Below are 60,948 nucleotides of genomic sequence, written 5' to 3' on the forward strand. Positions count from 1 at the left end.
TATCCACCTTTCCTTCTTCTCCAAATCACACGCACACACTCAGACACACAAAGCGGCGCAGCAGCATTCTCTTTCTCTCACGACAGCACACACACTCACGCTTCAGTCACTCATCCCCCCTCACTGCTCATCTCCCTCTCCCGGACGCTCCGCCACCGTGAAACCATCGTTTCCGGCGAGGAGCTTCGCTTCCGGCCTCCCTCTCTGATCGGATCTGTGACTGCAGCGGTGAAGGCTGCCGCGGCCACCTCCGGTCGTCCTCGCCTCTCCCGTTCACGTCTCCCTCTCTCTCACACCCCGGCACGCACAGGCGACGCGCACCCAACTGACAGGCGGCGAAGCAGCGGCAATAAATCATCGCCTCATCTCTCCCTTTCTCTCTTCGGTTCAGGCAGTCCACCCCCTTCTCCCTCCGAATCTGCCGCCGAGCAGATCGCCGGAGGAGCAGCAGCGACGAGCTACCGCCACCAGCTCTCTCTCTGACCTCTCTCTCTTCGGCTGGTAACAGCCGCCATACGCTGCCACCATCGCCGATTCCCAGCCCTCAAGCTTTCTCTCTCTCTCACTTACTCGGCCAGACTGACAGCAGCAGCTTCACGCCACTACAGCCGTCTGCCGGCTCACAGCCAAACGCCCCTTCCCTGACTTGACTCGGCAGCCGACGGCAGTAGCTTCGCCCCGCCGTCGCCGCTCACCCTCTGAAACTCCCTCTCTGCCCGTCCTTGGCTGGGCAGCAGCGGCACCACCGCCGCCAAACCCAGCCTCCCTCATCTCCCTCCGACGAACAGCGGCTGCCAGACCGCCGCCGACAAGTTCTGACCCAGCCAACAGAAGACATGCACCCTCGGCTTCACTCTTCTCTCGGCTGAAACAGGCCCGACATCCCACCGCGAAGAGCGGCGCCCGAGCCCTAGCTCCCTCTCTCTCACCGTGGCCGGGCGACAGCAGCGCCGCTGCCGTGCCGTGCCTCCGTCCACCTCCCGACTCAACACAACAAGTTCGAACAGAGAAAGTTAAAGCTTCAAGACTTTTTTTTTCTACTCTTCTTTTCATTTTTAAAACAAATCATGCTTTCATTGATGTATATGCACAGATTATGTATACATATCTATTTTCATAGTAAAGTATGTTTATGATCGAAAAGATGCACTAAATATATGTATATGTATGCATTTCTATCTGATGCTCGGTGAAGTTGAAATTTTGGGGAAAGGCCTTGAGTTCTAAAACAATTGTTGCGAAAATAAATTTAAGGCAAGGTCGGAGAAAACCTTGTGATACTGATTTGTTGATCTGTTGAGGGAGAGTCCTTTAAAACCAAGCTTCTTGTGGTGTGAAAGCATGCAGCAACAAAAACTTTGTAAGTTCAAGTTCTGTTCTTGAAAGAGGGAATTTGGTGAATAAGGCCCTCCATCTGCGTTTTTCTTGTGAGAATAAATTGTGGTGATTTGTTTGAAACAGAGTTAAAGCTTCCCTTAGCTGATATAAAATGTTTTAGTTGGTATAGTGGTGTAAAGGGAAGCATAACTAGGTGATATAAAATTGTGAGGGAGTCGGTGGTTGATGGAATAAGTGGAAGGAAAGGTGCAGTGGAAGTTGGTGGTGGGAGTAGTGGAAGGGAAAGTGGGAGGAAAGGTGGAGAGTAGGTGGGAGTAGTGGAATAAAATAAAATAAAATAAAAAAAATCTTCCGGGTTGTACTATAAAAACTGTAATAATTCTTCAGGGTTTGCTGACTAAAAGCTCGTGAAAATGCTTTAAATAAATATGCGACGCACATAAATTCAATAACTAAATTTACAAATGTTTTTGTAAATCATTTTTGTTGGAATTAAAAATAAATTCATTTTCTTTATATCCGGCGTGAATCCTCCCGACTTCTAAGTTCAAAATTACTCTAAATTTAGCTAGGAAAAAGCGGGGTGTTACAGTATAAAAGCTCTCAGTTTGTAACTACCAAACCAAATGTTGTTCAGCTCTTCTAGAATCCTTGCCTTTTCAAATCGAACAAATCCAAACGGTTTTCCTTTGATGCCTCTCTTCCTAGGGCAAAAAATATCGATAATTTTTCCAACCTTGTTAAATCTACTTTCCAGAGTCACCAACCAAGTTCCTTCCGGAAAATTTTTGAAGAAGAAGGTGTCACCTTGATCGAGGTTCCTGGTTTCCAAGCCATTCCCAACTGTCTGAGGTTTGGGGTTAAACCTAGGTGCGGGGATATTCGGGTGCCTCGCCGGAGTACGCTCGGGATGGGAAAAACCTACCCCTCTCCTCCTCACCACCCTCTACTCGCCTTCACCCTCTCTCTCACTCTTTTTTTTTTAATATGGTAAGTAGAAAAATTGATAAAAGGTGTTGAACGTACTCTATCTAGTTCTGACATGTAAGTGTCTAAACTCCAAGTTAATATGAATTTCGAGGTGCAGTTTCATCCTAAATTAGACATTCCACGACAAACTCATCATTTTCCGAATTCAAATGCACAACTGCCGATGAAAGAAAACCCATTTTTCGTGATCACTGCAACCCAACAAACAAATTAAATGCTTCTTTTTTTGCCAAAAATGGACTTTTGTTTCCTTGCAAACAACAAACAAAATCCTTCTTTTCTTACTTCTGAAAGATTGGTATTACCAATGAGTCCATGCAGAGAACATACATAAATTTTATAATTATTTAGACTTCATGATTCCTGACGTGCATTCCATATGGCTCACCCACGACTCACCAACATAAAAAGCCTTGGGCTGGAATTTATTCACCCACTTATATATATATATATATATATGGATGTACATAAATGATTCAATTCAAACTTCAAACTGTTGTATAAGCTTACCTTACAAAGCAATAATAGTAAACTACACGAGTCATGCTATATATTGCTTTATGTATCTGCACGACTGCACCTATTCTCTATAATTATGCATAATTGTAGAGAATAGGTGGAGAGACGTGGAGGCTTAATGACCAGATAAGGTTCCATTTTGGATGGATTACTTTCACAAGATTAGGACCAAAGGTGTTATTACATTAAGTTGCGATAACTTATGATTTTGAATTTAAGGGCGGATGTAGATTTAGAAGAGCTAATTAAATCGAATTTTTTTCGATAGTGATTGGTGTTAAAATATTTTTTTAGAAAAAACATACGAAATATAAAGGTGAAAATTATTGGTGGGGATGCTTTAGTGAACCTAGCACACCCTGTGTCCACGAACTACCAAGCATATCATAAAATTTAGTGATATTTGAGGATGTATTAATTTTTATATGTAACAAAAGTTACTTATTAATTTATATTTATATATGTAACAAAAAGTAAATAAATATATATGTGAATGTAATTAAATTTTATTATAACGAAAGATATAAATTTTAATTACGACCTATTTCTTGACGTTAATTGAGAATTTATTTGTAGAGTTTCGACGACGAACACGAAGTATAACTAATAATTGAATTAGAATACTATTACATAATGATGAGCTTATTTTATTAGCTCGTCAACTAGTCGAGTCCCATAAGTAGGTTGATAATTGAATATTTTATGCTTGATTTCGTTTTTGCAATTTGTAATAAAAGGATGATATCATTAGAGAAACATATATGTTTCGTCAAACTCAAGATTGTGGAATGTTTTTACCCTTACATAAAAATTTAGAGTAGTTTAGGAACTATTTTCTCAAAGTTACTTTTCTTGATTTTTTTTTTTTTTTCATTAATTTGCGATATATGAATGAGTCAATCACGTGCATGGTTGTAAGCCCTCGTTTTGAGGAGACTATTTATGTGGTCAATTTTATGTTTGGACCTCCCATTTTGAGCTCTAACTTTTGAGATTAAAAGTAGTTACTAGTCTCATTTTCACCTCAACGGAAAATTTTCTTTGAAAGAAAAAGAAAAAGAAAAAACGTGAATGGGTTGGTAAATAACAAATGGGCCTAAACATTGGTATGCTTGCATTGCATGTGATATTTTGATCGATTTGAGATATTTGTTGTGTGTGTTTTGTGATATTTTGATCGATTTAAGGTGTTTTTTTGTGTGTGTAAATTCAGTTAAACTTTCAATTGGGCCCTAACTCGCTAGCTCTCTTTGGCACAATGTACAGTTTTGGTCTTTTTTCTTTTTTTTATCTCCAATTACCATCTAAATCCCAAATTTTAGAAAGAATTCGGAAGGTTTTTTTTTTTTGAAAAAGAATTTGCAAGTCTTATTTACTCTTTAGTTTTCCTAATCTTGGTCCGTTTTCTTTTTGAATTGTCCCAATAATATTAAAATATTTTTATTTAAAAACATAATTAATTTTTAATTAAAATTCACTATACATGTCGACCATCACATTTACTAAAAAGTCAAACAATTTTAATAAGTTAAATAACTTTAATAAATGATCATTAACTTACAATTATTTTTTTTAATACGTGGGTCACCACCTTTACTCCATTAATTTAACGCTACTTAATATATGTGCCCAAAAGAAATAGGTCAAGATTAATGGAACGGATGGAGTATATTTTTATACTAACTTGAAACAACATTTTTTTTTATTGTAGGTACGGAACTAGTACAATAGGTATGTTAATGTTCTCGCTATCGACGTGAGTTTTCCTTCAACTCTACTTGTGAAATACTCCGTCCATCTTATTAGTAATGTCCCATTATTTTTTAGCACGAAGATTAAAAAAAAGTATAATTAATATATAAAGTGTGTTGGCAGAAAATATTTAAAGATTATTTTAAATGAGTTGGTATATAAAATGAGTTGGACCAACCATTAATAATATGAAGTAGTTAATTTTTTACTAAAAAAGTTATGAAATACTATTAATGGGACATCTCGATATAATAATTAGGACATTACTAATTTTAGCTGCTTTACTACCTAAATTAGGTTGTGGTATGCTTTGTCATTCATTTAGAAAAAGCATATCGATGAAACGTATAATCCTTTTAACTTGTCACATCTGCCCATTTTTCATATTTGACTCTTCAGCTTGAAACACTTTGCCCCCTACATATTATTCTTTCGTTTAATCTTAAATTCTTATATATTTTTGCTGTCAACCTTTTAACATACTCCTTCCGTCCCATTGTTGAAGACATACTATCCTTATTGAGTTGTCCCAATAATAAAGATACACTTCCAAATAAATAAATAATTAGGATTTAAGATACACTAATTAAATGCACCTTAATTAAAGTATAAATAAGAAACAAAAAAAACCCTAAAGGTCTTTTCTATCGCTCGGCCTCTCCGCCTCTCTCACTCTCTCGAAAGTTCTCTCTACTCTCTCGGCCTCTTCGCCTCTCTCACTCTCTGAATCGATCGTCTCCGGAACCCTGAAAATCCGCCGCCCTCAGCCAATTCTACAGCTACACCCCTCCATCCGCGCCGCCCTTCTCTGAAACCCTAAGATTCCGCCGCCCTCAGCCTCCAACCCTAATCCCCCTTTTCCCTCTCTCTGGAACCCTAGATCTTAGCGTTTATGGCCGATAAATTGGGTTGGTCGGCGTATTTGAACTCTGAATTCGTCCCCGATTTAGAGGATGAAGAATTCTTTGATTTCTTACCTCAGTTGTCGTCGCTGCCGTCTGGTTATTTCTATGAGGGGGGCGACAGATTCCAAGGTTCCGAGGAGTCCGTCGGTGGTGCTTTCATAGAGGATTCGAGGGTTCCGAGGAGTCCGATCCGTCGGACCATCTATCGCCGCCCCTCTACCGCGATGAAGGCGGAAGAGTCAGAGCTAGACTCTCTCCTATTCATCGAGAGCTGGGACGATGTTGTGCACGAGCGGGAAGAGGTTGTCGGTAGTGACTGGTGGCTCCGGTGCTCTCCTTTGTTGCGAAGGATGGTGGAGACCATGTTTTCGGCTCTAAAAGGGTGAGATTGTTCTTATTGTTGTGATATTTGTGTTCCTTTGTGTCTAGCATCAGTACAGTGTTGTAGATGGAATTTGATATGCTGAAATGATGAATAAATGCTCGTTTGTTTAATTTGTATGCCTTGGCCAAAAAATCTATGATTATTTGTGCTACTTCATGAGATTGTGGGTTGTGTCCCTTAAATTTGGCTTGATGGCTGTGAATTGGTTCTTTCTTGTGACTAATTGTTTGTGATTGAATATGGTGTGTGTCCTGTTGGTATGAGGGATGTGGCCCTCTGTGCTGTTGATACTTCCATTAAGTTGTTGTTGGTATGAGGGGTGTGTCCCTCTGTGAACTGTTTATTTTTTTAAACTTGGAAATTTCCAGGCTGTGTTCCTTTCTAAATAAGGAGCTTTCAAATCCATAAAATGAAAAAGCTTAACATTAACACTTTACAAAATGTGAGGCATTTAACAAAAACTAGCCTCTTTCAGTTGGTGTCTCCAACCAAAACAAAAAAGAATTCTAAAAACAGCCAACTAAATGGAGGCATTCGTTGATTGAAGGCAGCCTCCATTGCTGCAAATGCATTAGGCTCTAATCCCAACTGCATTTTTCAGTTGGTCTATGCCCTCCACCACTCCTTTTTCAAGCAAATATCCAATGCACTCTTCCACAAGGTCTTTTGACACTTCTAATGCCATTGGAAGTGCACCCAGTCTTGCAAGCATCTCTTCTTCATGTGTGGGAGCTTGTAACAATTCTGCCCTCTTACTTTCAAAATTTCAGATAAACGCCCATGTAGGCTCAAGAATACACAGTTTAAAGTATTAGGACTTAGCTCTTCATACGATTTCTGAACTGCCTTCACTAGCTCTCCTTCATTTGTGCAAACTGATTGTACTTGCAAGCTTTGAATAGCCCTAAACCAACCCAAGTCATTGATGTTGGTGTCTGGGCTATTTGGAGGTTGATGAACAATCTTGATATCAAAACCATTTGTTGTTGCTGCATCTCTGAAACCTGGATCACTGTTTTTTATATGTGGCATAGCATTATCTTGTTGTATGTATATAGTTTTGCTTGCAAATTGGGGCCATTTGGCCATAATTGCTGGAATTAGCTGTTTATATAGCCAAGAAATTGAAATTAAACATTCTTACATGTGAAATTAAGCTTCATATGAGCTCAACAAAATAAAACCAACTAAATTAGAAGTACAATGCATACATAGCTCGTATGTTTTCCATGCCTTGTAGATAAAGCAGTCCTTCATCACTTGTTTAGTGATGGACTGAATTGGTTTCTCTTCCATTGTTCCAGCCTCCCTGTTCTTGCTTGTTCTTTTGGCTGGTACCATCTCAGTGAAAGGGAAAATCCCTATCTTGCCATCGAATAACACACTCCCATCTTCATTGAATAAAGGCCTACACACTGCACATAGGAACATAACCTTTTTAATGAACTTCTTACTTTTGCATGTGCGATGTGGATCTATTTCTGCTGGAGTCAAGTAAAATTTGTGGTTTGATGTGATGTAGAACCACTTCTCATCAACATGCACTACATTGTGCATATTCTTGAACTTTAGGACATTGCATATCCTATCATACACAATGTGTTCGAGAGAGAACCGAAGCCTCAATAACTTGTTGGGAGCTGTCAAATCTGGTCGGATGGCACTTGAATGAGCTCTGATTAGCCCATTGAGATCCATCTACCCACTGTACTCTTTGAGCAATTTATGCCGGTTGCTAGCCTTCGAATGGTCCCCCTTGTGTAACTCCAGACTTGATATGAGTTCTAAATCAATGTGCACTCTTTTTCTTCTAACCTTGTTGATTTTTTTGCTTTGAACTGTTATTAACTGTCCTTGTGCTTGTTCCTCTTTCGCAGCCTTCCATAAACGTGCAATGGAGCTCCTACAACATCCCCATTTTGCCATGGCAGCCTTATGCGTCCCATAATGGAGCTTCCCATCAGTAGAGTTTTGAAGAAGAAACAAGGCAATAGCTTGTCTTTCTTCACTAGTTAGATCTTTCCTTCTAGTCATCTTTTTTTTTTTTGGTGGGAAGCGTTTTTTGAGCTTTGAAAATGTGTGGAATTGCTGCAGAAATTTTTGTGAAAGTAGTGTGGCAAATACCTTTTTATAAGGTTGTAAACAAAATTTCAAATGGGAAGTGAAACTGATGCAGCGCCATTTTTTGGTGGGAAATGAAATTTGTTCATTTCAATTCAGTTTTGAGTGGAATGGGAAATTTTGATGCATCGCCAATTTTTTTGAGTTTTGATGAAATTTTGATGCAACGCCAATTTTGAATAGAATGGGAATTCTAAAATTTTGAGTTTCAGTTTGCATTGATAATAGTGAGAACGAAAAAAGGATTAAATGGGAATTCTGAAGAAAAAAAATAATAATTATTAATTTAATTAAAATTCCGAAATTTAATTATTTAAAATTTTAAATTTGAAGTCAAAACTTAAAATAAAGGTCAACATATTCATTAAACTTCAACTAATCAAATACACTAAGGTTGCGTTTACTTTGATGGATAAATTTATCCATGGAAAATAATGGATAACAAAAATTTATGCCTTTAAATATCTCATTTCTTTTCCAACATTTGACATAAAAGCATTTTTCCTTCCTTATTTTCACTTCAAGGGTGGATAATATTATCCCTCCTTTTTTGGTGTGATAATATTATCCACCCTTGAAGTGAAAATAAGAAAGGAAAAATGCTCGTGTCAAATGTTGGAAAAGAAATGAGACATTTTAAGGCATAACTTCTTGTTATCCATCCTTTTTCATGGATAAATTTATCCATCAAAGTAAACGCAGCCTAATAGAGGTGGACCACAATACTTTAACACCTAAACTACATCTCCTTAATCTTCGTGTCCAAATGAAATGTGTCTTCATTATTGGGACGGAGGGAGTACTTCACAGTCGTATTATTAAAAGACCTTTAGACAATACAAAAAACATTGACAAACTAAAAAACATCAAATTTAAAAGGGCAAAACAATCGAACTTTGCAGTACAAGGGATTACAAATACATTTTTTGATCAAGTCCAATTTAAGGGAATAAAGTTATATCATAATGTGAGAAAGCCAAATAACTGAATTTAAGTAGTTCAGAGGACCTCACAAAAAATAATGATTTTCTCCAAGGCAGAGAGAGGAGCCATATTAGTCTTTTTTTTGAATAAGATAAGGCGCCTCATCTGGAGCAACACTTGAGATAGATAGGTTCACAATCATTTAATAAACTGATCTATAACATAACTATTCAATAGGAAAAGGATAACTAAGTTGTGATGAAATGAGATACCATTGAAACAGTACCAATGCAGAAAGGCAGAGAGAGAGATCTTTAAAAAGCTACCGGCAGAGCTGCTCAACGGCTGTTACAATCTGTGCAGGTTGGACAACAGTCCATTCCTCCAATGTCCCAGCATAAGGAGTGGGCACATCCTGCGACGAGAGGCAAACAATTGGTGCATCCAAATAGTCATTGAAATTCTCATTTATTGCAGCGGTAAGGCTGGCTCCGATACCACCTGTTCTCATGCACTCCTCAACAATCAATACTTTGTGGGTTTTCTTCACAGAGTTTCCAATGGTGTAGAGATCAAAGGGCTTCAAAGACCTAATATCAATCACTTCTGGGTCGTAGCCTTTATTCACCAGAGTCTTGGCAGCTTGCATGACATGGTATCTCATCCTAGAGTACGTTAAGATTGTAACATGCTCACCGGGCCTCACCATCTCTGCTTCTTCTAGTGACACTACATACTCTTCATCTGGAATTCTTTCCTTTAAGTTGTATAGGAGCACGTGCTCGAAGAGAACCACAGGATTCTCACTGCGGATGGCAGCCTTCATCAGACCCTTGGCGTTGTATGGGGTCGAACAGGCAACCATCTGTATTCCAGGAATGGACTGGAAGTAGGACTCGAGCCTCTGTGAATGCTCGGCCCCAAGTTGGCGTCCAACTCCTCCTGGTCCTCGGATGACAGTTGGAATCGTGAATTGCCCGCCTGAGGTGTAGTGCAACATGCCGCAGTTGTCAGATATTTGGTTGAAGGCCAAGAGAAGAAATCCCATGTTCATGCCCTCAACAACTGGCCTTAGACCTGTCATAGCTGCCCCAACAGCCATGCCAGTAAAAGAATTTTCAGCAATGGGTGTATCGAGCACCCTCAGATCTCCATACTTGTCAGCAAGACCCTTGCTGACCTTGTATGAACCTCCATAATGTCCCACATCTTCACCAAAGATACAAACTCTAGGATCTCTCTCCATTTCTTCCTCCAGTCCTTCTCTAAGGGCTTCAAACAGCAGCACTTCATGCCTAGAAACATCAAAATTTAATCGACATATTTCAGGTATCAACGTTGCATTATTCAAGGATTTGGGATCAAGATATGAAACACGATTGCGAGTTAGAAGAAGATAAACATGATGGCATCACGATACATAGATGTTTCCCAACATAGAATCTCACATGTGATCACACAAGCCCACCAATACTTTTAATTATAATCAGAAAATTAATGTTACATGGATTACATGGATTAGAGAGATCTTTAATCTGAAAAGTAAAACATCCACTGCAAGGGAAAAATATTGCCGCCCAAACTATGGCCATTTTTCAACTTTAAGACCTAAGCTTTTTTGTTGCAATTTGCAACCTGAACTTTGCAAAATACTACTATTATACTTTAGGAGTGAGAACCATTTACTATCTCACATGAAGTGCTCACAGTTTAATAAAATGTGCAGATAATTGAGTTAGGCTCAGGTGATGGTTACTTCTACACTTAACCATTCAAATGCACAATAAAGCACAATTTGCTAAGTTAGAATAAATAGGTACCAATTATCACTAATATACCAACAAAAATGCAAATCTTAGCTAGAAACAAAAGTTCAGTTTCAAAGCATATGCAATGGTCAGATAGCAAAGTTTAATCAAAAGAAAAAAAAATTATTAGGTTGCAAATTTCGAAAGGAGCCAAAGTTCGGTGGCAATCGGGAACAATTGTTGGATTTTAATAAAAAATATTTTTTCTCTATTTCCTAGTTCCTAGAAAAAGTCAATCCAGCAATCCTCTATGAGACGGAGGAGTGTGAAAGAGGAGTTGGGTAAAGAATGCGATTGTCAATGCTTGTTTGCAGCAAACAATACCAATGTGTATATGCATACAACCACATCCTAGTATGAACCACGAACCCCCAGTCTGTCTTTTTGTGATGATGATTGTAAAGCAGAACTCCTAGTTTATTTTTGTATTCAATCTATCAAGCTATTGATACTGTGCTTTTAAATAATTAATGAACTCTGAAAGACCATACCATAGCATAGTCTGCATGCAATCTGTAGCTAATCAATCTAGAACCTTTTCCTTCACACAGTAAGGATTATAACACAAACAAAGTCACAATAGACATTTCTTTTTCTATAACCATCACATGCATTACCATATTGTTCCAAATACATATAATATAGTAACTTAGTAAGTATGAATCCAGAGAAAGTTATCTTATACTTGGGAGATTAATTTGAAGTAAGGCCACCTCTCAATAAAAGGATGAAAGGATGTCAAAGAGGGCAAGGCCCAAAGAGAATTCAACAACACATGAATCAGGCATAACTCACATTACTGCAAATTTCCAAAAGATACATGGAATTTTTGCTGTGCAAAGAATGTAACTATTCATCACCACTTATCCTTTTCATGCTGGCTCTTGACGGAAAAACAAAAATGAAAAGGTTCCAACTTGGCCAATCCAAAAAAACATCGTATATTTAGAAACCTATCAACTGATAAACATGGGAATTTATAACTATTAACTAGCACATACCTGACATTGCAATGAAAATGCCAAAATGTTAAGAAACAGAATTCATATAGAAAGCATGGTTAACAACTAAAAATCTTACCCTGGTTTGGAAGCCGCTGAGGCAGGATTTTCAGTCTGTGCCTGAATAAGAAAAATTCAAACAAAACATAGGTCGATTGCGACGAAGTAAAACCCAAATAATTGCACTCTATCTTACAAAGAAAATGAATCAGCAAGAAGTCCAATTACACAACAGAATACTAACCGCAACTGCGTGAGTAGAGATTTTCCCAGCCTTGCGAGATCTATTAACCCGACCCGAGATCGGCCTCGCCTCAGATCTGATTACTGTGAAACCAACGAAAGTGAATAACGGAATACAATATGGAATGAATACAACAAGTATCTACGAGATTCCACGATCACAGAATGTAGTCAAGAGTAGCTTAATGATTTTAAAAAATAACTAGACGCAGTTTCCCTGGATCAAAAAAACTGATGATTCCAATTATTTACAACAAATTTTGAATTTTACATGAGCAAAACTAAGATTCAGAGCTGGAGAGAGGAAGAAGAAGGGATATACCTGTAAGAGAAGGAAGAGGGAAAGCAGAAGATTTGACGGCGTGATCCGCAAGGGCAACTGCGGCCGATGAAACTCCAAATGAAGCTGCCATTGAAGCCTCTGTCTCTCTCTACAAATGTAAATGCGTTTGAAGTTGCGAGCGTAGAGAGAAACAGAAGAGTGGGGTGGTGTGGCGGAAAAAGTGGTTATATAGTGGGAGAGAGGAGAGAGAGAGAAAGGGGAGGAGGCGGAGATACAAATGCAAAGAGGGGGGCCAGATTTGAAGCAAAGATGCAGTAGAAATAGCAATGGCGATGATACCAAAGACGATCCATCTGTATTTTCTTGCTTCCCTTTTTTTCTTTTCTACGATATGTTTGAACGAACTGCCCACAGTATTTGCCTATTAAAATTAGTACTACTATACTTAATACTTCCATATAATTAAAAGAAACACCTCCCATATTTTAATGATATTAACACTTAGGGGATGTATTGGTTTGAAATTTTCTTCGATTTTTTTGGACTTTAAAAAGTCCATGAATTTGTGTGAATGTAGGAAATCAACAATTTGATTGATTTTTTGTTTTTTTATTGATTTTTATGGATTTTCATCGACTTAATAGAAATTAGGAAGGCAGCAACTCAGCGTCGACTAGAGCCCTGCTGCCGTTAGAAATGTCAATCGGGCCAGCCCTATCGAGTTTCACGCTAATCGGGTGTGCACTAATCGAGTTGAGGATTTTATCGGGTTATAAATTTTCAATTCTAACCCTAAATTCTCGGGTTTCGGGCTAGCCCATCGGATTAATCGGGTTAAAGGCGTAAAAATAAAATAATCATTTTATTTTGTTATTCATAATGATCTAATGTATAATGTATAAAATATACATAGAAATTAAAGATATAAATTATATAGCAAGCATGAAATGCAAAAATATAAGATATTGAAGAAAAAAAATCAAGATTACATAACATATAAAATGAGTTGGTAACAATAAAATGTTCAACTTTGTTAAAGAAAAAATAATAAAATATCCAACAATAGTTTGAACTCATAGAATCAAAGCATTTAAAAAATACAGAAAGTGAAATGACGAGACTTTATAATATTTTGTCACTTTTTTAATTTTTATATCTAAATATTATATGTATTTGAGTTTCGGGTTAGTCGGGCTGACCCTATCAGGTACCGGGCTATTCAGTTACGGGCTAGTCGGGTTGTAATTTTTATCGGGTTGCAAATTTTTAACCCTAACCCTCTCGGATTGACGGGTTAATCGAGCAAGTCCATAGGTTTTGGACTGGATTGACATTCCTTGCTGCCGCTGGAAAATGCTCATAAACGTGAAAGGAGATCTAAATGTATGTTTTTTTTTCCAAACTTATGAAATTAAATATAAAAGTCAATTAGGAAGCGGATAATTAATTAGCAGAAATTAGAAATTTAATCATATGATGTTGACATGTTGCCTCTTTGTTGGGAACCTTGTGGAATATCCTAATTCTTGTTTTGATGATACCAAAATTCATAGGTCTTAATTGTAATAGACTAGAACAGTTTTTGAACTCAAGTGTTAGAGTTCGTTTCTAGTTTAGTATGCGGTTCTGAAGACTGAAGACTGAAGGACGAAAGACTGAAGACTGAAGACTGAAGATACCAACTGAAGTATCAGTTGAAGAATCAGTTTGGAACTGATTACTTAATGCGTGCCACAGACTGATACTAAAGTCAAGTATCAGTTGATCATTCTTCCTCGGACTGATCTTCCAACGTTCAAAGGAAGCCATGTACTCACAAGAGTACAGCCGCATTAAATGCAGAGATCTCAGGATCTTATCTCTGCAGAGGTCATTGCTATTTGGTGGTTACTTTTTCAGAGACGTCACATCTCTTGTTCCTCAAGAGAGTCGTTTCCACCAGACAAGGAACCTCGAAGATTGAAGCCTCAGCCCAAATTCGAATTGCTCTTCAACGGAAGAAATCTTGAGGACGTTCTACGCCAATGGATCTATTCAAGAGTTCTCCTACAAATAGCGCTCGAGAATCACTTCAACCTTCACCGATTCAACGACATAAGCTGAAGCTCTACCGAAATTGCTACTAAGCCTAAAGCTTAACCTCCCCAAAGCTTGAATCGAAGAAGAGAATTCCAAAGCCAAAATCAGTCACTGCTGATTACATACATTCTCTTAGACCTTAGGCAAACCTCTGTTTACCCAGAAGCCAAGGTCAAACTTGCTACAAAGAACTTGTTCTTTGCAGTATAGTTGGCACTCGTTCAAACCTCATTTCCAAAAGAAAGATTAGAGTGTTTTGAGTGATTCGGAGTTCAGAAGGGTTATCTGACTCTGAGAGTCTTAGTGCGGGTTGTGCTAAGCAAGAGAAATCCGACGCGAGTGAAGCGTGGGTACTGAAGAAGGGTTTTCTTCAGTGGTACAGTTGTGTGCACCCGGCAAGCACACGGTTTGGTTTGCAGTGCACCTGTTAAGCACTTGCGGAGTGGATTGTTGGTCTGATCAACCGACCGTGGATGTAGAAAGGGTTTTTCCGAACCACGTAAAAGTCTATGTGTTGTTTACTACTTTCAGTTTTTACATTCCTACTTGTGTTATTTCAATTGATAAACTGAATACTGATTAACGGCAAAGAGAAACCTAAGACCAACAACGTGCTCAACCGAGGCTATTGCGAAACTAAGTTTAATTTTCGCTGCGTATGATATCAGTCTGACTGATCTATCTTTTGATAGTCAGGAAGAGTGTTATCATCTCTGTTTTAGCAAACTCAACTGAAGCCCATAAGTGCATCAGTTAAGTTCCAGTAACTTAACTGATAACTTCTTACTGAAGAGCGTTCAGTATCAGTCGTCAACCCTGTTTGGTCAAAAATGCTTTCAGTCAACAGGTATCTTTGTTTGCGTGCAAAGTTTCGCTTAGATCTCTATCTTGAGATCCCTCTGATTGAGGTTTTTGCAAAAATAGCCCATAGGTGTATTCCCCCCCCCCCATACACCTATTCGAGACCCCCCGGGACCTAACAATTGGTATCAGAGCAGGTTGTTCGCAAGAACACTCTGTGTCTGATTAGGTTCTAATTGAACTAGATCATTTTTCTCAAGGGTCGCGAAAAAGTTTTCTCTTTCATTTTTGTGCTTGCTATTTGTTCTATCTGTTGTTATCTGTTCTCTCTTTTTTGATGGAGACTAACCACAGCAGATTATCTTCTCTACCTATGTTTAGTATTGAAAAATACGACATATGGAAGTTTCGGCTTGAAAGCTTCCTCACCGCCCAACATTGCCGAATGTGGGAAGTCATCACCAAAGGACCAATCATCATCATCGAAACCGTCAAACAGATCCCTGTTGATCCACATCAGGATCCTTACGATGAGGTCCGGCCAAAGCAAAAGGCAGACTTCACCACCGAAGAAATGAAGCAAGATGAGCTAGACAACCTCGCCAAAAGTATCATCTCCGGCACCGTTCCCGACAAGCATGTCATGAAGATCATCAAGTGCGGAACTGCAAAGGAGATATGGGACATTCTTGAAAGAATGTGCGTAGGTTCCGAGGAAATCAAGGAGAATAAGCTATCCATAGCTTGCCAGAAATTCGACTCCTTCCTCATGCTCAAGAATGAATCTGTCGAAGAAATGGAACTTAGATTCAATCAAATCTTGAATGAAGTTCAATCCATTTCTAAAGACAAATACACTCAACGAGAAATCAACCTGAAGATTCTTCGAGCACTGCCACGAGGAGAATGGCAGATCTACTCAGTCGCTCATCAACATAAGCCAGGATTCAGTCAGCTCCCGACAAACAAGCTTTTCTCTGATCTCATGGCAAATGAGTTCGACCTACAGAGAAATCTTTGAATCAAGAAGGCTGGAGGATCAGACGAAGATGGTCCATCAACCTCAAGAGGAGCAGCACTGAAAGCCTCAACAAGAGAAGGCAAGAAGCAAATCAAGGAACCAGCGGAACTCAACCCTGAGGACTTCTTCAGTCAATATGCTTTGTTGACTGAAAGGTTTAATAAAATGGAGTCCAAGTTTCGGAAGTACAGAAGGTTCCACAAGCAGCACTTCAAAGGAAAGGAAAGAGAAAGCAACTCCAGACATTCCACTAATCGAAGCAGAGAAAGAAAGTCAGCCGCTTACGACATCAAAGATATGGAATGCTTTGGATGCAGAAAGAAAGGGCACTTTCGAAATGAATGCCCTGAACTGACTCAATCTGAGCGCAAAGAGCTGAAAGCCAAGAAAGATCGCAGCTTCTCAAGGAAGAAAGCGATGGTTGCTGACGATGCTGACTTTTCCAAAGACACATCAGAATCATACGACTTCGACAGCTCCAGCTCAGATGATGAGAGTCGAGCCCTGATGGCCAATGAATCTGAAAGCGTGGCTGACAACAGCTACGACAATGGAATGAATGGCTCAGAGGTAATCTCTCATTCAAAAACTCCTTATACTGATAATTTCCTGATGCTTTCAGGAGACCTCTCAGAATCAGGAGAAAGCTCATCCGATGAAACTGACGAGTTTGATCAACTCATGACTGATCACTGTCAGTTGAGGAAAATGTTCGAAGATCTCCTCAAGCAGAATCAGAAAATGGACAAGGAGATCAATGATGAACGAGCTAGGAATCAGACAATCATCTACTTTCCGGATGAAATTTGTCTTGATCAGCTAATCATGGAGAACAGTCGACTGGAAGAAAAGCTCAGAATCTCCAACTCGAAATGTGATAGAGCATCTCATGAGATCAAGAGGCTCAATCACAAGCTGGAAGAAACAGTCAAGAACTGCATGATGCAGTCACCCATGATGAGCAACTTTCCATCAAAAGGCCTTGTTAAAAGCATTGGAGGAAAGGTTGCAGCTGACAAAGGAAAGAATATCATGATCATCTCAAAGGATGATACTTCTGAAATCACAACATCAGAAGAATCAAGAGATCATGATATGGATGAAGTTCGCAAACGCAAACTGATGGCAAGATCAAATGTTCCACCTCCACGGAGCTACAGACGAGCAAAGGAAGCCCCCAACCAGATCACCCTACTGAGAAGACTGGAAAGCAGATTTCAGTCAAAGATCGGGGAAGGAACATCAGGAATCAAGAAGAATCTTCCTCACCAGTCCAGGGGGAAGAAAGACCACATCAGTCAGAGACTGACATCAGTTCAGTTTCAGAAGGAACAACATCCATGGAAACACAGCAATGATGAGTCCAGTCGAGCCAAGCGACATCCACGATGACAAGCAACTGGACATCAAACGACTCATGTTCCACGACATCAGTCAAGTCTCCATCAGTCTGGAAAGACTCGAGTATCTCAAGGAAGATACTTCGCCGAGCAAAGAAGACCTCAACCACTCATCAGACAGAACACCTACAAGAGTGAGGCCTTCAAAAGGAATTCTCAACAGAAGAATGCTCGTGTGCCAACTGAAGCGCCAACAACGTCAGTCAGACGATCAACAAAGCGCAAGAGATCAGCCAGACCAATTCTGAATCAGATATGGGTTCCAAAGGGAACTCGAGCTAACATCGAAGGACCCAAATCTTGATTGGGTACCTGAAGTAACTCTTCCTTGCAGGTCAATGTCAGGAAACACAAAAAGAAGGAAGAAGTTAAAGCTTCAATCAGAAGATGGTATCTGGACAGCGGCTGCTCGAAGCACATGACGGGCTACAAAGAATATCTATCTCAGTATGTTGAGAAAGCAGGATCCAAAGTTGCATTCGGAGACAACTCAATCGGAGAAACAAAAGGTTACGGTGTGCTCAACATGGGTAACGCCAGTATCAGTAATGTTAGCTTTGTTTCTGGTCTTAAACATAATCTGTTGTCTGTGAGTCAATTTTGTGACAGCGGTTTCACAGTGAAGATAAAAAATGATGAATTCACTGTTAGAAACTATCAAAAGAAGGTGGTTCTAAAAGGTTTCAGACAAGGAAGTCTCTACGTTGTGTCATGGGAAGACAGCCCACCAGAAACATGCCTCATCAGCAAAAGTAGCTCGGAGCTCAACTGGCTGTGGCACAAGAGACTCAACCATCTCAACTTCAAGACGATCAACAAGCTTGCTAAACATCAACTGGTAGAAGGTCTGCCTTCTATTGTGTTCCAGAAGAAGCAAGAATGTGAAGCATGTCAAAGAGGAAAGCAGACGCGAATGTCATTCAAGTCAAAGTCAGGACACTCCTCTGGAAGAATCCTTCAACTACTTCACATGGATCTGTTTGGCCCAATCTCTCCAAGAAGCTACAACGGTAGGAAGTACACCTTAGTAGTTGTGGATGATTATTCACGATATACTTGGGTTATCTTTCTCTTCAAGAAGAAAGAGACACTGGAGGAACTGCCAAAGCTGCTGAAGAGACTGAGCGTGGAAAAGGAAGTCAACATCATCAGCATCAGATCAGATCGTGGGACTGAGTTCCTCAATACTGTCATTCGTGAGTATTGCGATGAACAAGGAATCAGTCATCAAACTTCTGCAGCAAGAACTCCTCAACAGAATGGAGTTGCAGAAAGAAGAAACCTGTCTTTAAAGGAAGCAGCAAGGACGATGCTAGCCGAATCAAAACTCCCCTTGAAGTTTTGGACCGAAGCAGTCAACAACGCATGCTACACGCAGAATCGCTCCTTCCTCACTCAAAGACATGGAAAAACTCCTTACGAGTTATGGAAGAACAGAAAGCCCTCAATTGTCTATTTTCATGCTTTCGGTTCTAAGTGTTTCATCTACAACAATGAAAAGAAGAGGTTAAACACATTTGATAGCAAGGCTGATCCAGGAGTTTTTCTTGGATACTCTGGAACAGAACGTTCGAGCAAAGCCTATCGAGTGTTTAACTCTCAAACTCTTTGTGTTGAAGAAACACCTCATGTGGTCTTTGATGAGTCTACAGATGATTTCAGGGAACAGAAAACTGAAAGACGTGATCAGAACACTGAAGGTTCCCAAGCTAAAATCCACAACACCGAGCCCTCTACTGTCTTGGTATGGGGACCAGGAAAAGATGAAGATACTGAAAGACTTCAGTATCAAAAGATCAGTCAAAGGTCTGAAGTTCAGACTGGAGCCAATACAGATGGCATCAGTCAAGGGGGAACTCCAGTTACTGAAGATCGAGTTGAACGTGCCGAAGCAGCTCCAGCTCAACTCACCCCTGCTCCAGAAGGTGCTCAACACTTCAGAACCATTCTGACAAAAGAAGCCCCACCATCTCCAGAAGAAATCAAGAAGTATCGAAGGTGGTTTGAACTCCACTCAAAGGAGAACATCATTGGAGAACTATCAGATGACGTCAAGACTCGAAGATCAATGTGCAACCTCGTCTTTGACATCAATCAGAACTGCATCAACGAAGATAAGAATTTCAGCTATTTCTTATCATCTACAGAGCCCAAGGATATTGAAGAAGCTCTGAAGTCCACTCAATGGGTCATCGCAATGCAAGAAGAACTCAATGAATTCAACCGGAATTCAGTTTGGGAGCTTGTGGATCGAGTAGACGATGCAAAAGTGATTGGTTTGAAATGGATTTTCAAAAATAAGAAAGACGAAGAAGGAAACGTTGTGAGAAACAAAGCAAGGCTTGTAGCAAAAGGATACAGTCAAGAAGAAGGAATCGACTACGATGAAACGTTCGCTCCAGTTGCCAGATTGGAAGCAGTCAGACTCTTCTTAGCCTTCGCAGCTCACAAAGGTTTCAAGGTACACCAAATGGATGTCAAGTGTGCATTTCTCAATGGAGTGCTCACCGATGAAGTCTATGTGGAACAACCTCCAGGCTTTGAGGTTGCTGGACCAGAAAAGGTGTACAAGCTGAAGAAAGCGCTCTATGGCTTGAAGTAAGCTCCAAGAGCGTGGTATGATACTCTCTCGGAGTATCTTGTTGAACAAGGTTTCAAGAAAGGATCTGTAGACAGAACTTTGTTCACTCTCAAAGAAGGAGAAGATCTCTTGCTTGTTCAGATTTATGTCGATGACATAATCTTCGGATCCAAATCCGAATGCATGTGCAAAAAGTTTGCTGACATCATCACCAATAAGTTCCAAATGTCCATGATGGGAGAAATGAATTTCTTTCTCGGATTGCAAGTCAAGCAGACCAGCGAAGGAATACTGATCAGTCAGTCCAAGTATGCCAAGGAACTGATAGCCAAGTTCGGTATTCAGCACATGAAATCAGTCAAGATCCCAATGAACACAAACTGGAAAGTTGATCCAGGCTCAGAATGAAAATTTGTCTCTTCGACGAAGTACAGAGAAATCATTGGATCATTGCTGTATTTGACTGCGAGCAGACCAGACATCGCATTTGCAGTCGGGGTATGTGCAAGATATCAGTCAGATCCAAAGAAAGCTCATTTGGATGCAGCAAAACAAATTCTACGATATCTTAAAGGCACACCCAACTTAGGATTGTGGTACCCAGCAGACGACAACTTCAAGCTCACCGGATACTCAGACTCAGATTTTGTTGGATGCAAAATTGATCGCAAATCAACCTTCGGAACATGTCAATTCCTAGGCAACAAGCTCATCTCATGGTTTTCAAAGAAGCAGACTTCAGTCGCCACCTCCACAACTGAAGTTGAATATGTTGCTGCCGGAAGCTGCTGCTCACAAATCCTGTGGTTAGTCCAACAGTTGAAGGACTATGGGATAGACGAAAAGGAAGTCCCAATCTATTGCGACAGCTCCAGTGCTATTGCAATCTCCCATAATCCAGTTCATCACACCAGAGTCAAGCATATTGCTATTCGACATCACTTCATCCGTGATCATGTCGAAAAGAAGAATATCTCTGTGGAATGGATTCCCACTACTGTTCAGAGAGCGGACCTGCTGACCAAGGCTCTTCCAGAAGAGAGGTTCAATGATCTGTGTGGAAGGATCGGCCTCATCAACCCTGAAGAGTGATGTTGTGTTTGAAGATTTTCTCAAACAGTCATGCTGACTGGTGGTCAACCAACTGCTGTTCTACGATCGCTGACGTGGAAAGCAATGAAGTCAGAACGCTCATCTGAAGAAGAAGTCATCCTGATGATTCAACCAGGATCAAGTGGTATCGACTGACTACAATGATCAGTCGATCAGTAAGTATTTTTAAAAGCTTACCTTTTAAATCAGTTATTTCAGTTAAGAGCACTGTGTTTTAAATTCAAAATCTTTCTCTAACGGATCAGTTTCTTTCAAAAACTTTAACTGATTGTTGGAAAATGGAATATCTGTGAAGGACGAGTATTTTAAAAAGGGAAAAATCTATTTTGATTGAACTTGTCCTGATCTTTTGCCAAAAATCTTTCCAACCCTTTTGCCTCTATGATAAAATTTCTTGAGAACCTCATTGACATGACAGAATACAATGATGCCTCTCACCTTTATGAAGTTTCAGTCCCCTGCAGTGACGGCGGACGTGAAAATTTCTTCAAAAACATTTTTAGGCATAGTCTTCGAAAAACCTTTCATCTTCTTACTTGGTACAAATTTTGTCTATTTAAAACCATGTTGTCTTCACTCTTTTTCTGCATCTACTAACAACTCTCCACAGCCTTCACTGTGAGAAAAATTTTCAAACCTTCAAAGTTGCAGAGAAATTTTGTTCCGACTAAAGGAGAAATCTATGATTGCAAAGTCATGGAGTGGGAGAATGACGCTCACATACTTGGTCTTCACCGGACCCTTCCACTGGATCTCAACGTCTCTCCGACGTCAAAGTTTGCTCTACCCTCACTTGTATCCAGCGAAGCGAGTGTCTTCCATCCTCATGCCCGGACCATATAGCTTGAAGTACATGTCTCAAGCAGACGGACTTCACCTGTTCTTCAGGCAAGCTTCTCACCTTTTCGTGAAGCTTCCATGTGGTGCAACAACAATGAGCAGGAGCTCGTTGTCAACCGGCGCAATATCGACAGTGTTAGTCCTCACGACTACCACTGATTCGATTTTTCATCCTCACCTTCTCTTTTCTCCATGTATGCCGATGTGCGTTTTGATCTACTTCTTTCATCAAAGCCTCGCCATGCATTTCCTTCGCTTCTCTTCCCCACTTCTCGCACTCCTCTAATTATTCTCTTCTCATCTGTCTATTCGCCCTCCGGATTGTATGCATAGCTGCATCTCATGTTTATCTCTAACATGCTATGCATACTTTCCATTCCTACACCCTGCTCTTCTCCATCTCTCCGTCTCCATCACTTCTCCATCTCCCTTCTCATCTCTCCACCTCTCCACTGGCGTCCTCTTCCTTCTGCATCTCGGGATCTCTTCTCCCTTTCAAGTTCTCCCACGAGTGCTTGAGAATCGGAGTTGAAGTCCCATCCGATCATAGCTTCCATCATCAGCTCTCTTTTTGATGTTGCCAAAAAGGGGGAAAGTCAGAAGTCAGAGAGAAACCTTTCCTAAGGTTGCTCATGTCCCTTCTTTCTTGACTAAAGATGAGACTACAAGGATCACCAGAAGTTGTAAGGATGACGTTCCAGTAAAGACCTCAACTCAACGGAAAACAAGTGAGAGTGGAACAAGCTTAGGAACATGAAGACACGAAGACAGAAGATGAAGATCAAGAAGTTCAAAGGCGCAGCCAAGCAGACTGCTGGAGTCCATGGTTTTCTCATGATGTTTTTGTTTTTATTTTGTTACTCCTATGTAAGTCTCGCTCTGTACCTCGACTGATGGCTTATCAGTCCGTTTTTAATAAAAAGAACTTCTTTTTTATCTCAACCTGAAGACAATAACTTTTTGTCCAGGCTATGATTATGTTTTTCTATTTTCTCCTGTTCTGTTTTTAGAACTGTTTCGTTCTTAACTCTAAGTACAAGTTTTTAGGTTCTATTGTTAAGGGGGAACTGTTTTCACCCCAGTTTTAGAACTTGTGCAGTGAGTTCAGTCTTTTTGTTGTCGAGAACTGCTGTATGGTTTTGGCATCATCAAAAAGGGGGAAATTGTTGGGAACTTTGTGGAATATCCTAATCCTTGTTTTGATGATACCAAAATTCATAGATCTTAATTGTAATAGACTAGAAAAGTTTTTGAACTCAAGTGTTAGAGTTTGTTTCTAGTTTAGTATGCAATTCTGAAGACTGAAGACTGAAGGACGAAAGACTGAAGACTGAAGATACCAACTGAAGTATCAGTTGAAGAATCAGTTTGGAACTGATTACTTAATGCGTGCCACAGACTGATACTAAAGTCAAGTATCAGTTGATCATTCTTCCTCGGACTGATCTTCCAACGTTCAAAGAAAGCCACGTACTCACAAGAGTACAACCGCATTAAATGCAGAGATCTCAGGATCTTATCTCTGCAGAGGTCATTCCTATTTGGTGGTTACTTTTTCAGAGACGTCACATCTCATGTCCCTCAAGAGAGCCGTTTCCACCAGACAAGGAACCTCGAAGATTGAAGCCTCAGCCCAAATTTGAATTGCTCTCCAACGGAAGAAATCTTGAGGACGTTCTACGCCAACGGATCTATTCAAGAGTTCTCCTACAAATAGCGCTCGAGGATCACTTCAACCATCACCAATTCAACGACATAAGCTGAAGCTCTGCCGAAATTGCTACTCAGCCTAAAGCTTAACCTCCCCAAAGCTTGAATCGAAGAAGAGAATTCCAAAGCCAAAATCAGTCACTGCTGATTACATACATTCTCTTAGACCTTAGACAAACCTCTGTTTACCCAGAAGCCAAGGTCAAACTTGCTACAAAGAACTTGTTCTTTGTAGTATAGTTGGCACTCGTTCAAACCTCCTTTCCAAAAGAAATATTAGAGTATTTTGAGTGATTCAGAGTTCAGAAGGGTTATCTGACTCTGAGAGTCTTAGTGCGGGTTGTGCTAAGCAAGAGAAATCCGACGCGAGTGAAGCGTGAGTACTGAAGAAGGGTTTTCTTCAGTGGTACAGTTGTGTGCACCCGGCAAGCACACGGTTTGGTTTGCAGTGCACCTGTTAAGCACTTGCGGAGTGGATTGTTGGTCTGATCAACCGACCGTGGATGTAGGAAAAGGTTTTTTCGAACCACGTAAAAGTCTATGTGTTGTTTACTGCTTTCAGTTTTTACATTCCTACTTGTGTTATTTCAATTGATAAACTGAATACTGATTAACGGCAAAGAGAAACCTAAGACCAACAACGTGCTCAACCGAGGCTATCGCGAAACTAAGTTTAATTTTCGCTGCGTATGATATCAGTCTGACTGATCTATCTTTTGATAGTCAGGAAGAGTGTTATCATCTCTGTTTTAGCAAACTCGACTGAAGCCCATAAGTGCATCAGTTAAGTTCCAGTAACTTAACTGATAACTCCTTACTGAAGAGCGTTCAGTATCAGTCGTCAACCCTGTTTGGTCAAAACTGCTTTCAGTCAACATGTATCTTTGTTTGGGTGCAAAGTTTCGCTTAGATCTCTATCTTGAGATCCCTCTGATTGAGGTTTTTGCAAAAATAGCCCATATGTGTATTTCCCCCCCCATACACCTATTCGAGACCCCCCGGGACCTAACACTCTTAATACATGAATAAAAAATGTATGTCGTGTACCTTTGTTTATATTTTAAAAGAATTCATAGAAATCTCGTGTGATAAGGTGAGATTTCTCTCTTTGTATTTTTAAAGGAGAATCCATCAAAATTCATTGAATTTTAAAATTCACAGACTTTTAGATACCTAAGGATTTTTTAAGACTTTTTAAAATCACTATTGAATACTTCTAGATTTTTAAAGACTTTTAAAAGTCTGGATTGAATACCCCCAAGACTTTCAAAGTCCAAAAAAATCCTACAAAGTGCGATGTACGAAAAAATATTTTTTATATTTTTTATATAGATAATCAATATATCAATTTAATTATTATATTTATAAATATAATATAATTTTAAGTGAATATATTTGAGCTTAATATAATAATTACAGATGCAAAAATTGGTGGTTTGTTAATTCACTTAAAATCTAAAAACATTTCAGGTTTACTAGGGAAAGAGAGATAAGCTAAATCAGTATGATGAATGAATGACAGATACATAAATAGTTAATCAAATTCAAATGTACAACACACAAAAATTTAATGAAGTTCCGAGACAACCGCTCCTACGTCCACGACCTGATTTAACAGGGGAATCCAAGTCAATTAAGATTTCTTGTTTTATGGTTGCAAGTCAACCAATCAGCTAGGTAACCTCATACTGATCCACGGGTTCAAGAGGTCGTGACCTTAAACTCTATCTCGTTTTCAGGCTACAAAAACTTCGCACTTGCTCTACCTTTTAACACTTTTCAATCTTTAGGAAGGGTGTTAAGAAAGCAATCTTTCTACTATGGTGAACAAACAGTTACAATGATAACAGTACTAAAAAATAATTTGCTCGAAGATTAAGTTGTGCTATACAAGAAACAAATGTCTGTGAGATTTCTTCGGAGAAAAGCTAAAAGCTTACAGAGATCTTTTAAGCGTTGAACTATTTCCTTATTCGAAAGCCTACTCAAATTGTGTTCTTAAACTTGTTGGCTTTATAATATTGTAGTTTTTGATCACACAAAGTTTTGGTGGTGATTGTGTATATACCAACGGGTATATACATGAGGCTGTCCAAAAATAGTAGTTGGAGAGCTTGTTTCAAAATATCCTTATCTTCGTTGAAAATCTTCATGTTGGTAGTAGGTGAGATGACACGTCAGTCTGCAACATCGTACATAATTTCTAAACCTTTGGATGGTTTGAATATTCTGTGTCAGACTTGTACGGTTCAACAAAGCACCTTCAACAATTTCGAAGATGGTTATTCTGGTGGCTTCATCAATTGTCTTGTATTTAGTTGATTTGTCTTCCTTATTGATCATTGTACACTAAGCTCAATTGAGCATATATTTTTCAATTGAGTAGATCGTTAACATCATTTCTTCTTGCTTGTCAACTGTTACTACTTCTCGAGTTCCCCCCTCCCAGACTAAGTACCTGCAAATAGAAACTCGTTTTTTTAATATGTAAAGATAAATCTAATTACACTGTTGAAAAATATCATCAGGAGATTCAAACGTATTTTTGGTAAGCATCAAAACATGGAATTTTTCACTTTTTCCCCTTTTTGATGATGCCAAAACCTATTCTATGAATATGAAGGTAAAACTAAAAAAGTTTAAGCTAATAAAAAAATATGAAAGGTTAGTGCAACAATAAGGAATAAGGTAGAAGTCAGAGCCTAGACAAAGAGTGATTGTCATCAGATTGCCTTTAGAAGATAATAAGACTTGCATAATGTTAGGGCAGAAAAGAAAATATGAGGAATAATTTGTAGATCAGCAGCCCTATTCAATCTATTATAGTATTGAAGTTTTCATTCTTTTGGCAGCTCAGACAACATGTCTCTTTGTGTTCAATTGTTCGTTTATCAGTTGACCATGCATTCTAAAGATCCTTTCAGTGAGAAAAGAAAACAAATTTTCATAAGTGATACGATCCATTTTTAGTAGTTGGGCAGCAGCAAACACTTGAGCTTTGATCTCTATTCTGTTAACATCTCCATACAATTCTTATGAAGAAGGTCTTGCAGGAGCCTTCAAGTTCACATTGTTCACAATAGCAACTTTGAGAATCTTCTGTGTGGTTACTTTTTTAGGATGTTTATTCATGAAGTGCATAAATTCTTCATCAACATCTTTTACTTGAAATGTGTGAAAAAAGTAGAAATATTCGATGAAATCCCTAACGATACAACACCATATTTTTCATGATTCATCAGAGATCCATAAGTCCTTGTTGGACTTTTCTTGCTCAATAAATTTCCTTGCTTGTTGTCATTTGAACTTCAAAAGGGCAACTCTATCGCCGTGCCTTTTGTCTTCAATTGTAGGAAGTTGAACAACAGTGGCAGCTTCGAGATTTTCAGCAGCATCGGTATCAACACTACAAGAAAAATGAGTATACATGACACTGCATACATGACGCTTTTTCATAAAAAGCGTCATGTATGAGCGCATTTTTCATATACATGACGGTTTAAAAAAAAGCGTCATATATGCGGTGTCATGTATTGAATACTTGACACTGAGCTGACACTTTTAGGAAAAGCGTCATGTATGAGCGTCGTTTATTCATAGTATACATGACATTTACTATAAAGCGTCATATATGTGCGTTAATTTAAATGTTATACATGACAGTTATGCAAACTGACATGTATGTTACTAAACAAACCGTCATTAATTGTATTATTCTTGACATTTGATATAAATCGTCAAATATATTTAAATATAAGCGTCATATATGTACATTAATTTAAATATTATACATGATATTTATGCAAATTGCCGTGTAAGTTAGTAAATAAATCGTCATTAATTATATTAATCTTGAAATTTAGTACAAAACATCAATTATATTTAAATTAAACCGTCATAATAATAATAATAAAAAAATGCAAGTGTGAAGGATCAAATACTTGGACTCTAACTTAATTTTTTTCAGGTGCACCAATAAGAATTTTACAAATAATTTCAACTTTGTTAATATTTATAATAATTGTATTGAAATCATAAAGAAAAATGATTTTAATTTAAAATATTTATAATATAATGAATTTTAGTAATCAATTAATATTAAATAAAAGTGAATATATATTTTAAATTGAAAAAAAATAATTTATTTATAGTATAAGCAATAAGTTTTATTTTAAACCATTTAAATATTAAATAAGATAATTTTGTAATTATTAAAAAATAAATATTTTAAATAAGAAAATATTGTAAATAATGATTTTTATTTAAAGTCATTTAAATATTAAACAAAAATAATAAATTTTAAATGTTAATTTTTTTAACTAAGATTGTTTTGATATCATAGTGAAAAATGATTTTAATGAAAAATATTTTATGAGAGTTATATATTTCGTTAGTTTCCTTTTAAAATTAGGTAATTGCCTTAGGGTATTGTTTAATGCCTTCACGCTATCAGGTTGTCAATGATTTGCTGAACCTGCTGGACAAAATTTGAGAATGAGAGAAGATGCACAGGTGATATTTTCATTTACTTGTTATTGGGAGATTTACTTTAGTGTATTTGAAGAACTATGATCTGTGCTTTCTTTAATCTTTTTCTGATATATTAAGCTTGTACCATATTTTACTCAAGTGATTTACTTCTTTTATAAGAACCGAATTGAATGTCTCTACTGATATTATATTTTACTAAATCATAGAAAATTTACTATATTGGTTGTAGGGAACCTTTGTTGAAGGAGTTAAGGAGGAAGTTATAGTATCCTCGATACTAATTTCAGGTTATAGCAAGAGGTGTAGAGTGTGATTTAGCTCTTATTTTTTGGTGAAAGCAAGGAGTTATGAGAAGGCACCGAGCCACTGCATTTCAGATGCTAGCTTATGTAATTTACAGGTTTGTTTTCTTTGCTTTCCAGTGAGGAAACCGGCATGTTGTCCTGTTTTCTTCTTACATATGTTTTCTTCTTACATATGCAGTGGATTGGTTCGATTGGATATTCACTTTCTCACATAATGCTATTTAGTTTTTAGATGCCACTTGTTTACTCATGAAAACTATTTAGTATTGGTGAGGTAAGACTTTGACAGGATTTTACTCTTCTCTATTCCCACGATTTTGATAGAAAATCTTATATTCTCAATTCAATATGTTAGATTTTTTTTAATTGTTCATACTAAATCTAAATTTTGTGTAGTAAACATTGGATCTTAACAATTATTGAGCCTTACAAAGATTGTGTCTATGTGATGGATCCTTTGTCTCATCGGAATCGTGATGCCACTTGGAAATCCGTAGTTGACACGTACGTTTCTCATCATCTTAATTGCTCTTTCTTCTACTCTTTTCTTTTATGTGTTTATTTCACAAGCATCTCTATCTTTATATATATTAGTTAAACTTTCCAGGTCATACTCAAGTTAGGGACAAAGAATAGGCACCATTTACCTTGCTAGGAAAAAATATTGATTTTGCGTATTAAAAACCTAACGATATACATATGTTTGTTTTCCAGCGCAATGGTAAGAAGTTATATTAATTATTAGTAATATATTAATATAGCATTTTATGTGATATAGGTTTTATGTGATGAATTTGTTTATTGTCAGTTTAAAAAACGTGAGTATTCTATGAGTGAGATAAATGAGGTTCGAGAAGATTGGGCAACTTCTGCCATTAATGAGGTTTGTAATATCTAATGATTAGAATTTTTATTAAATATATCTATGGCTTTATAGTGTTGTTAATATATATACTTGTTTTCTTTGTCTTGTAGCTTTGACATGTGACATGGAGAAGTTCTTGCGCGTTGATATGGCATTTTGAAAGCTTTTTGGAACAATTATAATTTGTGGGTGTCGTATGTAGGTGAATTTTGTTGTTGGGAGATGTGGTAGAACATTGGTTCTTATTTTGTTGTTGTTGTTGGATGAATATTGGTTATCAATGTTTAATTGGTCATTTTCAGTATGTTTTGATTTCTTTTTTTGTACAATTTAATAATATTTATAAATTTAAAACAGGAAAAAACCAATATAATATGAAATAATATTTTAAAAATCTGAATAAGCATATATGACAGTTTTAATATGACTATAGATGACGCTTATAAACCGTCAAGAAAATTAAATATAATGACATATTCTGGCTGAAATGACGGTTACAAAGTGTCAAGAATAAACATAGAAACGTCATGAAAACCTATATACATGACATTCAAAAAGTGTCAAATATAATCAATAAACCGTCATGAAAACGAACATACATGACGGTCAAAAAATGTCAAAATATAAAACAAACCGTCATGTATTATATTTTTCTTGACGGTTAGAAAGCGTCAAGAAAATATATAAATGTCATGTTTAAAATTATAGTTGACGGTTATCCACCGTCATGTATACATATATAACCGTCAAGAATAATTAGTATAGATGACGGTCATTAACCGTCATCTTTACTAGGTACTATACTTGACACCAGTATACTTGACGGTCGACGGATATCATAGATGACGGCTAAAAACCGTCAAGTATGAGCGTTTTTCTTGTAGTGCAACAATTTTTTTAGCATCAGCAGTGGGGTTAACTTCCCCCTTAAGAAGATCATCTTCCTCTTTAGAAGCAATTTTTTCTTCTGGTACTTTCTTCTTTATATTTCTCCTTATCTTCCCCCTTGATTTCAGTGTCTTCACAAACATCTTCCATTTCTTCCTGACCATCTATATCTTTCCCCTTTCTAGCATCAAAAAAATTTGGAGTGGTTAGCTCGTCTTTCTGAAAACTTGAAGGTAGAGGTGGATTTTGGGATTGTTGAACTGAAGGGGATGCCAGCGAGACTTCTAGTCGTTGAATGTGATCTTCAATTGATTGTAGCTGGTGTTGAAAAGCATTGACTGATTCACTCAGAGCTTGAACTTCAGTAATTCTGTTTTGCTGAATCAGTTAAGTGGTCTTCTCTTGAACTTGAAGGAGATTGGTCTCTTTTGCAATCTAAATTACTGATCTTTCTACCTTCTTGAGAAGTTTGTTCAGCTCTTTGCCGAGTCACTTTCTGATTGTTTGAAGCTGGTTATTGACCTTGGTCAGAACGTCTTGGCATTCAACTTTAAAACATTAAACTACTGATGCCAAATTATATTTTATTGCCAAGTGGTCGGAAATGATCACCTAATGAAAGAGTTCCAAATTCTCTTTCATTTCATGTGCCGCAATCGACAATATATATGTGACAGCTGCATTGATTGCATCAGCAAACTGAGTTTCTGAGGGAAGCAACTCAGTGGCAGGGGATGCAATAACCTAAAGCTTTTCATAGAAAGCTAATAATGCCTTAATCTCATCAATGACTTGGTGATGACTCGATTAAAAGGTGATTTCGCTATTCATCTCTTTTCAAACCCAATGAATTTCCTTTTAATTTTCATGAGTTTACTGCATTTTAATATTTTACTATTTCTATTATAATTAGCACCAACAAAAATAGCATCACATCACAATAAGTTAGATTTTAAATATTTATAAAGAATAAATAAAAATATTAATTGATTTATGCTTTTGTAACATTTTTATTAATTAATTGATTGATTGATAAATATTAATGTTAATTGTAGTATGTCATTTATAATTGTAATTTAAAATTTGAAAAAAATACAATGGAGAGTAATTACAAATTAAGGAGATTTGAGAAAAATTTAAGCAGTGAAGTTTTAAAATGTTTTGTAGGAGAGAATATATATTTTTCTATTATATATTATCTTCGTCTCAATTCAATAGGCCACAAGGTCTGGACACGAATGTTACGAGACAAATACTCCTTCTGTCTCACTATAAGTGAGACCATTTTTTTTTGCACGAGAATTAAGAAATGTATATTTTGTGTGTAAGTGAAAAGGTGTTTAAAGGGTTAAACTTTTACCCAAAAATGAAAGAGTCACACTTATGGTGGGACACCCAAAATAGAAAGAGTCTCACTTATAGTAGGACGTAGGGAGTAGTTTTTAATAAAATAAGAGTGAGAAAGTAAAATTTTAAGGTATATTTGACCAAAAAATAGGAAAGATAAATGGATATGTTATTTTTTAAATGAAATAAGAGATAATTATGTATGATATGAACCCCAATGACATTTGATGTGAATAATTAGTTATGAGAAGTTTTTGTTATGTATTAATTTTTTATTTAGAAAATGACTTATTGAAATGAGACGTTTAAATAAGGAAACGTGCATATTGAATTGGGACGATGGGAATATAAAATATATTTGATTTTGAATAAACCTACATCATATGCGAGTTTCTTTTTCACAGTAAACAAAAGTGGGGTTTTCGTATAATTTTTTTTCAATTAGTGTTTAAGAGTAGCTCTCCTGTTTAAGAGTAGCTCTCCTGTTATTTACCTAACTTTTCAGATAATTAAGTATATTTATTCATTGACTTCGTCATTGTTCTAATTTTTCATTTGTAACGTTGATTCTTAGCCCTTGCACTTTTTTTTGAAATTTCGATTCCAAGAATAATACCAAGACCAAAATTTTAGGCCAGAATTCGATTTTAACTCGCATAAAAAAAGGTAAACTAAGCATCTAAGTGATGAATTTAAGACAAATTCCAATTTCAACAAAGCCTTGTACCAAAATCAAATTTATATACATAATAGGGGACAAAGCTCAGCCAACCAAAAATACAATTACTAAGCATTCAATTTGAGCGACAGGATGGATAGATAAAAATAATTTAAACTAATTTGGCATGTATTTTATAGGTTGAATAATTTTGAACTTATTTAATCATCTTATCCTTCAAATACTCAATTTTATATTTTGTCAATCTATCAATATCACTCAAAGTTAATATTTTACAAGATTGTTACGTATGTAATTGTATATTGTACATAATTGTATATTTTTATCTTCAAGATTATAATTTTTCCAATCTCATATTTTCACTAAGGTATAAATCAAGCAAAACTAACTCAAATAGTAAAAATTACTAAACTTACTAAGAGCCTTAAGATATAGTACCAAAGTTTCAATCAATCTTAATAAACAAAATATTTATCACAATATAGCATTCTATTTTGTTGTAAATTTGTTATGAGAAAATGAAGGATACAAAAAACTTTCCTCAAATCTTTTTTTCTCATTTTCTACAAAAAAAAAAAATCATTATTTCCCATTCTTCATTTTCACTCCAATAAAAATAATATTATCAAATAAAAAATAAAGGGATAATATTATCCCTTAAAGTGAAAAAAAAAGGATTGAGAAATAATTAAATTCTATTTCTATAGGCAATGAAGAAAGAGAAAGAACAAATATAAAGAAATAAATTTTTATTATTCATTATTTTCTTATGATAAATTTACAATCAAATAGAACACACAAAATCAAACTAGCAACAAAAGGAACTTAGAATATATACTTTAGATATAAACATATACTGCTTCTTTTATGGCGCCTGTTGCTACCGAGCAAAGCAACATGCCCAAATTCATAGCAATATTAATTACATCATGCATTTTCCCTCCAAAAAAATAAAAGAGAGCAAAATTCATTTTCCAAGAAGGCATTAAAACAAACACTTCAAAACTGGCAACGTGTGAAGTCTTACTACTATGGTTAAATACATAACTTGAAGAATAACATTCCTCTGGAGTTAATTTAAACTACAATATCAATTTGCCACTGTAATTTCTCAAGAGTCCATAGAATTACATACTGTATTTCAGATTTTAACTAGCCTAACAATTGCATCTCGGATCTACAAGTGAATGGAATACTGCAAGAAGGAAAGCAAGTTCCACGTATGCACCAATCAAAAATGAAAACTGCAATCAACAAACATATACCGATATACCAAAATCTTGAAGCTGGTCGCTTGATAAGCGGAAGCTTCTGCTATAATCACACTATTTTCTTCCACCAACACCTGAACCCCAATAAGGAATAAGTATTTAATGAAGTTCGTTCCAAAAAAATTTGAACCACCTGCATCAACAGCTCGAATAATAAGAAATCATTCATGCGATATAACAGCCATCTTTCAAGAGACAACATGTTCATAAGAACAAATCTGCACACACACAAATATACAAGAAAATAAATTTAATACTTGAGATGTGCGAGGAATGAGTAGTGGAAGATCACCTTTACTAAAAGAAAGTATAGCTGCAGCAAATCTAATCCTCCTCCATTGGTACATCTGGAATATCAAACCTGTCTTCTTGAATTGTTTTGTTGACTACAGATAAATGGGTTGGTGCTAAGGAGTTATGGAACACGTAATTGCAAAAGTGATTAGGTAGAATTATCAAATCTTTAATTGTCGCAAGACATCATTAGGACAATCAACTGTGCAATTCCGCTAGTTTGTATGACCAAAATACCCAAAAAAAGACCTCATTTACCATATAGGACTTCACAAGTCAAATGAAATTCCTCTACAGCATAAAACAATAATTTGCTTCTAGTCATCCACATTGAGCTCAATCATAAAGACTGAAGTCACTGAACACCTTCTTCCTCACAGTGGGGAACCACATCTCATCCATGTTGCAACTCTGCTTTACTTTTTCTTTTTTTCTTTTCCCTATTCAATAGTCATAATTGTGCAAACTAGAGGCTTACATTTAGTATCCAAATCAGATATATTCAAAGAATTGAAGGGCCAATTTTCTATATAAATTGAAAATTAAAACAAATTTCAGTTTAAAAACACTATGATTATAAGCCACGAATAGGTATGGAGGGTATTGTCACGAAGAAGAGAAAACTAGCATGCATGTCTCAAACAAATATAAAACTCATACTACGAAGGAGAAGGGAAAGGATATATATTGACATAGGATCACTATCCTTCTCCCCACGGTTACGGCTATTATTTAATTCCCTCAGTATTTCAGGTGTAACCTGCATCATAATGAAAAATACAGATAATAGTATTGCAAATTCCATGAATTAGAAACAAGAAAGAAATAGTTTATCACAGGTAAGCTGATGATCTTACTAGTTTATGTCTTTGCCTTTCAACTAGTGTGTTGAGATCATCTTTGTCCTCCTTTGTTAATTCATTTTTGTACCTGTACAAATTGTTTAATCAAACAGAATCAAGCAACGCTAGGAAGATTTACAATACGCAATCAAAAGAAAATATTAAGTAATTCATTTTCAGGGGAAAATGTCAAGAGAAACTAACCTCTGTGCAAATGCAAGAAGTGATTGATGCCAGATCACAGGCATTACTCTGGATTCATCATAGAATTTCATAAAATGTGCAACCAAAGCATCAAGTACACGATATGGCAATGCGTACTTCTTCTCAATTAGCAACTTGATGAAATAACTGCTCAAAACATACAAGTCAAATTTTATTCATAAAGGATGAGTGCAAATATCTAGGGAAAAAGTAAATGAAGATAGAGAGCATTGCAATACAAAACACAACTTTTGTAATCAATACAATGGATCGTTTAGTAAGCAGCTAGTTCATAGGATTATCAATGAAATATTATGATTTTCTCTTGAAAGTGAATGCAAGCTTATTGACCGCCAGCATCAACTATGTTGTGCTTGTGCATTTACGGAATCCCAGAAGATCATTGCATATATCTATACCTTGTTGTACCATAGTATTCCATCTCCGCAAGCTTCAATAATGCAACACTGTCATGAGTAACAGAGAAACATATCAACAACCAAATTGTAAAATATAATAGCAGATAGAAATATCAGAAATTAGAAAACCAGACAAGGGAAATCGGTTGACGAGTAGTTATAAGTTTCTATAGAGCAGTCAGTGGGTTTTTTATTCATCCAGCTTCCGGATGTCAGGACACTCACTCACTTTGTTGTTGATGTCTGCCAAATGTCAGTCCAGTTCAGCTATATGCCATGTTACATCTAATTCTCATATCATTGCGAGGAAGGATATATCAAATTCAGCTAAGTCCAACCTGCACTTATCAGCTAAACTAAAGCAAAACCTTGTTGGTTTTCTAGTGATGGCCAATGGGTCATTTCAGCAAACAAACTCATCTATGACCAGCCTACGACATGGTTCAACATTTCAACTTCTCATTTTACAGATTAGAATCATTCAAATGGAAGTGTAAAACATGTAAATGTTACTTATCATACTTTCAAGTTTATTGATATTTCCTATGTTTGGAGGGTTGTTCCAAGTATATATCATGGTTGAGTATGTTGGAAAGAGAATCTTTTAGTAATTTTCAAGTTTGAGATTTACTCTGTTAGTTTTAATTTGTTCTTTGAGAAATTTCCAGCAAGATCATGCATCTCTTCGGTGAAATTTTCAGCAAGTAATTAAAAAGGCCTTTTTATCAGAATTATGGCAGAGAACGCAACATTACCTAGAGTGAAGAGGAGGAATAGAAACCTTCTCAATGATGCTCCCGACTATGACAGCTTCCCTTAAATTGCATGTCTTTGACTGGAAGAAAAACACACAAGGCATCATTGTTTGTATTCAAATCCAGAAATGCAGAACAATATGCATGTTGCTTGAGAAACATTTCCAAAAAAATGCCGCTAGGTTCTCTAGATACTAACAAATAATGCAGTAAAACAGAGGAATCAAGTTGAACTTGAACATAGACTAGTCGAAGGTTCCGAAACCATGATAAAATCCCCAACCAAACCAAAAGAGTAGATCCCCCATAGAGCAAAAGCGTACCTCACACAAGGGCAATAAAATTCCCTTATTAAAAGCAGCTGGTTTGTAGAGAGCCTTTTTCAACGACTGGTATAAAGCAAAGTGCAGCCTCTTATTTTTCCGAATATCTTCTCTCACGCGTGGCAGCAAAACAAACTTATAGAACCGTTCCACCTTCTTAACACCCATATTTGAAGCAAAGATTCTTGTTGCTTGATACATTGCATTTGGTGACCATTTATCAGGTTCTGTCAGGTATAAAACTTCTTCCCAGAATTGCAGAGAAGGTACGTGCTTGAAAGCTTTGGGCATCTTGCCAGAGGTGTACTTGTTAAGCAGTTTACCAACCCTGCATAATACATATGCCACCCAACATCAGTAAAATCATTAGCAAGGGAAAGACGACCAGAAATCACATTGCAGTTGGTGATCAGTGACAAGGCTATAAGCATACCCCTTGTACAGCTCAATGATGGAGTTGTCCAATTTCGGCATTGGTTGTGCTCCTACACACAAACACAACATTCAATACACTTGCCAATTGCAGGACACTAATTGTCATCATTAGCTAAAGATTAATATGATGCATCATTTCGTAAATTGAAAAGCACCTAGATTCGTATTAGCAATACAAAATATTTCATGAGTATGTATAACCCCCAACATTTGATTTTAGTACTAACTTTTGACACCCCATCCAATATGAAAGGATGAACGGGTTAATTATCATCAGCAAATTTGAACTCATACCAGATGAAACTTGGGCATCTTTTTCCTTGATCTTCTCCACAATGATGTCAGCCAATGTTCGTTCAGGGCGATCATCTTTTGATAGAAAGGCATCCAGCAACTTTTCTTCCTCCTCATTAATATCATCCTTCATATCATAGTAGTACAATTAGCACCAAGCGATGGCTTCAACTAAGTCTTCAACAACAAAAAAACGTTCTGCAAAGATCTAACTACCAGCCCCACTAGATTTCCTTTTGCTTAATCACTCAATGGCCGTCTCTTTCTCCTCTTGTTACAGTCCAAACCTTTTTCTCTCTTTCACCCTCTCTTAGTTATAACTAAAGTAATCTGACAGTCATAACTGATTCAAAATCCACTGTTCTCAAATTTCTCAGTTTGCCTCATTCTGTAATCCATAGTTTTCCTTTTTTAGAAAAAAATATTCTCATTCGGTTCTATCTGCTAGCTGCTAGTAACTAAAGAGCCCTTAAAAAACACGCATATTGTAAGAAAAGAAGGAAGCACTCTAACAAAACATGTTCCCCGTAACAAAACCACAGGAAAAAGAGATGACTTGAGACATAAACGAAAGAGAGCAAGTCGAACCTCGAAATTCCACTGGCCAAACTGACTCTGGGTCTCGGAAAACTCTTCAAAATCATCCACGTCGTCATCGTCGTCTTTGAGGCCGTGAATTTGAGGAAACACAATTTTAGTGTTAGGGTTGTGGTCAGCAACATTGTTGTCGTTTTCCTCTTCTCGCTGGATCTCCTTCTGCTGTAAAAGGGCTTCCTTTAGAATCTTAGAGCTGACGGTCGACGGGACGAGCTTGTCCTCTAGCTGGTGGTGCTTCGGCGGCTTGCTCCGCTTCTTGCCCGTGGAGAATGCGTCGGAGCCCAACGGCAAAAACGGCTCCGGGTTCGTGATTCGTGAACGTTTCTTCGACATTGTTGATGACCAAAAAACAAAACCCTACTTCGTGAAAGTGGGGTTTTAGGTGTTTTTTATGTAGGACTAGTTTTATACTTTTCTTATTACTGGTTTTGGTTTTTGCCTATCACAACTTTTACAATGACATAACTCATGACAACAAATTAATTTTAATATTTTAATTGAATGTTATCTTTATAGTGACATGTAATAAACTTAAGAAGATTTACTTATATGTGATTTTCCTCAATCAATTTATTCCATTAAAAAAAATTAATTTATTTTAGTTTCAAATTTATCTAAAGAAAATCACAAATTCACACCGAAAAATTTTAGTGTGCTCAAAACAATCATCCAACTTTTTTTTATCTCTATTGTCGTGATGTGCATTGATAAAACATACTATATCCATCTCAATTAAATAGATTTTTTTTTTTCAGATATTCCAAAATATAGGTCAATTTTCATAAAAGGTGATGCATTTTTAAATTATTTATTTATAAATATATCTCTATTTGATTCTTTGATTAACTCTAGAATTAATGTGTAGAATTTAACCAACGAAACAATCAAAAGCAAAACGAACAATGCAAGAAGGATTTACGTGGTTCGGCGTAAATGCCTACGTCCACGGAGAAAGAGTATCGCGATTTCTTATTCAATCTCAAAAGCAAGAATTACAGATGAGAATCAAGCTCTACAATGGCTTCTCTCCTCTCGCTCTGTACTATCTCTAGCTCTCTCAAGATCTCTCACACTTCATGTTGCTTGCTGTTACATCACGCAGAATATAATATGTATATTCATCTCCATGCTGACCCTACGATCTCCCTCAACGGTGCAGATTAGTCCATCAATAACTAACAACTAACTCACTCTTTTATTTGCAAAAGAGTCCTTCCGCAGAGATGAGAAATAGCAGCCAACACCTTGAGCTTATGGAATATCACAAACCAACAATCTCCACCTTGATATAACATAAGCACCACGATAATCTTCCTCTCATAACCTTGCTTATCGAACATTGACCAACTGCATACAGTACTTGAACTTCACCCTTAATAATGCCTTTGTGAGAGCATCTGCTGCATTATCCTCAGTGGGTACTTTCAACATCTGTATAAGCCCTTTGTTCACTAAGTCTCTTACAAAATGATACCTTACATCGATGTGTTTCGACCTCTCATGAAACACTTGATGTTTGGCCAAGTGCAATGCACTTTGATTATCACAGAAGATTTCTACATTCTTCTGAAAAACACCAAAATCAGCTAACATTCCTTTAAGCCAAACTCCCTCCTTCACTGCCTCTGTCATTGCCATGAACTCAGCTTCGGTTGTGGACAATGCAACCACAGACTGCAACATTGACTTCCAGCTAATGGCAGTACCATATAAGCTAAAAATGTATCCAGTTTGTGATCTCCTGCTATCTTCATATGATGCATAATCTGCATCAACAAATCCCATCAAAGGATTTCCTAACCATCTTTCCTTCTTCTCAAACACTAATCCACAGCAATCACTTCCTCTTATGTATCTTAATACACATTTCAGAGCTTCCCAATGAGGTTTACCAGGGTTTGACATAAATTTGCTGAGTATGCTGATAGCATAGGATAAATCAGGCCTTGTGCATATCATCATATACATTATGCTGCCCACAGCATTTGAGTATGGCACCGAATGCATCTCTCTCTTTTCCTTATCTGTCTTTGGACACTGAGAAGTACTGAGCTTTGTCTGCTGCATTATAGGCACTACCAGGCTCTTAGCTTGATGCAGCCTGAATTTCTTTATCACCTTCAAAGCATAATCACTCTGAAGAAGACACAACCTTCCTCTATCCTGGTCCCTTATGATGTCCATTCCCATAATTCTTCTTGCCTTTCCTAACTCCTTCATCTCAAAAACTGATTTAAGTTGCTCCTTCAACAACTCTATTTCTTTAATACTCTTGCTAGCAATTAGCATGTCATCAACATAGAGTAGGAGGTATACAAGAACCTTCTTACTATTCTTTTTCAAATATACACAATTATCATGGTTAGATCTTTCAAAACCATGGCTAAGCATGAATTCATCGAACCTTATATACCACTGTCTAGAGCTTTGCTTAAGACCATATAGAGATTTCTTTAGAAAACATACCTTTCCTTCCTGTCCTGACTTTATGAACCCCTCCGGTTGGTCCATATATATTGTTTCCTTCAAGCTTCCATTTAAGAAAGCTGTCTTTACATCAAGTTGTTCCAAGAACATATCCTACTGAGTTACAAGAGAGAGCAACATTCTGATGGAGCAGTGTTTAACTACGGGTGAAAAGATTTCATTGAAATCTATACCTTCCTTTTGTGTATATCCTTTTGCCACAAGTCTAGCCTTGAACCTAATCTGCTCCATTCCATTGACCATTTCAAACTTCTTCTTATAAATCCATTTGCAGCCTACTGGTTTTTGGTGTAAAGGCTTGTCCACCAAAATCCAAGTATTGTTCTTCATCAATGAATCCAGTTATTCTTTCATGGCTTCCAGCCATTTCTCTCTGTCTCTGCTACTCATAGCTTCTTTGAAGTTACTGGGTTCCTGATACTCAATGTTCTCTGCAACATTGAATGCATATGCTATCATATCTGCATTTCCATATCTGGATGGAGGCTTTATCTCCCTTCTTTGTCTGTCTCTAGCAAGCAAATAATTTTGTAAATCATCATCATCCTCTTCCATCTGATATGATTCTTCACTGTCATCATCAGATTTGGAAACATCCTCATGTTGCAGCTCCACCTTAACCTCTGCACCATCTTGACTCTGAGGTTTTGGTTGTTTATCTTGTAGCAGCAGCTTCTCTTTGTTGAATGGCATTATGTCTTCTCTAAAGACCACATCCCTGCTGATTATGATCTTACTTGATCTTGGCTCAGTACACCATAGCCTATACCCCTTTACACCAGTTGGGTATCCCACCATTATACAATGGACCAGCCGGAGAATTTAACCAACGAAACAATCAAAAGCAAAACGAACAATGCAAGAAGGATTTACGTGGTTCGGCGTAAATGCCTACGTCCACGGAGAAAGAGTATTGCGATTTCTTATTCAATCTCAAAAGCAAGAATTACAGATGAGAATCAAGCTCTACAATGGCTTCTCTCCTCTCGTTCTATACTATCTCTAGCTCTCTCAAGATCTATCACACTTCATGTTGCTTGCTGTTACATCACGCAGAATATAGTATGTATATTCCTCTCCATGCTGACCCTACGATCTCCCTCAACGGTGCAGATTAGTCCATCAATAACTAACAACTAACTCACTCTTTTATTTGCAAAAGAGCCTTCCGCAGAGATGAGAAATAACAGCCAACACCTTGAGCTTATGGAATATCACAAACCAACATAATGTATTGTCAAATAATAAATACGGGCGAAGTTACTTGTATAATATTCTTTTCCAATAATTTTCTTAATCCTTGGGCAGAATTCAATCAACTTAAATAATTGGGACCAATGAAGTATTTTGAAAAAATTCTGAGTTGTATAATATGCATCAAAGAATAAAACTTCTAGAGATTTTTTTTTGCTAATATGCATTAAAAAAAAAGTTTTAGAAAATCTTTTTTGTTTAGTAGAAACCTAAAATATAAAATAGATGGATATTTTGGTGGATATTTTGATGGACATTTAACTAGCTAATAATGATCGTTGATAAAAATATGTTATTAATTGAGATATTGATAATTGATTTAACTCACATACAATTATAAAAAGACATTTTATTTGAACAATCATAGCAGAGATCTATCTTAGTATAAGTTAAACAAATATGAATGTTATCTTTTAAGTTAGGATAATATTTTACGTATTAGGATATATGAAATTTTACATATGTAATTTAATTACAAATACAATGACCTAAGATATATATATGAAATATATATAGTTTCGCACACTTTTGACTCATCTAAGAGTGGACATGATTTGATTTAAATGGTAGTAAATTAAATTAAACCAAATCGAATACGATCTAATTTGATTTACGATTTAAAAATTAAATTAGATTTTTTAGGACTATAATAATAATAAAAATATGTTTTGTCTATAGTAGTAGGGTTTTCGTCTTACCTGTACTGTTGTCAATGGCGGCCCAGGTGAAGTGGTTCAGGGGAGGGCTAGGTTGCAGTCGCGCATTGCTTCCGCCAACGACGGGGACCGGAGGAGGCAGGTCGACGGAGGGCGAGAGAGAATTGCATGGTCACACGTGTTTCTGTTTATGTTTGTTTATTAGCATATTTGCACATCAAATACAACACTGGTCACAAAAAACTGAGACAAAAAATTAAATAAAATTTTGGGCCAAACACAAGGACTTGAGGCCCAAATGTAAAACAGTACGTGGCACAACTTAGCGGACCAACACACGAAACTCCTGGGCCCACATTCTCCCGCTCATCCAATTCGGTGTAATAATGAAGTATTTCTCTACATAACAATAATAAAACTACTCCCTCTGTCCCATTAAAGTTGGTCTTATTCTTTTCGGCACGGAGATTAAGAAATGGATAGTTAGTGTTTAATTAAATGTGGTACATCAAAATTAATGAGTTAATTAAAATTTCCTTCAACCTAACTTTATCTTCTTCAACCTAACTTCACTACATCCGGCGACGTCGCCGGCAACGCCGACGCCAGTGGTCGCCGGTAGCCTCTCACCCAAACCATGTTGGATTTGTATACTGAAAGCAAGAACCTTTTGTGCTTGTATACATTGATTCCTGTATTCACTGTTTTATCTCCTATCTGATTGTGTTCATGATTGCATATGTATGTTCTTTATCTCTATATAAGTAGATCACAGAAGACCGTATAATTGGAATAACCTTAAGAGATATAATATAATCACAGCCGAAATAACCCTAGGACAAGTTATTGGTTTAGGCTGCGGTATAGATGGAAGTAGTTTGTCTTGACTACTTATCTATACTGGTACGTCATAACGTATTGATAGGACCACAGTGAGATGTATTCTTCTATCTGACTTAAGTGAAGAATCAAGATCTCGGTAACTTATATGATCTTAATACTAATAAGATTTCAGATATACATGTTGATTCGTTTATCACTTTGATTTACTATGAGTGAGAGTTATATAGTAACTTGAGTACTCTGTATCTTAGGTGATAGCAGTTAATATATGATATTTGATTATCTGTATTAGTACTCGTATCCGATAGAGGATAATGACATCCCCTTAAGGAGCTCAATAATGTTTATTGCGTTAAACCCTGCAGGTTGATTAAGTTCAGGCGCAATAATAAGGTTTGAGTGGTAGTGCTTAAGGATTACAAGAGATTAATTAATTAAGGCTGTCAGAGCTCTAATTAATTAATGGATGTCGGATATTTTAAATACGAGGATTTAATAAGTCTAAATACAAGCCCCGACTCAAATGCCGGCAATAAAGGGGTAAGTCAATATTGGTTCTCTAGTGGAATGAACTGATATTTATAAATTAATTATGGTCTGGGCTGACCATAGATAAATTAATTTATTTGAGGCCCATCTTTATTCCTTGTATCTGGTCCCTGGACTGGCCCAATGTCTCCTAGCCCAAGTAGGGCTAGAAATCGCCCCTGCACCAAAACTGGCGCCCCCTCCCTTCTTCTGTATTATAAAATACAGTTGTCAGCTCTCAGGAAACACACACTGATAATTATTAGGGTTTTTGAGAGCTAAGGAGGCGCAGGAAATGTGCAGGGTGATTTCTAGCTTGGGACTTTCATAGCTCGTTGTCCATCCAACGGTGAAAGCTGAGCGGGATACAATCGAGAAGATCAGAACTGGAGTCTTTCGACACGATCATCAACGACCTCTGCATCCGTTTCACAAGTAAGTAATTCCTAACACCTATGTGCAGTTGTTAAATTCATAGGAGCATGTTTAAGATTAATCGTTGTATGATAAATTAATAATAACCAAGAAACGATCATCGGACAAAGCGGAACGTTAATTCAATTTAATATTCCTTCAAACCAGACTTCACCTTCACAGGCGAGCTTCGGCGCCCATCAAAGCTAGGCTTCGATTTTCAGCCAAAGCCAAAAAAGGTTTCAATAAAAAATTAATCTATGCTTCGCATCACCTTCCTCACCCAAACCAAGCTTCAATTTTCAGCTAAAAACCAAAAAAAGGAAAGAGATAACCCAATCGACACTCCATCGCTCACCCCCAAATTGGCGGACCCAAGCTTCGATTTTCAGCCGCTCGCCCAAATCGCAGCGAAATCCCCTCAATATCCAAACCCGAAGGAAGCGGCGCTGCCTGGAGAGGCAAATCGGCGGCGGCGGCAAAGCCCTAGCCCCAAATCGCAGATGCAGCCGACTGGAGAGGCGGAGCGGCAAAGCCCTAGCCCCAAATCGGAGAGGCGGAGAGCCCTAGCCCCAAATGGAGGCTGTGGAGCGGCGCTAGGTGGAGGGAGGCGGAGGCGGGTGAAGGAATGCGAGGAGGTGGAGGAAGGCGGCGCGGGTGGAAGAAATGGAGGTGTGGATCGGCGCTAGGTGGAGGGAGGCGGTGGAGGGCCAGATCCTGGGAGAGCAGAGGCGAGGGAGAGTGAGAGTGAGGTCAGGGGACGGGGCGGCCGCCGGCGACGAGGTCGGCCGGCGGAGAAGAAGAGAGAAGGGGGTGGGGCGCTGAGGGAGGGGGGGTTGCTGTGTGCGTGTGTTAGTGTGTGTTTTTAAATAAAGAGAGTTTAGATTTAATTAGCAAATTTTAATTAAATGAATTAATTGGATTTAACTAAAATAAATATTTTCATTTTTAAAAAGTGACCAACTTTAGTGGGACACCCAAAAAGGAAATGTGGTCAACTTTCATGGGACGGAGGGAGTATAATTTTTTCAAAAAAAAAACATTACTATATCTAAAAAATTAAATTAATAAATAGAAATAGTATATTTTGGGTTAAACTAATGCAAAATATTAACAACAATATACTGATAATAACCGAAAAATGCATTCTATTAGAAGAAAAAAAAACAACCAAAAAACAATAAACAATTAATTTTCGTCAATTGAAAAATAGGAGTAACAAACAAAGGCAAAAATGAACAAAACGCGATAAAAACTGAAAATAACTAATAATTGAAAACCTCCTAACCCCAGAAAGAAACCCCCCTTTAGCTCCCGATTAATTTTATTTGAGGGATTGGAAAAAGGGAAAATCCTCGACGACGAATTCAGTCCGAAGAGAAGAAGAATCTGCAAGGGTGATGCGATCTCGGAGGTGGCGGCCGGCCAATGGTGCGGCGGAGCTGGCGGCGCGTTGATGGGCATGCTGCAGATGACGTGGCAGTCGAGCCTTCTCAAGTCGCTGAAGCGGAAGCACGGCTCGCCGCCGCTAGGGCTCCGGAACCTCGGCAATACCTGCTACCTCAACTCCGTCCTACAGTGCCTCACCTACACCCCTCCCCTCGCTAATTTCTGCCTTCGCTACCTCCACTCCTCCGTTTGTACGCTCCCGTCTCTCTCTACATCTATGTGTGTGTTTTGTCTGTTGTTTCTGTGAGTTCCGTTTCGTCTCGATATGTTTCTAGTTATTCACCGTAATAATTACTCAATCCCATGTAAATTGGTTGTTATTATGGTATCCTTTCACTCTAATTGTTTCTTCTTCTTCTTTTTCTTTCAAGAATTGAAGCATTGACTGTAACAATTTAGGGGATTTGAGCTGGCAAGGTTTATTAATTTTAGAAGTTTTTTTTAGCATTATGCGTTTCTTATTGGGGATTATTCCGTGCTTGTGATGTATTCATTTAAATTTGAAAGAGTTACTGTGGAACTTAGTAACCCAGTTATTGTACTAGTTCGTAGTTGACATTCATGAGTGGAGGCTGATGTAATTAATATGTTCTTACCAACAAGTTAATTGTGTAAAAAAAAAATTTCTCTGCGACTAGATTGAGCTTGTATATACATTCCCGCTGATCTAATTGTCCCAAAATGACTGTAATTTATAGGGGAATGAAGCTCAAAAGAGTCTAGATGGTACCCAGGCTAGCTTTATTGGAATTAAGTATGTATTATAAATATTTGAAATATCTATAGATGTTTATGACTAAAGACATTTCCGTCTATGAGATGTTGAGAAATGGAACTAAATGATCCCAGTCTGCTCCTCTTATTGGCTAGAACTTTCAATAGTTCATGTAAAGATAAATCTTGCAATGTTAAGGGCGATTGATAAACACAGTCTACGGGTTACATTCTAGTTCCTTTATTCTGTAATTAACTAATAAATTTAGTTTCTCTTCTATGCTTTTAAAATGAACTCTGCATGATATTAGAACTTTGTTTTCATATATCTTGCCCTCAGGAATTGGCTATTAAAAAGAGACTATAGTCAGCGTAAATGTTCTCCAATATATAGTCAGCATAAGTATTCTTCAATGGTATAATAAAGCTTTAGTTTAAGGGTGGACAGTGGATAAGTGAGCCCAAAAAATTATTAACATCATAAATATTTATAGGTGACTTTGGGACAGGAAAGGAGAAGAAGGGGGATTGTCCATTCTGCATATTAGAGAAACGAATTGCTCGCTCTTTGAGTAGTGAAGCAGTTTCAGATGCGCCTGTAAAGATAAATAGCTGTTTGCGGATTTATGCTGAGCATTTTCGCACTGGGAGACAAGAAGATGCACATGAATTTTTGCGTTATGTGATTGATGCATGCCATAATACATGCTTAAGAATAAAGAAGTTGCAGCATCAACAACGGGGGAGGAATGGGACTGCCAATGGTGGTGATTTTGCTGGGGCTGGAGAAACGGTGGTCAAGGAGATCTTTGGAGGGGCGTTGCAGAGTCAAGTAAAATGTTTGTCATGTGGGGCTGAGTCAAATAAGGTTGATGAGATAATGGATATAAGTCTGGATATTTTGCATAGTGGATCACTCCGAGAAGCTTTGCAGAAGTTTTTTCAGCCTGAGGTCTTGGATGGAAATAATAAGTATAAGTGTGATAAGTAAGTATTTTAACTTCTCTAATTTTATGACCATGGATTAGTTTGCTTGTCCATATTCTTTATTCATACAAGGTGTGTGCAAATAAGCTTTACCAACATATTTTGCTTTTATTACTTCTGGTTTAAGTTCTGACTTTGTGTCATGGAAACTTGTTCCTGTTTAGCTGTAAGAAATTGGTGGCAGCAAGGAAGCAAATGTCGATTCTCGAGGCTCCAAATGTTCTTGTAATTCAATTAAAGGTGTGGTAGTTACTGGAACATATTTTATTTGTTTACTTTGGCTTACTGAGTTAGAATATTTGAATAATATCTGTTTCCTTATCTTCTTCTTCTTTTTGTTTTTGGGTAGAGGTTTGAAGGTATATTTGGTTCAAAGATTGATAAGCCCATTGCATTTGACGAGATATTGGTGCTGTCAAGTCACATGTGCAAAGGAAGCAAGGTACATTACTGCAAACAGTTTATGTGCTTTTCTTCTTCCTCCAAGCACGAAAAGTTACTGAGACAAACTTGTAAATATGCTTACAACCTTCTTTATGTTCCTCTTTCATAAATTACTATTTCATGTTGCTAATCCTATTGACTTTTCTTGCACCTGTTGATAATCAAAAGCCTATGCTGTACTTCAATCATATCAATCTCATACACCTATCGGCCGGCGTCCCCTCAAACCTGATAGTTTTCAATAATCTTTTGAGCCACTGCCTTGCACTTAGGTTTCGTAATAGGTTTTGCTTGCTTTTGCATCTCATGATTGATTGGTTCATTACTGCTCAACTTTATACTTCAAAGATTTGAACATCTATGGAGGTTCTTCTGTGATTCACTTTATGATCCTGGTTGTTTAAGTTGCACTTAAATGACTAACCTTTCTTGCACCTTTATAGCTCCTCTATCTCCACCACTTTTCCATTATGTGCACCTTTGCGCCAACCAGTTCGAGTTTTTCAGTTGCTGTTCTGCCGCCTTCATATGATATCACTATTGATCTTTTTGATTCTGAATATCTCTCTCTTGGGTAACTTGTTTTGACGATTTCATCTTCCCTATATCAATTGCTTATGGTGTTAGGTATACTTTTGTTTTGCCTAAGCGGCTCTAGGCTGCCTCAGGAGTTACTCTCTCCGTCCACAAATTGCATCCCTGTTTAAGAATGGACGGGTTTTAAGAAATTGGTTGAGTGTGTTGTGAGTGGAATAAGTATCCAACTTTTGTTGTGAGTGGGTGGTATGGGGTATACTTACTAAATATAGAAGTAAGGGTGCATTTTGTGGACTCACCAAAAGGAAATATGGGGATGCAATTCGTGGACAGAGGGAGTAGAAAGGAATCTCCCTTGATCATATAATCTGAACATTATAATTGTCATCCTTGAGTTTTCTGTGTGAACTGAGTTCAGTCTTTATCATTTACCAGCCAGGTTTTCTGCTTACAGCCGTATCATTACATTTAATTCCAGATATCCTTTTATTGTTTGATAAACATCGATTAATTTGTTATGCACGGATGAAATGTGGCTCTTTTGGACTGAAGCTGTTCTATCTGGAAACCATATTATTTGCCTTTTCATCCATAATTGCAAAAACCTATGGTAACTTTCCCTTCTGTGCTTGCAAATGCTATTTTAAGTTCTTTTCTTAGTTCTCAAGATTCATGTGATGCTAATTTTTTTTTTAAAAAAAAGATTCATGTGAAGCTTCTTTGACCAGCTATGATTTTCTTTAGATAGGTGTAGAGAGAATTGCCATAACATTTTTCTGTATTGTGACATTTATGCTGATGTCTTCTTTGTGCAGGATCAACAACCTGAATACAATCTTTTTGGTACTATTGTACATTCAGGTTTCTCTCCTGATTCTGGGCACTACTATGCATATATCAAGGTCTTTTTTAGGGTTGATGCATTTCTTCAGATTGATGTCTCTTGATTTTAGTTTGTAACCAGTAGTATCTGTCTGACTTGGTTTGTATGCTCAGGATGCGATTGGCCGCTGGTACTGCTGCAATGATTCTTATGTTTCAGTCTCAACCCTGCAAGAGGTTTTATCAGAAAAAGTGTATATACTTTTCTTCTCCCGTGCAAAACAGAGGCCCCGGACTCGGGTTGATGCAGTGGTTAATGGATCTAAGACTCATGAGTCAAATGGCAATAAGATATCAACAATGCCAAAGTCTGGTTCTGCAGATAAATCTGTTTGTAACAAACAAATTTCCAATCATCTGCAAGAGACCAACAAGTCAACTAATGGCAGTAGATCCTTTATCCAGAAGTCAGGTTGCGTAGAAAAGCCATTTAGCATGAAGATTTCTGCCAATCATTCTGAGACTAACCGGTCAAATAATTTCCTTGCAACCAATGGCACTAAAACACTTACATGCCAAAGGTCCGATTGTGTGGAGACCCCTGCTAATATGGGAGATTTTTCTGATAACCAACCGGAGACATGTAATATCACTTTACTTGAGTTAAATTCTTGCAACTCAACTGATGGACAAATAGTCGGTCGTTGTGTTAAACAAGTAGATGTTCAAGAGTCTTCAAACCACCACAGTCAGACAAGTGAATCAGGTAAATCTAAGATTGATCATGAGCGCCCTAGTCAGCAGAGAACATTTAGTGACTCTGGGAGTACCAGCAAGGTTCTTGCCCCTGGGAATATGAGGATCGTCGTTCATAAGAAAGAGCCTGGGGAGGAAAATGGACATATAGCAGCTTCACCTACTTCATTCAAAAAGGAGAGAACTGGGCTGATGAGTGACAGGAATTGTATGGGCAAAACTTCAGCAGATATTCAGAGTACAGGGAAAGGGCTATCTTGTTTGCCCCTCCATAATGGCAACGGGCCTATGGTGGTGGACTCCTTAGAGAGATGTTTGCCTGAAGTAAATGGATCTGCTCACATGACTGACTCACAAAAGAGTCTTAATTGCCAAGACTTACCCAATGGAAATATTGGGGCCTCTAACAACTCATGTGTAAAGAGGAAGACAGAAGATGATTATTCGTGCATCTTTTTTGCCAAAGATGATCAATCTCGTGCAAGAGTGGAAGCATTCAAGGAATCGTATGTCACTTTGCTTGGATAATTAAGTAGAGAATTGCCTTTCTTTTGCTAATTACCTGATGGTTCTACTTTGAAATTGCATCATAGCTTCCCCAGGACTAAGAATATATTATCTTTTGTCGATTTATATTGGTTGTGTTGATTTATTTGAAGAAATAATCTGTGGTTAGTTAGGGAAAAGATCTAGGTGACGGTTTAATTAAGTTCAGTTATCCTTCTTTGATGTGCATGGCTGGATTTGTTCCTTGATTGATTCCATTTCTGTCAGACACAAACAAGGGTCGCGAATTAAGTAATCTACTTATTGTCTATATCTAACAGAATTATTTTTACTTGTTGACTCTGTTTACCAGATATTTTTCCGGTTTAGGTTACTGTTGAAATTTCGCTGATTGAATCTACCGAAGTATGTGTGTATGGAAGATACTCAATAATGTTTTCACATTTCTCAGGATTGGAAAAGAAGCTTCCATGATTCTGCGTTCATGTGGATGGTCCGAGGAAGTGCGTAGTTTCATGCATACAACAAAAAAGTTGTGTCAAGAAACTGGGAATTCTGCACTGAATGACCATGAGAGGAAGTGAGTTCTCCTGTATTTATTATTCAGGATTAACCACTAGTTTTGCTCTGGAATATATACTGTGCAATTCTGCATCATGTGTGTTTGGCATATGCATTTTGAGTGTTGTTGCCTTGAAGAAACTTTACCTGGTTTATGCTTATCTGAGGACTCTTTCTGTGTGCTTTGAGAATAAATTTTTGTATTAAGATTCTCTGTGTTTAAATTTCATCCTGGTGAAGGCCTTAATGGAATTTTGGTCATTTAATCATTGTGTAGCTTTATGTTATATTGTTAAATTACATCTACTTCTCTGTCATGCAAAATAGAAACACACTGAGATGCAAGTTATAAGTTGCTGTGTACTTGACTCATATAGATAGTAGATTTAACTCTTTATATATTGATTTAATATTTGAATTGCTAGTTGTAGTACATTTATACCTCTAGTATATCTGTTTAAATGTAATCTGCCTAAGGATTAATTAGAGAGCAAACAGTATGAATTGAATTCTCTATGAAATTATATTTGTGTGAGGAGAAAGTCAAATGGTCTTGGTTTGTTAATTGTGTTTTAATATGTTAACATAATTTTCTTATAATCCAGTCATAATTGTTGGCTTTGGTCAATATTTTTGGCTTCAATCTATTGGTTTTCATACTTGATGCAAGTTAGGTTAAAACTTAAAAGTTGACTTTGTTTGCTTTATGCAGTAGAGTTCAGGATGCCTATTCTTGCTTGGTTGCTTGACCTTTGTTTATGGCTCCAAATTTACAAAATCAAGGATTTACTTTATTGTCGTGTGGTTGCTGTCTTGCCTTCCATAAGAATATTGCTTTTATCCAATGTTTATTGATGCATTTAGTTTAGATAGTTTTGGTATGGATGCTTGTCTTGTCTTCTTCATTCTTGGTTTTGAGATATTCCAGAAAACGCCTCTTAATATGTGTATATGTGGTCGTTGAGCAGGTGCTTACTCGTTTCACAAGCGAAGAGAACTTTTCTTTCTAAGGTTCCGGAATCACTGAAAGCAAAACTAGTTGAACGCCTCAAATTGTTTAGCCAAGAGAAACAACTATCTGGAATTTAACCGAGTAAGACATGGTATGCTCTGCACTGAATGTTTGATGTAACAGGGTCCCAAGTAATTATAGTATTATTTTATGTGCAAATTGCAGCAGTTTTGGTGAGAGTGTAATCTGTTCCCATGCGGTGAATATGCTTGTAAATATTTTGCGGATGCAAACCTGAGAGAACCTGGTTGGTTGAGTTAGGAAGTGTTGTTGAGGCGGCGCAGCTGCACAGTTGGTACTGAGAGAAGAGAGCATCTGGAGAAGGCACACAATTCAATCTTTGTACAATATTCTTTTTGGCCGTAGCCCAATCCTCATTTTTATAGACCCATTATAGTTTGAATGCGGTCTTTCGAGGAGTTTTGGATGTACTGCAATTTCTAATATTACAGATCGGGATAAATCTACAAGCATCGTTTCGTTTGGTTTTGCTCGCTGAATCAGGTGGGGGCGTTCATAGAAGTAAAGGTTTTTTTTTTTTTTTTTGGGTGGTGGGGTGTATACAACTTATTCGTGAAGCATGGAATATATCAATGCAGTGCAGTATCTGTTGTTGATATGGGTATATTGCACCAGTTTTATATTTATGAAGTATAGTTAATTTGAATAGAATACAAGCCTGCATGCGTGATTAGACTATGGTAGGCGGGCTTATTGCGGTTCATACGAGAACTTTTGAATCTTAACCCTTTTACATATTTTAAATATAGATCTTGCAATGGAAATACAATATTTTAATTATAGAATGCACATAAACATGGGATTTTTACTAAAATTATTTCACTCAACTCTATAAAAGATGGGATTTCTACTCCACTTTGATTATTTTATTAAAACTTTAGAAATTGGAAGACAAAGGATGTAATAGTGAATAGTGATTGATGGGATTCATTGCAAGTCCAAGGCGTTGCGGTTTCTGATGCGGCGCACAAGATGGCAAAGCTTGTCGGGGTCGGGGAGAGATGCGGAGAAGGTGTGGCGTTGCATGCATCTGTGCGTCCATGCCTTGAGCTTAGGGAACTCATCAAGAATGCTGAAGCTTCCCAACTCTTTATATGCACAAAACCAGCTGCAGAATCCACCTAATATCACATCCAAATACCCCACTCTCTCCCCTCCAAAATAAGGCTTCTCTCCGAGCTCACCTTGCAATAGCTTCACACACTCTACCATCTCCTTCTCAGCTTCCTCCAACTGTGCCTTGGTCTCGTACCTCATTGTCTTCATACTCACGGGATGTAGCTGCCATCACATCAATGGACATCTATTAATTAGAGAGAGAGAGTGATGAGAAATTAAGAGAGAGAGAGAGAGATGAGACCTTGTGGTCAATGAAATGAGCCCAGAAGTTGGCTTTGGCTCTGTCATAAGGATCGGTGGGGAGGAGAAACGGAGTGAAGCAGCAGACTTCATCGATATACTGCACGATGTTCCACGACTCGCAGATGGGTTTGCCATTGTGAATCAGAACTGGGATTTTTCGATAAGTTGGATTCATCTCCAACAAAACCTCGCTTTTCTTTGGGAATTCTTCTTCTCTCCTCTCATAAACAATCCCTTTCTCTGCAAGTGCAATTCTAACCCTTGATCCGAACATGCTTGACCAAAAATCCAACAAAATCCACTCATCACCCCCACTCATTTTCTTACCAACTCCCTTCCTCACATCTCTCTACTTTCATTTATTTAGCTTCAATCATTCACCTATCTTACAATATTAAATTTTCTTATATTTTTTTAGCTATTAAAATATTTGGCTATTCAATAAGGAATTCCTATTGTTTGCGTGTATTGGTCTATCGGTATTTGAATCCATTATGCAGCTCGCACGCAGGCAGGACCTTAACATCACACAATTGTGGGAAAGACAACACCTCCTAAAGTGGGTAAACATTACCGCACGCAGGTGGAGGAGAGTATTTGGGTGACTCAATTTTTCCACTGGAGCAAGGCCTCATCGGCAATAATGTCTGCAGCTTGTTTATTGATAATTTATTTGTTTATATTTAAGGATTTACCAAAGAAATATACTTTGAAGATAATTACACTACGAAAATGTAATTAGTGGTTACAATGTTTGATTTTAAGTCTTGTTCAAAATTGGTTTCATGGACTCTAGGCGAAAACAAAAAATAGGCCCGTTTAAAATTGAAATTTTGAATTTTTGTTCTCAGTTAGAGATATCTTATAATCGTATTTTATACGTGTGGTTGCATAACTTTACTTTATAAAATGCGATAAACTAAAAATAATTATTAAATAGTACTCCCTCCGTCCCAGATTTTAGTATCCAATTTTCTTTTTTTGGCCGTCCCACATTTTGGTATCCACTTCTATTTTTAGTAAAAGTATGTGGGGCCCTTACTCCACTTTAATTATTTTAATTCTCACATAAAATGTGGGACCCTTATTCCACTCACAACACATCAATCACTTTATTAAAACCCGTGCCGTTCTCAACAGGATACCAAAAGTCGGGACGGAGGGAGTACATAAAATAATTTAGAGCTTCTAACATTTTAATAAATAAAATCATTAATAACATCAAATATTTTTAATACCTACAATATAATTAACAAAATCCTATATGCATGTAATAGAAGCATTAAAAAAACAATATGAAATTTTAATAAATTCATTCTAAAAATAATGTATTTATAGAACTTATTATTCAGAAAATAAATCTCCAAAAGTCGGATAATATTATTTATGTTGTCCCTATTAAATGACTTAACCCTAAACCCTAACCCTAGCTTTGTATTCCCTATAAATAGAGGCATTTAGTCCTCATAATAAGATGCTCCTGCAGATTTATTCTCTCTACGCTCTCTGCAATTATCTCTTCTACTCCTCTTTTCTCTAGTTTATAACACGTTATCAGCATGATTGTTCTCTACAATATCAAAATCGAAAAACTACAATATCAAAATCGAAAAAGAGGGAGAAATAGAATGAAACAAAGAATCTGTGGCTAGTGAATCTAAACGCTAAAGAATCGTCATTCTTCTCAAAAAGGTACTCTCTAGAAATTTATTATGTGGCTTGCAAATCTGATCTTAAGTTGCGTGAGCAATTGAGTTTAGGTTTTTTTTTTTTTTTTTTTTCTCTTTATTGGTTGATGTTGCTACTATTGTTTAAATTGCATTCTATGTAATCTGACGTATTTAAATTGATTTAAAAAAAAAAACGAATCAATTGGGAATTGAGAGCAATTGCAATTGTGTATGTATTTTTAGATTGATTAGGTATACCTAGTCAACGTATGCGAAGGTTTTGGGATTTAGGCAAAGAATCATGTTGCTATTTGTTTCTTTATTCGAATTATTATTCAGTTTCGTGTTCTTTGTTGATCTATATATACTTTTTACGCTAGTAAGAATTGAAGTTGAAAGAGATTTAAATCTAATGCTTCCTTAACATATTGAGTTGTTTCAGCAACGTACCTTTGGGAATTGATTTTGGTGTTGACGATATTATGCTCCACCGTCTTAATTAGGAGTTTTAAGTTTTGTTGTTATGCAATGCATGATTGAATCTTTATATAGTTTGAATTTTAATGATAATTTATTATGCAATTATCTTCTATTGTTTCCCGAAGAAACATAAATATACAATTTTTAATAATCCGGAAGATTATTAAAAGATAAATCGTTGAAGTTTTTGATGAAACACAACGATATCCCTTAAGTTTAAATATAATGTGTTTCCGATGAACACATTTGAATTGATTTATTAATACAATCCCTGAAGGATTGCTTTATTTTTTTAAATTCATCATTGTGGAATGAATTTATGATTCTTAATAATCTTGAAGATTATTAACATTAAATCGTTGAAGTGTTTGATGAAAACACAACGATATAGCTTCATATTAAATATGAAATATAATGTGTTCCCGATGAACATGCGAGATAAAATTAATATTCCAGAAGAATATTAAAATATTGAGATTGAATTTTTATTTTAAGCTTTATTTTGGTATTTCCTTATTATTTAGTATTTAATTTATTATTAAATTACTTTACTTTATATTGAATTAATATTGATGCTCCCGAAGTAGCACAATTAATATTCCTGAAGAATATTACATGTTCTTGAAGAACAATTTATATTTTAGGTGATATATGTTTATTCTTGAAGGAAAACAACATATACACATAATTTAAATATTACAAGCACTTGAATAGCAATTGATCTTCTCAATTAAATTGTTTTTGAACTATCATTGAGAATATGAGTTATACAATTAAAAATTGATAACATTTTTGTATGGGCTCCCGAAGAGCTTCATTGATTTTCCCATGAGTATTGAATAATTACACATGATTTATAAGTTAATTCAATAATCATGTCGTGATGAATTTCAATTTCATATACCCAAAGGATTTTAAAATAACTCAAGACTTGAGTATTTGGGTTGTCTACATTACAATTAGTGCGTGATTAAAATACCTCCCGAAGAGGATTTCCCATCTACTAAATTCTTTTATCACCATTCAAATGCATTCATAGCTCTATGAAAATTATATGTATACTTTGTGAAAAATACATATATAGAGCCAATAATTGAGGATCAATTCATATGTGATGCTTTGATTTATCCAACTTAAAACTTTTTTTTCGGCATTAGGGGGAGATATGAATGATGAATTGTACAATGCCGTAAATTTCTCGTTGGATTAATTATGTTAGATTCATGCATTAATGAACTAGAAGTTCAACAAGTTATTATTGACTGCCACATGAGTGAAATCTTATACATATGTCATATTGCACCACAAATAATTGAAGTCCCTGAAGGACGAAATTGATTTAATGCTTATTGACGCCAGAAGCGTAAACGACCTATTGGTGCCCAAGATAAAATATCCGCGGATTACAAAATCAAATAAAGAACTCAAATAATTCCGAAACCTCATGAAGAGGATCGTCCTGAAGACGATAATCCCAATACATTTTGCACGTGCACTAAATTATCGTAATATTGGGATTACGAAACAACTAGACCAAATATTATGAAAAATGGTGAAAATTTGGTTTTACTAAAGTTGCCATGAACTTTGTGAATACGTGAGAATCGTATAATAGAAAGAAAAAAAAATTATAGTTGTCGACAACAACTTTTGCCTCAACAAATTGCTAGTTCAACTTGAAGATTATTTGGATCCAAAACAAATTATGTTAGTGTGCCAGAAGCACTGAAAAATATAGAAATAAACAATGAGGCAGCGCCTAACTCGCTAAATGAAAATAATAAGATGTTAAGCGAGATTAGTAGCTCAAGGGTTTGAGAAACCTAAAATCAATCAAATATATTCTCATGTTATATACGTGGCATTATGTTTCGTTATTTATATAACATTTATGGCAGTAATCATTGACATAAATATCAAATTTATGGACGTTATGGTTATATTAATATATAGGCCATTAAACATGGATATATATGTGAAAGTCCATAACTGATTAAGTGAATTCTTTCCGAAGAAAGAACATTTGTGAATACTCAAAACTTGAGGAAGTTAACTCATGTCTAAAGATGAGTTTTGCAAAACTTAGTTAAACTAAATATCATCTCGACCCGAAGATCGAGAATCTCCCAGATAGAGTATTTCAAACCAATCGACTATATTTTATATGTATTAGTCGACCTACCCAAAGAAGATTTTGAATAATAACACATCATTTTAGCTATCAAATGATTATTCTATCACTTGAAGTTGATAAAGACACACCTAGACTAAAAGAAAATAACGAAGTTATTTAGGACCCGAAGTTCCTTACTTGTGTGCTATTGAAGCATTATTTTTATCATGCATGATATACAATTTGCAGTTAACTTGCTAGCAAGATTTAATGTTTCTCTAAGAAGGAGAATTTTAAATGATATTAACCATGTTATTGGTTATATTCAAAACAAATTACAATTGGTCTATGTTATGAAAGAAATCGAAATTCAAAATTGGTGGATGATGTTGATAATTTATTTAATTTCGAAAACTATATTGAACACATTCAAGATTGTTATCTTGAGGGGGAGCAGGATCTTTTAAATAGTTTCAAAAATTAGACTTTGAAGGTCAATGGCCCTGAAGGCCAAATGGTTGCACTCTTTTTCCCTTACTAAGTTTTTTCCTATAAGGTTTTCTTAGTTAAGGTTTTTAACGAGGCAACTAGTGTAATATATGAGTAAATATACGTCTTGTACTTTTTTCCTCTACCGAATTTTTCCCATAGGGTTTTTACGGAGAGGTTTTTAGCAAGGCATGAACATCTAAACTCTAACATCAAATGAGGAGTTTTCTTTGAAGTCAAATTGCACACAACTCAAATGATACATGAAGTTCGATCAAGCGATAAATTGGTGGACTTATTCACAAAGGCATTACCAACATCGACTTTCAGAAAGTTAATACACAAGATCGGCATGCATCGACTCAAAGATATATAATGATCATTTTCAGGGGGAGCAGCTGTACTCTTTTTCCTTAGACTAGGTTTTTGTCATATTGAATTTTTCCTAGCAAGGTTTTAATGAGGCAGCATATTTTTAGAGTTAGTCATTTAAGGGGGAGTGTTGTAAATATATATATAAAATATATATTTCCCTATTAAATGACTTAATCCTAAACCCTAACCCTAGCTTTGTATTCCCTATAAATAGAGGCATTTAGTCCTCATAATAAGATGCTCCTGCAGATTTATTCTCTCTACGCTCTCTACAATTATCTCTTCTACTCCTCTTCTCTCTAGTTTATAACAATTTAATAAATTTGAAATTAATAGAATTGTTTTTAAAATTTGGAGGCCTAGGCCTTTGCCACTAGTCATGTTTTAAATGATTGATCATTTGAAGAGGTCGAAATAGTTGGCTTCCTCAAAGCCAACTAATAATATTATCTGAGAAAGGAATTTGCCGACTTTTCTTTTATTTTTTGCTTCTCGATCAAGGTATATATGAAAAGAGCCTAAAAAAAGGGATATATAAAAAAGACGCACATCTTATCTAATTATATATACCTTTTAAAAGGGATATATTTAACTGGTGATCTCAACAAATTTCACTTCACATACACGTCACTTCAGCTTTTGTTTTGTTATGTTCTATTTTATTTTCTTAACAAAAAAAAAAAAAAACTGGGAGATGGAGAGATTAAGTTGTTGGAAATATGGTTTTATGCCAAATCTGAAAATTATTATTTAATTAAATATTTATTATTTAATTAAAATAATAATTGGATGTTAATCTACATCTCGAGTAGATCAACGTGATATACTTGAAGTCTCAAAACCGATTTCCGGTGAGTGAGATATTGTATGTCAAAGTTTGGATGTTGAAGAGGGAAAATCAGTTTCAACTTCTGCGTTCAACGATTGCGGCCACCTACCGCAGCCGCCGGAATTGACTGTTTCAACTTCTGCGTTCAACGATTGCGGCCACCTACCGCAGCCGCCGGAGTTGACTGCCGATCCGTTCACACTCGGTTTAACACCTATAAATATGGGTGTGTGGTGAGCTTTAGAATTCACTCTGAAAACTCACAACTCACAACTCACAAAATAGTCTGCATTCTGCATTCCACCTCTAGCTCAGTTTTCGATCCTTATTCAGTTCGCCGGAGCTCGCCGGATTGTGGTGCTACATCCGCCGAGACGAAGTCGTTTTACCTTTGGGGAAGATACGCCAAACCGAAGAGCACTACCGGGGCGATAATCTTCTTGCGGGAAGAGATTCATCTCGACTCGACTTAGTTTATACGTATAATTTATTTATACAGTATATTTCAGTTGTATACAATTATTTGAGTTGTAATTTCTCAAATTATTTTCTTTGTAATATTTTCAATTATTTTGAGTTGTAATATCTCAAAATATTTATTTTGTAATATCTCGATCGTGTACCCGGTTCTAACAATCGCAAGAAGATTATTTCTCTGCCGTTGATACACGTTCGAGAAATGGCTCACACCGACGTCAATATGGATGGCTCCACCACCTCTGCAACCATCGGTTCAACCACGTCGTCAATATTTTCCTCGTTTGCATCAACGGGGGCTTCATCGACAACATCTAGAACTATTGGTCTTGCCGAGAAACCATCAACGTTCTCAGGCAAGAATTTCAAATACTGGCAAGAAAAGATGCTATTCTACATCACAACCGTGGGGTTTGCCGGATTCTTGATGGAGGATAAACCTCCAACCCCGAGTGAAGGGGAGACGAGCCAAGAAATTCGTGCCGGATATTTGAACTGGTGCCGCGGCGACTACTTGTGCCGTAACACCGTTCTAATGTCTCTGGACGAACGGCTCTACCGTGTTTTCAAGGTTCATGAAACCGCGAAACAATTGTGGGAGGCCCTTGATTTGAAATATCAAGTGGACAAGGCAAATACTACCAAGTATATTGTCGCCAAATGGTTGGAATACAAAATGGTCGACTCCCGGCCATTGATGGACCAAGTGGAAGAATTCCAAAATCTTTCACATGAGGTTCAAGCCGAAGGGATGCCCTTGGCGGATGCATTGCTCGTTGCAATCATCATAGAGAAATTACCTCCTAGTTGGAGGAAATTTCAAAACCTTTTGAAGCATGAGCGCTCGGAGATGTCCGTGCCGATATTGTTATCCAAGCTTCAAATGGAGGATCACGTGAGAAGTCGTGATCAAAAGGGCAAAGCGCCGATGGATGCAAAGGCCAATCTCACCGAGAACGACGGTCCTTCCAACAAGCGTGGCCGCCCTAACCCCAACAACAAGGGCAAAGGGAAGTTAGGTGGAGGACAACCATCAAAGTTTGATGGTGTGTGTTTCAATTGTGACAAAAAAGGTCACATGGCTAAAGACTGCCGCAAGCCAAAGCGGAAGAAGGCAAAGAGCAACGTGAACAACGTCGAGAAGGACTTCGACGATTGGAACCACGATGACTTTGCTGCCATGATCTCCGAGGTGAATCATGTGGATAATCCTAACGCTTGGTTCGTGGACACCGGCGCTACCGTCCATATATGCATAAATCGTGAGTTGTTCCACAACTACAAAGAAGTGGAAAACAAAACGATAATGGAGGCTAGCGAGCGGACATCCCAAGTCCT

The 60,948-nt window shown here is 37.0% G+C and overlaps 5 protein-coding genes and 2 long non-coding RNA genes across 12 annotated transcripts; 3 read left to right on the forward strand and 4 right to left on the reverse strand.

Moving 5' to 3' along the window:
- Window positions 1–6,460: 6,460 nt before the first annotated feature.
- Window positions 6,461–7,587, reverse strand: LOC131025799 (uncharacterized). The gene is made up of 3 exons (XM_057955588.1): window positions 7,123–7,587; window positions 6,722–6,993; window positions 6,461–6,644 (listed from the first exon to the last, which is right to left on the reverse strand). The coding sequence occupies exons 1-3, from the start codon at window positions 7,585–7,587 to the stop codon at window positions 6,461–6,463; spliced, it is 921 nt and encodes a 306-aa protein (XP_057811571.1).
- A 1,294-nt stretch (window positions 7,588–8,881) lies between these two features.
- On the reverse strand, window positions 8,882–12,692 carry LOC131026448 (pyruvate dehydrogenase E1 component subunit beta-like). The gene is made up of 4 exons (XM_057956317.1): window positions 12,309–12,692; window positions 11,988–12,070; window positions 11,823–11,863; window positions 8,882–10,229 (listed from the first exon to the last, which is right to left on the reverse strand). The coding sequence occupies exons 1-4, from the start codon at window positions 12,397–12,399 to the stop codon at window positions 9,257–9,259; spliced, it is 1,188 nt and encodes a 395-aa protein (XP_057812300.1). The 5' UTR covers window positions 12,400–12,692; the 3' UTR covers window positions 8,882–9,256.
- A 15,500-nt stretch (window positions 12,693–28,192) lies between these two features.
- Window positions 28,193–29,779, forward strand: LOC131026449 (uncharacterized). 3 transcript variants are annotated; one of them, XR_009102306.1, is made up of 5 exons: window positions 28,193–28,326; window positions 28,535–28,705; window positions 28,789–28,884; window positions 29,007–29,493; window positions 29,586–29,779. It is a non-coding gene; the product is annotated as an uncharacterized LOC131026449 (long non-coding RNA). The 3 variants fall into 3 exon arrangements; XR_009102305.1 differs by having other exon boundaries at window positions 28,789–29,493; XR_009102307.1 differs by lacking the exon at window positions 28,789–28,884.
- A 3,608-nt stretch (window positions 29,780–33,387) lies between these two features.
- On the reverse strand, window positions 33,388–38,269 carry LOC131026450 (bystin-like). The gene is made up of 11 exons (XM_057956318.1): window positions 37,815–38,269; window positions 37,227–37,353; window positions 36,931–36,982; window positions 36,498–36,825; window positions 36,175–36,254; window positions 35,420–35,467; window positions 35,001–35,147; window positions 34,812–34,884; window positions 34,639–34,714; window positions 33,953–34,064; window positions 33,388–33,793 (listed from the first exon to the last, which is right to left on the reverse strand). The coding sequence occupies exons 1-10, from the start codon at window positions 38,154–38,156 to the stop codon at window positions 33,985–33,987; spliced, it is 1,353 nt and encodes a 450-aa protein (XP_057812301.1). The 5' UTR covers window positions 38,157–38,269; the 3' UTR covers window positions 33,388–33,793; window positions 33,953–33,984.
- A 6,997-nt stretch (window positions 38,270–45,266) lies between these two features.
- LOC131026451 (ubiquitin carboxyl-terminal hydrolase 25-like) lies at window positions 45,267–52,283 on the forward strand. 4 transcript variants are annotated; one of them, XM_057956319.1, is made up of 9 exons: window positions 45,267–45,645; window positions 46,663–47,155; window positions 47,320–47,395; window positions 47,505–47,597; window positions 48,952–49,038; window positions 49,133–50,220; window positions 50,673–50,801; window positions 51,751–51,885; window positions 51,960–52,283. In XM_057956319.1, the coding sequence occupies exons 1-8, from the start codon at window positions 45,462–45,464 to the stop codon at window positions 51,869–51,871; spliced, it is 2,271 nt and encodes a 756-aa protein (XP_057812302.1). In that variant the 5' UTR covers window positions 45,267–45,461; the 3' UTR covers window positions 51,872–51,885; window positions 51,960–52,283. The 4 variants fall into 4 exon arrangements, with proteins under 4 accessions (XP_057812302.1, XP_057812304.1, XP_057812303.1 ...); XM_057956321.1 differs by having other exon boundaries at window positions 51,963–52,283; XM_057956320.1 differs by having other exon boundaries at window positions 51,751–51,875.
- A 376-nt stretch (window positions 52,284–52,659) lies between these two features.
- Window positions 52,660–53,581, reverse strand: LOC131026452 (probable glutathione S-transferase). Its single transcript, XM_057956324.1, has 2 exons — window positions 53,176–53,581; window positions 52,660–53,096 (listed from the first exon to the last, which is right to left on the reverse strand). The coding sequence occupies exons 1-2, from the start codon at window positions 53,494–53,496 to the stop codon at window positions 52,743–52,745; spliced, it is 675 nt and encodes a 224-aa protein (XP_057812307.1). The 5' UTR covers window positions 53,497–53,581; the 3' UTR covers window positions 52,660–52,742.
- Window positions 53,582–59,020: 5,439 nt separating this feature from the next.
- LOC131026453 (uncharacterized) lies at window positions 59,021–59,742 on the forward strand. Its single transcript, XR_009102308.1, has 2 exons — window positions 59,021–59,359; window positions 59,467–59,742. It is a non-coding gene; the product is annotated as an uncharacterized LOC131026453 (long non-coding RNA).
- The last annotated feature ends 1,206 nt before the right edge of the window (window positions 59,743–60,948 follow it).

Source organism: Salvia miltiorrhiza, chromosome 5, assembly GCF_028751815.1.
Source record: "Salvia miltiorrhiza cultivar Shanhuang (shh) chromosome 5, IMPLAD_Smil_shh, whole genome shotgun sequence".
Taxonomy (NCBI): Eukaryota; Viridiplantae; Streptophyta; class Magnoliopsida; order Lamiales; family Lamiaceae; genus Salvia; species Salvia miltiorrhiza.

Bases quoted from the DNA above. Each gene is read 5' to 3' on its own strand.
- LOC131025799 (XM_057955588.1), bottom strand. From the start codon at position 7,587: ATGGATCTCAATGGGCTAATCAGAGCTCATTCAAGTGCCATCCGACCA. The intron at 6,994-7,122 runs GCATGGAAAACA...CTATATAAACAG, and splicing joins AGGACTGCTTTATCTACAAG to CTAATTCCAGCAATTATGGC. The intron at 6,645-6,721 runs GTATGAAGAGCT...AAATTTTGAAAG, and splicing joins GTGAAGGCAGTTCAGAAATC to TAAGAGGGCAGAATTGTTAC.
- LOC131026448 (XM_057956317.1), bottom strand. From the start codon at position 12,399: ATGGCAGCTTCATTTGGAGTTTCATCGGCCGCAGTTGCCCTTGCGGAT. The intron at 12,071-12,308 runs GTATATCCCTTC...TTGGTTTCACAG, and splicing joins CCCTCTTCCTTCTCTTACAG to TAATCAGATCTGAGGCGAGG. The intron at 11,864-11,987 runs GTTAGTATTCTG...TTTCTTATTCAG, and splicing joins TCTCTACTCACGCAGTTGCG to GCACAGACTGAAAATCCTGC.
- LOC131026450 (XM_057956318.1), bottom strand. From the start codon at position 38,156: ATGTCGAAGAAACGTTCACGAATCACGAACCCGGAGCCGTTTTTGCCG. The intron at 37,354-37,814 runs GTTCGACTTGCT...TATGATATGAAG, and splicing joins TTGGCCAGTGGAATTTCGAG to GATGATATTAATGAGGAGGA. The intron at 34,715-34,811 runs GTAAGATCATCA...ATTATGATGCAG, and splicing joins AAAGGCAAAGACATAAACTA to GTTACACCTGAAATACTGAG.
- LOC131026451 (XM_057956319.1), top strand. From the start codon at position 45,462: ATGGGCATGCTGCAGATGACGTGGCAGTCGAGCCTTCTCAAGTCGCTG. The intron at 47,156-47,319 runs GTAAGTATTTTA...GTTCCTGTTTAG, and splicing joins AATAAGTATAAGTGTGATAA to CTGTAAGAAATTGGTGGCAG. The intron at 47,396-47,504 runs GTGTGGTAGTTA...GTTTTTGGGTAG, and splicing joins TTCTTGTAATTCAATTAAAG to AGGTTTGAAGGTATATTTGG.
- LOC131026452 (XM_057956324.1), bottom strand. From the start codon at position 53,496: ATGAGTGGGGGTGATGAGTGGATTTTGTTGGATTTTTGGTCAAGCATG. The intron at 53,097-53,175 runs GTCTCATCTCTC...ATGTGATGGCAG, and splicing joins CTCATTTCATTGACCACAAG to CTACATCCCGTGAGTATGAA.